At 35.0% G+C, this 65,053-nt stretch overlaps 7 protein-coding genes across 12 annotated transcripts; 3 read left to right on the forward strand and 4 right to left on the reverse strand.

The window, feature by feature from the left end:
* Positions 1-14,724: 14,724 nt before the first annotated feature.
* On the reverse strand, positions 14,725-17,596 carry LOC109156821 (ras-related protein RABE1c-like). Its single transcript, XM_019304680.1, has 9 exons — positions 17,369-17,596; positions 17,136-17,264; positions 16,584-16,656; positions 16,392-16,492; positions 15,802-15,867; positions 15,423-15,520; positions 15,209-15,271; positions 15,041-15,133; positions 14,725-14,953 (listed from the first exon to the last, which is right to left on the reverse strand). Exons 2-9 carry the CDS (start codon positions 17,206-17,208, stop codon positions 14,870-14,872), a joined length of 651 nt encoding a protein of 216 aa, XP_019160225.1. The 5' UTR covers positions 17,209-17,264; positions 17,369-17,596; the 3' UTR covers positions 14,725-14,869.
* Positions 17,597-18,010: 414 nt separating this feature from the next.
* Positions 18,011-20,321, reverse strand: LOC109156820 (probable adenylate kinase 7, mitochondrial). Of its 2 annotated transcripts, none has more exons than XM_019304679.1 (4): positions 19,861-20,321; positions 19,232-19,372; positions 19,011-19,073; positions 18,011-18,284 (listed from the first exon to the last, which is right to left on the reverse strand). In XM_019304679.1, the coding sequence occupies exons 1-4, from the start codon at positions 20,260-20,262 to the stop codon at positions 18,126-18,128; spliced, it is 765 nt and encodes a 254-aa protein (XP_019160224.1). In that variant the 5' UTR covers positions 20,263-20,321; the 3' UTR covers positions 18,011-18,125. The 2 variants fall into 2 exon arrangements, with proteins under 2 accessions (XP_019160224.1, XP_019160223.1); XM_019304678.1 differs by having other exon boundaries at positions 18,867-19,073.
* Positions 20,322-21,044: 723 nt separating this feature from the next.
* Positions 21,045-26,626, reverse strand: LOC109156751. The gene is made up of 8 exons (XM_019304583.1): positions 26,581-26,626; positions 26,348-26,476; positions 25,838-26,279; positions 24,817-25,742; positions 23,511-24,728; positions 22,280-23,433; positions 22,146-22,176; positions 21,045-21,193 (listed from the first exon to the last, which is right to left on the reverse strand). The coding sequence occupies exons 1-8, from the start codon at positions 26,624-26,626 to the stop codon at positions 21,045-21,047; spliced, it is 4,095 nt and encodes a 1,364-aa protein (XP_019160128.1).
* A 9,453-nt stretch (positions 26,627-36,079) lies between these two features.
* Positions 36,080-38,241, forward strand: LOC109156927 (probable inactive receptor kinase RLK902). 2 transcript variants are annotated; one of them, XM_019304824.1, is made up of 4 exons: positions 36,107-36,173; positions 36,219-36,584; positions 37,445-38,015; positions 38,062-38,241. In XM_019304824.1, exons 2-3 carry the CDS (start codon positions 36,242-36,244, stop codon positions 38,011-38,013), a joined length of 912 nt encoding a protein of 303 aa, XP_019160369.1. In that variant the 5' UTR covers positions 36,107-36,173; positions 36,219-36,241; the 3' UTR covers positions 38,014-38,015; positions 38,062-38,241. The 2 variants fall into 2 exon arrangements, with proteins under 2 accessions (XP_019160368.1, XP_019160369.1); XM_019304823.1 differs by having other exon boundaries at positions 36,080-36,584; positions 37,445-38,012; positions 38,059-38,241.
* Positions 38,242-39,303: 1,062 nt separating this feature from the next.
* LOC109156928 (probable inactive receptor kinase RLK902) lies at positions 39,304-57,324 on the forward strand. Of its 3 annotated transcripts, XM_019304826.1 has the most exons (3): positions 39,304-39,881; positions 41,457-41,650; positions 56,967-57,324. In XM_019304826.1, exons 1-3 carry the CDS (start codon positions 39,515-39,517, stop codon positions 57,228-57,230), a joined length of 825 nt encoding a protein of 274 aa, XP_019160371.1. In that variant the 5' UTR covers positions 39,304-39,514; the 3' UTR covers positions 57,231-57,324. The 3 variants fall into 3 exon arrangements, with proteins under 3 accessions (XP_019160371.1, XP_019160370.1, XP_019160372.1); XM_019304825.1 differs by lacking the exons at positions 39,304-39,881; positions 41,457-41,650 and adding an exon at positions 54,853-55,374 and having other exon boundaries at positions 56,773-57,324; XM_019304827.1 differs by lacking the exons at positions 39,304-39,881; positions 41,457-41,650 and adding an exon at positions 54,855-55,374 and having other exon boundaries at positions 56,776-57,324.
* On the forward strand, positions 49,086-51,453 carry LOC109156926 (probable inactive receptor kinase RLK902). Of its 2 annotated transcripts, none has more exons than XM_019304821.1 (3): positions 49,086-49,582; positions 50,797-51,367; positions 51,417-51,453. In XM_019304821.1, the coding sequence occupies exons 1-2, from the start codon at positions 49,240-49,242 to the stop codon at positions 51,363-51,365; spliced, it is 912 nt and encodes a 303-aa protein (XP_019160366.1). In that variant the 5' UTR covers positions 49,086-49,239; the 3' UTR covers positions 51,366-51,367; positions 51,417-51,453. The 2 variants fall into 2 exon arrangements, with proteins under 2 accessions (XP_019160366.1, XP_019160367.1); XM_019304822.1 differs by having other exon boundaries at positions 50,797-51,364; positions 51,414-51,453.
* A 293-nt stretch (positions 57,325-57,617) lies between the features above and the next one.
* On the reverse strand, positions 57,618-60,568 carry LOC109156752 (pectinesterase-like). Its single transcript, XM_019304584.1, has 2 exons — positions 59,656-60,568; positions 57,618-58,312 (listed from the first exon to the last, which is right to left on the reverse strand). Exons 1-2 carry the CDS (start codon positions 60,566-60,568, stop codon positions 57,618-57,620), a joined length of 1,608 nt encoding a protein of 535 aa, XP_019160129.1.
* Positions 60,569-65,053: the final 4,485 nt, after the last annotated feature.

A 65,053-nucleotide genomic window follows, 5' to 3' on the forward strand; every position in this document is an offset into this window, starting at 1 on the left:
ATTCAAAAATCTCATATTATTGGAAGATAAAATATAAAGGAAAAATGACATTTTTTTCCATGTGATATATACTTATAGCACTTTTTTCCCCGGAATTATTCAAGTGGTAATTTTTTTCCCCTAATATGTAAATGGGCATATTTACCCTTAAAATAAATATTTCATTTATTTTTCTTCTCCAACAAATTATAACCACAATTTAGTTCAAATGTGAAAAAGAACATACAGTATTTGCAAATATTAGAATTCTATGATGAAGTGATGCAAGCTGAACATGGTGAAGTGGTGCATCATGCTGTGTGGACACAAGCTGGAACATCACAAGCTTTCCAGAGGAGGGCTTTTTAGTCTTTTCATCCTGCTTAGTTAGTTATAACCGTTTTTGGCTCCCTTTTATAATGCTAGCTTATCTTCTTCTTTGGTTGTAATGACATACACAGAACTCTCCGTTTTCTCAAGTTTACATCTCCATCTATGCTTCTTCTTTTTCTTTTCCCTGTTGTTCGTATGATCCAAGGCAGCTCATCATGGTATCAGAGCTACGCAGAAGCTACGCCGGAGCTGTGATAGTTGGAGCAGACGGCAATGGAAATGGATCGGAACACGCAGGAGCAGGAGTCTCCTCAGCTTCAACCAATCACACACAGCGAAACGATGATTTTGATGATCCGTTGTACTTACATATTACGGAAAATCCGAATTTGTGCCTTGTTTCGCCTCCGTTAACCGAGCTCAACTACTCATCTTGGAGTAGATCAATGAGGATCGCACTGGAGGTTAAAAACAAGTTTGAATTTGCAACCGGGAGCATTCCGAGTCCAGCAGAGAATGATCCGAAGATCGGATCGTGGAAGAGATGCAACCGCATTGTGAGTTCATGGATTTTGAGATCCATCAGTCCTGACATAGCAGAGAGTGTAATGTACTTCGATAAAGCCTCGAATATATGGAGTGCATTGCAGAAGAGATATTCACAATCTGATTCACACAAGATCTCTGAAGTTCAGAATCAAATCTTCAGAAGTGTTCAAGGTAGTATGACAGTGAATGAATATTTTACTAAGAGCAATACTCTTTGGCAGCAAATGAATGCTCTAAGGCCCCTGTTGATGTGTGAATGTGTCCCTAAATGCTCATGTACTCTAATGAGTAGAATGCAGAAGCAGAGAGAAGAGGATTATGTGATCCGATTCCTAGAAGGTCTCAATGAGGATTATGAAACCATCAAGTCTGGAGTGTTGGTTATGGATCCAATTCCAGAAATGGAGAAGGTTCTCAACATGACCTTGAAAGTTGAGAGGAAGATCAAAGGCTCTATTAATCAGAAGTGCAATGACTTAATCCAATCTAATGCAGTTTACAATGATCAGACTCAAACTGCAGAGGAACATTCACTGTCAGCAGTGGCAACATCCAATAACAGAAAGAAATTCACAGGCAATGGAGGGAAGAATGTCCCAAAATGTACCTTATGTGGCATGCTTGGGCATACAGTTGAGAAATGCTATAAAAAGCATGGCTATCCCCCAGGGTGGGTTGCAGGTTATAAGTCCAAGAATAAACAAGTTCAGGACATACAACACTCTTCAAATGCAGCTGTGAACCAAGCAGGTGATATAGGGATTTCTGCTGATCAATTTCAAAAGCTTTTCCTTCTTTTGCAGAATCAAAATAAAGGGAATCAATCTTCTAGCAATGCTACTGTGACTATTGCTGGCTCAGGAGTCAAACCTAGCTTTAAAGACTCCATGGAGGCTCCCAGTGAAGGTAGAACTACTCTTAATCCTTCTCTTAATGTTGTAGTGAATACAGATGATTTTTGGATAGTGGACTCAGGTGCCACAGACCATATTACCTGCTCAATAGATTACTTTGATGCCTGTGAGAGGGTTCAGGGAATATCTGTTAAGCTACCTAATGGAGAGATTGTGAGTGTTACTCACATAGGACATATAAGGCTTAATCAGAATATCATGTTGACAAATGTGTTACACATTCCATCTTTTACCTTCAACATTATCTCTGCAAGTAAATTGACTAAGCAGTCAGGCTGTAAATTGGTCCTAGAAGCTGATTCTTGTGCTATTCAGGCTCATCATCTTGGAACAATGGGTGGTTTTGCTAGGCAAAGAGATGGATTATACCTGGTCAGTGATCCTCCTGTTAAGAAGAAAACTCATTCTCCAACTCTAAATGAGTTTCAGTGTAACTCTTTGTCTTTAGAAGTGTGGCATAATAGATTGGGCCATTATCCTATCAATAAGATTTCTGTTTTGAATGGAATAAAGCATGCTTCTCAGAAATGTGACAATTTAATCTGTGATGCCTGTCATTTTGCTAAGCACAAAAGATCTCCCTTTCCAACTAGCATGTCTAGGTCTGAGCACTGTTTTGACCTAATCCACATGGATGTTTGGGGTCCTTTTGCTGTTGCATCTCTCAAAGGAGAACACTATTTTTTAACCATTGTGGATGACCATAGTAGGTTTACTTGGTTGCATATGATGACAAGTAAATCAGAAGTCAGGATTACATTTCAAGACTTTTACAATTATGTTTGTACTCATTTCTCAGCGAAAATTAAAACCATAAGAACTGATAATGGTACTGAGTTCTCAATGAGAGCTTTTCTTAATGAAAAAGGCATAATCCATCAAAGATCCTGTGTGTATACTCCACAGCAGAATGGAGTGGCAGAAAGGAAACACCAACACATATTGAATGTAGCTAGATCCTTGAGGTTTCAATCAGCCTTACCTATGAATTTTTGGGGTCATTGTGTGCTGCATGCATCCTATCTCATTAACAGGTTACCTACTGATGTTGTTAATGGGAAGACTCCCTTTGAAATCTTGCACAACAAGGCTGTGGATTATGGGCAACTCAGGACTTTTGGTTGCCTGTGTTTTGGTGCCACTTCCTCACAGGGCAGAAACAAGATGGAATCAAGGGCAAGAAAGTGTGTCTTCTTGGGATATCCAGCTAATGTGAAGGGGTATATCCTTTATGACCTTGAAACTCAAACTGTTTTTGTCTCAAGAGATGTTAAGTTTTATGAGCAAGAGTTCCCTTTTAAAGATCAAAGTCCAACATCTGTGCCTAAGCATACAGCAAATGAAGCCATGAGTCCTTCACTTCCCTTGATTCCTGTTTCTATTGAGGATAACTTCTACACTGAGCCTGAGAAGTGTCCTAACAGCAATAATGGGCAAGACAATATCATGATCAATCTTGAGATTGACCACATTAATGACATTGCACATGATAATGGTGATGAAGCAATGGCTACTTCTGCTAGACCAAATACTGAACACAACATGGAAGACTATCAAGATTCTGAATCTGAAACTCTTGATCATGCCACTAGCAGTGATACAGTTATTGATCAGCATCAAGCACAGCCTAGAAGGTCATCAAGGCCTAAAAATATCCCTTCCAGACTACATGATTACTACTGCCATAATTCTGTTCTGAGAACCTCTCCTCATCCCATACAGAATTATATCTCCTATGACAAGTTGTCTTCTGCTCACAAGTTTTGTGCTTCTTCTATTACATCTGCATATGAGCCACAGTCCTACCATGAAGCAGTACAACATGAGGCATGGAGGAAGGCTATGCAAGCTGAGATAAAGGCCCTAATTCAGAATGACACATGGACCCTTACAAACCTGCTCACTGGGAAATCACCAATTGGTTGCAGGTGGGTTTACATGGTGAAACACAGATCAGATGGATCAATAGAGAGGTATAAGGCAAGGTTAGTTGCAAAAGGCTACACTCAACAGTTTGGGGTGGATTACATTGACACTTTCTCTCCTGTAGCTAGAATGACTACTATCAAGACTTTTCTAGCTTTGGCAGTTATCAAGGGTTGGGACATCCAACAACTTGATATCAATAATGCTTTCTTGCATGGTGATCTTGATGAGGAAGTCTATATGGTGTTGCCTCCAGGTTTTGAGAGTGACACACCTGGTCAAGTCTGCAAGCTAAAAAGGTCACTATATGGTTTGAAGCAGGCTAGTAGGCAATGGAATGCCAAGCTAACAAAGGCCCTACAATCTGATGGTTTTCACCAATCCTCTGCTGATCCTTCTCTTTTTACCAAAGCTGTGGATAACTCATTCATAGCTTTGCTTATATATGTGGATGACATTCTGGTGGCAGGAACAGACTCAAAGCAAATACAAGGCTTAAAACAGATGTTGGATGACTCCTTTAAGATTAAAGATCTTGGCCAGCTTAATTACTTTCTGGGAATTGAAGCTTTTAGGAGTCCCAATGGTCTTAACCTATGTCAAAGAAAATACACCTTGGACATCCTGCAAGAAAATGGTTTCCTTGATGCTAAGCCTGCAAAGACACCATGCACTCAGGGTCACAAGCTTACAAGTACTGATGGCATTCTTCTACAAAAACCTGAAGTTTTCAGGAGATTAGTTGGTAAGCTTTTGTATTTGACTAACACAAGACCTGATATTGTCTATGCTGTCCAGCAACTATCTCAATATGTGGATAAGCCAAGGGACACACATCTAGCAACAGCTCATAGGGTACTAAGATACCTCAAAGGCTCCCCAGGGAAAGGACTGTTCTATTCTTCTGCTTCTCAGATCAAGCTTCATGGTTTTTCAGACTCAGATTGGGCTAATTGCACAGAAACAAGGAAATCCATAACAGGCTACTGCATTTACCTTGGCAGCTCTCTTATCTCTTGGAAGACAAAGAAACAAGCCACAGTTTCAAAATCTTCATCTGAGGCTGAGTACAGGGCATTAGCCTCCACAGTTTGTGAAATCCAATGGCTTATATATCTTCTAACAGATTTGAATGTGCAATGCAGTACTCCTGTTGCCTTGTTTTGTGACAATAGATCAGCTGTGGCAATAGGGGAGAACCATGTCTTTCATGAAAGGACAAAGCATATTGATATTGACTGCCATATAGTCAAGCAGAAAGTCCATCAAGGAGTCATAAAGCTGATGAGCATCCCCTCTCATAAACAGATAGCTGATGGATTTACCAAACCTCTGCCCATTGCTCTATTTGATACTTTTCATACTAAGCTGGGCCTTTAAGATCTTCATGCTCCAGCTTATGGGGGGGGGGGGGGGGGGGGGGGTGATGAAGTGATGCAAGCTGAACATGGTGAAGTGGTGCATCATGCTGTGTGGACACAAGCTGGAACATCACAAGCTTTCCAGAGGAGGGCTTTTTAGTCTTTTCATCCTGCTTAGTTAGTTATAACCGTTTTTGGCTCCCTTTTATAATGCTAGCTTATCTTCTTCTTTGGTTGTAATGACATACACAGAACTCTCCGTTTTCTCAAGTTTACATCTCCATCTATGCTTCTTCTTTTTCTTTTCCCTGTTGTTCGTATGATCCAAGGCAGCTCATCATTCTAATTTTAAGCTAATACTAGTAGTTGTTCCGATTTGAACCTCCGATTCACGGTTCAGGATCTATTTTTCAGTTTACGATTTTAATAAACGAAAATCCAAATATTGGGTTCTGGTTCTGAATTATAACCGAAAATTTTTGATTAGATTGTTATAGTGTCCGGTTTAGTTCGAACTGAACCGTGGGCATCCCTACGTATAAGCAATAATTTGTTGAAGAAGAGAAATAAATAAAATATTTATTTTAAGGGTAGAAATGTCCATTTAATATATCCGGGGGAAAATTGTCACTTTTATAATAATTGAGAGGGCAAAGGTGGATGCATGAATAACTCAGAGAAAAAAGTGTTATAAGCATATCTCGGGGGAAAAAGTATCATTTTCTCAAATATAAATTTCACATCTTATTATCTTTCTTATATTGAAACCGCTTTCGCAGCATTAATTTTCACTTCTCAACCTCTTATTTCAAAGTTTTTTAACTCCAAAACCATTTCAATAACCCTTGTATGACTTATTAGAAACATGGGTCTCGTATAAAGAACTTGAAACTCATTACAAACAATAGAACATTTGCATGTGGAACACAATATCCTAAAATTTTCTAATTTCCTTTACTAACAAACAAGAGTAATCAAACCAAAACTTTTGATATACAAGAAGATGTCAAAAATTTCAGGTTGCTTTTAAGATAAATTCACCGATGGGGTAACTTGATATTTTTAGTATGTAAAAATTATTTCGTAAACTTTGCAATAGCTTAGTCAATAATCGTATATCTTTGCAACATATCAAATTCTATTATATTATTGTGTGCGTGTGTGTGTGTGTGTGCGCACACGTGTGTGTTATATGGCTAACTTACATTGCTGCCAACTCGTGCGGGCTAACCCTGCGATGCCCGCATTTTTGTAGGCAAAAAATTTTATGTCCTAATCTGGCTCACTTTGACACCCCTACGTGTATGGAGTAAAAAATATGAGTCAATTTATAATCATTCTAATTAAAATATGTGAACATGTTGGGAAACTATCCTAGTATCTAAGAGTAAACTTTAGAGCATTGTGATTCTAACAAATATACAATTATGTTATTCATAGTTGATCTATTCAAACCAAAAAATTAATAAACATCTTAGTTACCAAGTCATCAATTACTCGATTTGACTTGGATAACCCAAAAAATATATATTGATTATTATTTTTAAAAAGTTAATTAATGAATTGGTCAATTAACAATTGACATTTACTATTTTTTTATCCCGACTTTCAATTAGACCATAAATGATCATTGACTATTGATTTTTATCAATTTTAATCAATAACTTTCAAATTGATCATAAATAGTCTATTGACTATTGATTTTGTTCCAAGTTTGATTATCCAATTAAATATCAATTTAGAAAATATTAAATGTAAGGGTAATAATGTAAAATTTTGGTTCTTCACATTTCCACTAGTGATGAACTCAATGCATTAAGTTTATGAACCAAATTCGTCCATCGCAACAAAAAGTCAATTTTTATATTATTACCCTTAAATTTAATGTTCACTAAATGAATATTTAACTAGATGATCAAATTTGGAACAAAATTAATAACCAATAAATCATGTATGAACAAATTGGAAATTGATGATAAAAATTGATAAAGGTGAATAATATTACAATATACTAAAGTTCAAACCAACAACTTTGAGAGTTCAACTTGGTACCATTAGACCATAATTTTTTTATTTAACTTTGAAATCATCTAGTATTAACAATGAAATTGGAAAGTTCAAGGTTGGGGAATGAAATAAATGCAAATTCAAACATTAATGATCACATAAGTTAAAAATCTACTCTTATAGTCAACTTTGTGAAATTTCTCCCAGACAAGCTTGGACCATCTCTTGGGCGTAAGTAACTTTTTAAAAAAGTTTCAATTATCCAACTTGGAAATCATCTAGCATTAAGAATAAAAAAGTTTCAATTATCCAACTTGGAAATCATCTAGCATTAAGAACAGCAATTATACTGGGTTGTGTACCATGGTCCAAAAACGACATTGTTTTTTTAAGTAAAGAAATGACAGTCGTTATAGCTTAACAGAGCGCGTATTTTGTGTGTGTTAATTACCAAATGAAACTGTAGTATATCTAAACTGACACTGCTTCACGTATTATTTTTATATTATCAAATGAAACTTCAATTGAATTGAAATGAAACTGTAGTTGTGTTGAAATGAAAGTGCAGTATATACAAAATAAAACTAAATAACAATTTCACATATTTGAGTATATATTGTCCCGCGAAACTGTAGTTATATCAAAATGATACTGTAGTGGTGTTAAAATAAAACTGCAGTGTATATAAAATGAAACTGAATAACAAAGTTACTTTTTGCTGAACGGTGCAAAACGAGTGTCGTTTCTTTTCATTAAAAAAAAACAACGTCGTTTTTATGCTTGGACTACAATGATTGGAAGGAATTGCAATTCCCTCATTTTCATGGAATTGAAATCCCATGAATTTTAGGAAGAAAAAAAGATAATGATGAGACAAAATTATCCCTCTAATTTTTTAACTTAAAATTGATGCCTAACAACAACAATGGACATTTTGGACTTTATACTATTTATTCATTTTCAATTCACATGTATACCAAACATTAGAATTGAAATTTTCAGTAATTTTATTCTTGTAAATCAAACATAGACCGAAATTTAAACTCCCACTTTATTCTCAGTAATTCATCTCTCATGAAATTACAATTTCTTTCCCACATAATACGCTCCCTCCAATCAAACGCCCCTACTCTTATAGTCAACTTTGTGAAAATTTCTCCCAGACAAGCTTGGGCCATCTCTTGGGCACCTAACCATTGAAAAGAAGACTACATCAACGTGGAATTAGAAATATATAGAGATTTTTTACTAAAGTGAAAATTGGGGAGGTAGAAAATTAGTAATTAAAAATTTTGTTTACTAAAATTAGTTCTCTAACCTAATTTTTCATCTCCATTCTTCTATTTTCGTGTCATTTTGAAGAATTCAAAATTAACATATATTCTCCATTTGTATAATTAGAAATAAACGAATGTGTGTTGTGGATTCAACATTTTGATAGAATAAATACAGAAATGAACAGTACTAAACCTTTTGGGAATATATAGCGGAAACACTTCAGTTGGTGGGCTTGAATTGGGAGTGGGTTAGCTAGGAACACAATGGGATGTGTGGAGTCCTCCAGACTTGTCGGGAAATGGAGTGGTAGATTGTTGGATTGGATTTATCCAAGTAGATCATAGGAATCCGTCAAGGAGATGCGATCTCTTTTTATTTAGTTGTCTTGTGCATGGAACGGTTAAGCCACGTAATCAAAGATGTGTTGAAAAAATAGCATAAAATGATATTTTAAGTGGTTATATTGTGGTACAATTATTAGTGGGGTCCACTTCTAATTTGAGTTGGGTCAAAGTGTATTCAGGTTCTTCGTAGTGAGACAAAGAGATTGATAAATTGTACACTCAAAACGAATAATGGGTGAATGAAAAAATGATTTTCAAAATAGACCTATTTGAGTTGAAAAATGGAGGGAAAAGGAAAGTATCATTTTTCCCACATTGATTTAGAAAGTCGGTTTGCACCACTATTTATACAAGAGCCTTTCAAAAGCTTATTGAATTGTATATTTAGAGGTGTTAGCAAATAGAGCTTTTGATAAACTATTCGCATTCAGTAAGCGAACAGAATTGTCTAATCGAGATGGAGTTGGTCTATAGGCTCTTAGCTTGGCCCTGTTTGATAACAGCTAACCGAAACACTCTATTATTCTTATTAAAAACTGATGAAAATGCAAGATGATCTATCTCGATACAATATTATAATGCCCATCATATATGAGTGGACTACACATTATTATTATTGAATAATTAGCATTCGAATTTGCACTGGCACATAGTTGTGCCAGTTCCATCAATCACACAATATGTATACTGGATAGGTTTCTGCACAGCTGCGGTGCACAGTGGTAAACACGCACTATCAGCTCCAAATTTGCATTGGTTTTTACCAGTCATAGTTGAGCATGTCGCCCCATCTACCATGCCAACATCTGCAACCCAATAATATACAATTAATCATATATAATAATGAATTCCATTTTGAGTAAGTGACAAGAGAAATCTACCGTTATTATTTGAGAATGTGCACTGGATAAACCTTGCTTTGTAGAGATAAACCAGACTTGAAAACCAAGAAGGCCGGCTAGAAAGTCAATAGGTCATTTCTGACCTTGTGAACCTAGTTGGTAAAGGACCACAAAGAAACCAAAAAGGCTAGCTAGAAGCAGGTCAATATGTCACTCCCAACTTTGTGAACCTAGCCGACCAGGAAACTAAGAACACTAGAAGGTCAATAGGCTGCTCCCAACCTTATGATCCTAATCAGTAAAGAGTCACAAGAAAATAAATCAGCCTAAGAAACTAAGAAGGCTAGAAGGTCAATAGGCCGCTCACAACCTTATGATCCTAACGGGTAAAGGATCACAAGGTGGTAAATTAATACATCTAGGAAACCAAGAAAGTTAGGAGGCCAATAGGTCACTTTGAGATGAAATATATGTTTATTACCTACAAATGGAAGTAAGAATAATGAGAGGAGAGCAGCGATGAGGACGACGAAGACCAACAAAGCTGATGCCTTTGGCATTTCAACTGTACTACAACCTTAAATTTTCTTATACAAATGTGTTTGTTTTCACTCATTATTTTTGCATCTTTTATAGTGCTGGACTATAGCTATATGAATCCCAAAATTAATGATCACATAAATTCAGTAAGCATTAATGAATTCTACCCAAAAATTTGTGGTTAAATGATGACTGGTGACTTTAAGTTAGCATTAATTAATGAATTCCACTAAAAATCTGTTATTAAATGACATACTCTATTGCGTCATCAATTATTTGTTGTCGAGTTGGGCCCGTGTAACCCGTAGTTTAAACGGGTTGGGTTGAACCCGTTTTTCAACCCGTGTGGGGGGTTTGGGTTCGCCCGTGGGTTACACATGCCAAATCGTAAGATTGGTTATAATATAATGACTTATTTATAGTGTTGAAGTATAAATGTTCATGTAAATACTGATTTTGAATTTTAAATTCATCTCTAATCAATTAATGTTACTTGGAGATGATAAAAGACATTTGCACTTAAAATGTGAACACAATAAATGTACAATTAATGTCTTACAAATCTATCGAAACAACGTCGTGTTCACTGGACAAGAAAAATGAAAATAGTTATTTTTTACCAAAAGATATGGCTTTATTATAGATATAAAGGTGTCAAACACTTACTTTTGTGCATCGCAATTTGCGTGTGTACAAAGACTAGTCTAAAAATTCACAACATATTTTAGTAACAGTTTATTTCATATGAGTATTTGAATTTGTTAATGACGAAGAAAACTTATTGCCACTGTTAGAAAAAATGTGCACGGAAGGTATGAAGAGTGTTTTATGCTATTTTGGATGTTTTAATTAATTCACTACAAGATAAATCGTGAATTGTGACAAAAAAATTCTATCGCGTTGTCGTATTTTAATAGATGACGAAATAATTTCGTCACAAATCAGGCAACGGAATTGGCGACGGAAAAGACGTCGCGAATTTGCGACGAAATCCGTCGCAATTTGCACAACAAAAATGATTCCGACGCTAATTCTGTCGTCATATTTGAAACGAATATTCCGTCGCCATATTATTTTTCCATCACATGAAAATGACACCATTTAAAGAGTTGGGAGAAATAAAATTTAAAAAAATAAATCGCGGCGGAATAAATTCCTTCGCAATATTTACTAGATATAAAAAAAAATTCTTCCGTTTATATTAAAATTTTAATATAAAATACTAATATTGGGCACATATTTTGTGCGCATCGCGCATAAAAAAATACTAATCTTTTTTATAAAAGAGATTCAATTAAATACTAATCTTTTTATAAAAGAGATTCAATTTTATTTGATTTTAACTCTTTAGAATCATATCATTTGTCAGGGTGTGCTTTTGTTACATTATTGTACCTTAGGTCATGTCATATAAAATTGTTGTACTAAATATGTCTTCCGAGTCTTATCTTTTGTATCCAGAGTCTTCTAATACTCCTATTTAACGAGACCCTCATAGTTTAAAAATTTTAACTTTCACTTCTTAAAAAAATAAAATAAAATTTGTGTGCACTTCAAAAATCATTTGTAGATAATTTTCCTCTTTCTCTACCTAGAATGAGTTAATCATCTAAGATCGGACCTTAATCTTATCTAAGCTCTTAAACTTCATAAAAACATTCATAAATAACAATGTCCCATGAGAGACTTGTTGTGTGGCTAGTTGGTACTTTACCTTCTATATGAAGCACATTTTGTTAATTCAAGAGTTTATATATAGATCATTTTGATTAGTATATAATTTTACTATTATAGTATAATCTCTTTAAATTTCGATGTTATTATACATTATATTAACACATAGAAATGCAGGGCCAAATCATTTATAACCAAGAAACCATTCAAGCACCCAAGAAAATGATAATTTTGATTAATATGATCGGTTGTCATCCTAAATATTTTAGAAAGATAACAATTACTCATAACCCTATCAAAAGGTATATCTACCTATACCAAAAAATGAATTAAAGCTTTTTTTTACATGTAACAATACAAACGATTGGAGTTAATTAGTAAATTTAGTCCGAGCATAGATTAAGATTAACGAAAAAATAACATAAGAACTAGAAAAACTGAAGCGATTATATCCTCAAAACATGTATTACAAAACAAAACTAGCATTTTCCCTATCATATCCTTTCCCTTTCAATTTCAAAGCAATTGTTCAAATTAAAGGGCATTATTAGAAATAGAATATTGAAGAATAATTAGCAATTGAACTTGCATTGACACATGGTTGTGCCACTTCCATCAATCACACAATTTGCATCCACAATAGGTTTGTTCAAAGCTAGGGTGCATAGTTGGAAACAGCCATGATCAGGTCCAAATCTGCATTGGTTTTTACCAGTAAAACTTGTGCATATAGCCCCTTCAACCATTCCAACATCTGCAACAACCCAATATTAATTAATTAATTAATTCAAAATATACATATATATTAATTAATTAATTCAAAATATACATATATATTTCGGGTGACGACTAAAACACGCCGTCACTATTCAAAAACATGTTGCACTAGATAAACCCTGTCTCGTAATCCCAACGAAAGACCAGTAGAAAGTAAATCAGCCTAAGTTATTCATAACTAACTGGTTCAAACAAAGAAGATTATTGTTCTTATGTGGTGTCGAACTTTTAACTTTGTGATTACTAAATTAACAACATATAATAGAAGTAAATAATAATAATACCATAAATGACAGCAGAGATGAAGACGACGACCAACAAAGCTGTTGCCTTCCACATTTCGAACTTCAACCTTTAATTTGCTTATACAAATGTGTCTGTTTTTATGCATTATTTTTGCGTCTTATATACTACTGGAGTAATACTAATTGACCAAATCTATCGCCCAGTAATTATATATTACCTTTAATTAATTACATATATATGAATCCCAAAATTAGTGATCCCATAAATCCAGTAAGCATTGATGAATTATACCCGTTATGTGTCATCATTGTCACATCAAATATTTGTCGGATCTTCATTATATATTCTTAGTTTTTGTCTGATTTCGCATACTAATAAAACGTATATATTGTACTACTTCAGTACATGTATATTTGTACTGAGCAAATGAGAGGTCTCAGGTTCAAATTTCAATGTGCGGGCATTGACTATTTGTATTTTAGTATGTTGAAAAAGTATGTATGAACAGATATTACATTTTAATAGAGTTAATAATATTTTTAAAAAAATAAATATATTTTTATTGAACGCAAATGACTTTGTTACATTTTTTTAGTCAATATTATCTTTACACTGCTATAACTTTGTTACATACTGTTTAATGAATTCTAATATTGATGACTACATAAATATGACAATGCACCCTTATATATGTAGATACAATAAATTAATTTTTTTAAAATGATTTTGCACCAATTACTTTTATAACTTTGTATACTATATATAATTTAACATTCTTTAATTATCATTTTTTTTTCTATATGAATAGAATTTTCTTAACATAAATAGCAATATTACGATAATGGATTCTAAAATTATATAAAGTTATAAACATAATTATTATTCCAATATTAAATAGTAATGTAAAACGCTTACTTTTGTACCTCGGAATTCACATGTGTATAAAAACTAGTCTAAAAATTTTATAACTTTGTATACTATATATAATTTAACATTCTTTAATTATCATTTTTTTTTTCTATATGAATAGAATTTTCTTAACATACATAGCAATATTACGATAATGGATTCTAAAATTATATAAAGTTATAAACATAATTATTATTCCAATATTAAATAGTAATGTAAAACGCTTACTTTTGTACATCGGAATTCACATGTGTATAAAAACTAGTCTAAAAATTTAAAAATCTAATAATAGTGAATGAAATATTGAAAGATGGTACCTTTATTTATCTTCGTCGTTCGACATTTATTGACTCTTTTTTTTTTTTTCCGCACATTGCGGTTATTTGTAACTTGTATACCTTACAGAATAATAGAACTTAAAACGTTATTATGAGAATTTAACCCAAATCACTTACATATTAAACTATAATTTTACTATCTAAATAAACACTGTCAACTTGTTAATAATTCTATTTTAATTTTTTTTATGTAATTGTGATCAAGCATCGTGGCTTTTGAATTGGTCAATTGAGTTCAGCTTTCCTACCCTGCGAAAGAAGAGAACTCCAAATAACAGTTTTTCATCAAACAATTTCTAATCTAACAATAATACAGTCTGATTATTCTCTTCAATGTTAGGTGTTAACAAATAGTTGTTAGCTGATTGAATTAATAAATTTGACTAGTTGATAACATTAGCTGATTATAAAAAAAAAAAATGTTTGATAAATTAATGTTAATTGGTAATTGATTACGTATAAAATGACTTTTTAAAAAAAAACTGATCAAAAAAACTACTTTAAGCAACCTTTTAAATTTTAGCATTTTAGAGTAATCAACTGTTACAAAAAGCTAATTAATCAAACACTCGTATTGATTGTTTAACCAAGTCAAACAACTAATAGTAAGCTAACTATATTATTACTTAGTCATTGTATTCTTGCTTAACTCATATGGAGAGGGAGAATGAAGTACCAAAAGAGAAATGAGATTTTCACATAAACCCAAAAAAAAAAAAAAAACTATCTTTCATCAGTCACACAAGATTCAAAATACTCCGTAATAAAGTAAGAAAATACAAGCACCCAATATATATATATTTGTCATATCAAAGTTAGTCCTTTTCTAGTGACTGTATTCAACTAGACACCTTATGAACCACAGCAAGCAGATTTTTGGGCGAGTTGACCAGATGTAGCTCCCGATTCAGGTTGGTTGATCTTGATTGTGGTAGGCTGCAATATACAAAAGTAAATTTATACCACAAATACATTATTGTAAAAAACTTCCAAACATAGCGAAAGTTGAATCGGCTTATATACCTCTGCCTTTGAGTCGGTGTCTGCAAGCCTCTGCTTTATATCCTTTGCTATTGAAAAGAAAACTTGTTCCACATTAAGATTTGTTTTAGCACTCTGCAAGAAATATTACCTCTTAGTAAGAAAAGAACCAACTTCAAACATTTTTATTCGTACTTTCAATATACTCACAGTTTCGAAAAACTTAATCCCATACTCATCAGCAAGTGCTTGGCCCTTAGCTGTTGGCACAGCCTACACAGAGTTCAAAAAAAAATTAGATTCAGCAAAAAAGTGTTTTCTTTGCCGTTTATTGTTTTCTTGCTTGCTTAACCCATATAGAGTGTGGGTACCGAAAAGATAAAAATGATAAATGTAAGCATAATTAATGTAAACAATAGCATACCCTTTTGCTTTCATCCATGTCAGCTTTGTTCCCTACAAGTATTTTGTTTACATTGTCGGAGGCATGTTGCTCAATATTTCGAATCCAGTTCCTAATATCTAGCAGAGAAGCACAACTAATCAGAATCCATTATGGAAATTTCAGAGTGGCAGAAACCATGAAAGGAAGTCAAAAGAATGTCACATCACTAGGCACAATACCATATATGTTAAGATTCAGAAAGAATATTCAATAGAACAAAAATTTCTAGAAACCAAACTCAAGTACGCAACAAGAGACTAACTACAATACCAGAAGATTTTGAGATATTTTGTTAACAGAAGAATCAGAGCTTATAGTTACTGATGACACATAATGCAATAGGGAAAGGAAACCTTACTGTTAAAAGATGATTCATCTGTAACATCATAAACCAACAAAATACCCATGGCTCCTCGATAGTATGCTGGAAGGAATCATTTTCACAAAAATAAACAGTAATTAGTGTGTTCAGAAAAGGTTTTTCCAAACCAAGAAAGAGATGCAAAGAAGTCATTAAGAAATATATGAGAAGCTATTTGCAGGACTGATCTCAACACAGCGTACATGGGGCAAAATAATGATTAAAGATTGAAACTTCAATTGCACAATCACACTGGTAATTCATGTTGAAGTGCCAACACTTGATTTTCATCCTCCCCTTTTAATTTTAATCCTTTCAATAATTACAGAAAGTGCCTGCCAAGCTGGGAACTATCCTACATTGGCCAAGTCAGAGGAACACTATGTACTACCCAGTTGCATGGAGCTATTCCTAGTAGATAAGAAAGTGCCTAGATGAGATGAAATTCAAACATAAACAGGAAATAGTTCTTGTCCAATCCAATGGAAAAAATTAAGATGATAATTTCATAGGTTCTTAAATTGAGCAAGTGCATGTTTCACGTTTTCCCTGTTTTTCAATTTTGACAGAAAAATCCAACAACCTACCAGTAGTGATCGTTCGGAACCGTTCTTGACCAGCAGTATCCCAAATTTGGAGTTTGATGCGCTTGCCATCCAGCTCAATTGTTCGTATCTTAAAATCAATCCTACAAAAACCCACAGTTATAATCAAAATAGTATTTTTTTTCCATAGTGTGATATACAAGAACCAAATGCTTCCTGCAAAGAAAAACTCACCCAATGGTGGTAATAAAACTTGTGGTGAAGGAACCATCTGAGAAACGCAAAAGTAGACAACTCTTGCCCACACCTGCAGGGTTCATGTCAGAATATTACAATACAGAAGGCTAGAATCTAGTGCACCTTGCAGCAAATACAACTCATAAGGAGAAGGTTTAAGGAAGTTTCTTCACAAGAATTACAGTAATGATAGTCGATAGACACATCAAATAACTCAAGGGCTCGAAATATTGCAGCTACAATTCACCATAACTAGCAAGGATAAGGTCATGAGGATTATAGTACCATACATTATCAAAAATTGCAAATAGATAAAAATAAATCAAGGAAAATAAATGGAAAATGATTAGCAAGGCTAAGTAACCTTGATTTTCATAATTTTACTAATTTGATAGTAGTGAATAAATGAAGTCAGTTGGATCAATGCAAAGGTCAACTCTTTTACTTGCCAGAAGTTAATTACAGGAAAGGAGAGCAGATTTCATGACATTGAAACAAATCGATCGGAAATGAGATAGCATAAGAAACGAGAATGCAAATCAGACTAACCACTGTCGCCGATAAGGAGGAGCTTGATGAGGTAATCGTAATCCGCTCGAGCTCTCGCCGTTGATGCGGCCATTGAATAAAGCCCCAAATCCTTTCAACGGACAACCAAATGCCTACTTATACGCACGCCTTTACATACATAAAATCGTCAAGTTAGCAACGGCATACGCCCATGAAATACAGAGAGAAAACTGGTTAGTTTAGAGCTTCCAGAGAGACAAGTATAGATTTACCGAATTGGAGACACAGAGCGCGCGATCTGTTCCCCGTATGGCGATAGCTACGGTGCGCACCGGTCCCTCTTCTCCTCCTCGTTCTTCAGTTCCTTTAGAGTGCGCCGAATACTGCCCCCCGCGCACGTTAGCAGCCAGCAAGAGGAGTTGGAATAGTCGGTTCTCACGCGCTCGCTCACAGAGAGAACAGCGAAAGTGTGTGAAGTTGGAAAATGCCGCAAATGTTTACAGACACAATCTACAGATATACGGGAAAGGAAAATATCTTCTTTTTTTTTTTTTTTTTTCTTTTTAACTCTGTTACTGTGTAATATATATTTTTTAAATTTAATAAAGAATAAAAAGTCAATACTTTTACTGGAATTTGAATCTGTGACGTTCCATTTTAGAAATAATGACTGTAAATTTTCTTCGATAATTCAAAAAAAAATTTTACAAGTGTCCAAATATGAAACTTTAATTCATCATGTACCCAATATCACACTCCTAAGATAATAATTTAAGAATAGTGGTGCCAAGCTCCGGTCCTCTAGATACATATTTTCGCCACTCATGGTTTGAAATAAATAAATAAATAAAACAAATAATTATAAATAAAACAAATAAGTAACAACAAGAACTATATATATACACACAATGTCAAAGAATCATCCATGTTGCATATATAATATATATATACATGCATTAATGAAATCCTATTATATTCTGGCAGTTGAACTGTAAACTACAAATATACAATCTCTCAAGCAAAAAGACATTAAGGCTGATTTGGTTCTGGAGGAAATCTGGGATGAACATTCATGTGCTGCAGATGTAGAGATGCCAAAAGCCCTTGCCATGTCTCACCGGGGACGCTACTTACTCGAATATCTAGAAGCTTCTTTTGTTTCTTGTAGTGCTCTTCAACAGGCTTGATCTGCAGCAAGGAAAGCAAGAAGTTATTTCCAAACTCATTTGATCTCGTTCGAAGACAGTAACTCTCTGATGTTAGAAATTGCGGATAATAATAAGCATATAAAAGCAGGCCAAGCATTTTACAGCTGAAGCAAATGTTTGGCAGCATTCATCGGGGGTGAGTGAGATTAAAGTTATGATTAGGAGAGAACGCTGTAAAGATTGCATTGGCGCTCCGGTGTGTAACAAAGCTGGTGTTGAAAAGGATATACTATCATTCGTTTTAACTCGGGTATCAGGTATGTAAGAATGTTATAGACTATAGAGACAACGTTAAAGCAACAAGAATTTTCCGATCATAAATCAAAATCCATACAGAGCATTTGAATGTTATCTTTCATCTTTTCTTTTACGAGAGCAGTTAAGTTTAAGTGAGCAAACAGGGACACGAAGTAAACAGTATATTGTGAATGAGAGACCCTGCAGAATGAAGACTATAATTGCAAGTAAAACGAGATTGTTTATGCATGCCCAAGTAGAATGAAGCATTCAAAAAACTATATTCTTTGCTTTGCTTTTACATTAAATCGTGGAAAATGCATACCTGATTTGCATACATATGGAGCTTTTCCCTCCATGCAAATTCCTCTTTTGATGTGGCAGATCCCAATTTAGTAGTAGCAAGTGTTCCCAAGTCTGCAGAATTGTGGTGCCTAGAAAGGATGCCATTTGTGCAAATGTCCATTACATCATCCTCAGCATATTTGAAATTCATAACCAAATCAATGTCGACGAGTTTATCAAGAATTTCCTGCAAACAAGATAACGAATTGTAAAAATTGAATTCCAATGTTACAGTCGATAAGCCATTCTATCATGTCATAAGAGTTTTTGTACATATACATACATACGTACATATTTACGAATGTACACATACAAATGTATATACATAAAAGGAGCAGTGCTTACAGCTTGGGGCAGCGTTCGAGGAATCCCATCTAATATAAACCCAGTTTCTCCTCTGTGATATCCATCTTCTAACCTCTTTGACAACAATCCAAATATAATCTCTTCAGGAACAATTGTTCTCCGGCTCATTGCATCTGCAATCTTTCTCAATTTATAACACACAAATTAAACCCAGAACCCTATTCCATTTTTATTCATTTAACCAACCAAACACTAAAATACAATTCCTAAAGTCTATTCTTCACCGAACCAAATAATAGAATCCAATTCCTAAAGTCTATTCTTCACCGAACCAAATAATAGAATACAATTCTTATTCTATTCCTTACCTATTACATTTCCTATGAAATAGTATTTGTATTCCCTCAAAATTCATTCCGTGAACTATATCACAATCTACAACTAGCCTCTTAATTTTTATTTACTCACTAATTTAATAGGTTCGAAGCAAATTATTTCAAAATTTGCACTGTAAATAAAATAGTTTATTTCTTGATTCTCGATAAGAAGCTCAAACTCTCCACCAATATAAGTTATGTTCAAGCAATTCGACTTAAATTTGACAAAATTAACATAAATATTGGCATCAAAATTCGAAAAAAAATTATTTAGAAGAAAACTACGCGTACCTGTTTATAGAGGGAGGAACGAGGGCTGAGGTCTTGACGGAGGATGCTACTGATGGAAATGTGGGGGACTTCCAGAAGCTTCGAGAGCCTCTCGGCGTAGAGGTGCTTCGTCTTGAAACCAATAAACACCAATTGCACTCCTCTTAGCGGGAGCCACTCCTGAGTGTCTGGATTCACGGCCGCCGCGAACGGCCTATCTCGGTGTGAACTCGGCGGCGAATAGCGGGCTTGATCGCCGTAGTGGTGGTGGTAGTAATCGGGATCGAGCTGCGGCAGAGCAGAGGAAGATGTGGAATAAGGTCTTGAACGGAGAGTGTGGAGTAGGCGGAGAAGTGGTGGCGCAGCGGTGGCCACGTGGCTCAGGAGGGCGGCGAGGGGTTTTGGACGGCAGATAACGGCCATGTTAGGGACCTACGCAGTGGAAATGAGACTTTAGAAGGGTTTAACCGTTTAATAGCCGTTCTCCAAAAAAAAACCGTTTAAATTTTTTTCACCAATTTTTTGTGAGCCCCTATTTACTATCTCAATCAATCTCAAAAAATTCTTTCTCCTTTAACAATTTTAAATTTTTTACAAATTTTTTGTAGGCCCACCATTTTAATTACACAAATTATATTTTTAATTATTTGTTTATGCATTATACTTTAAAGGGAAAGTTGCACGTTTCGTCCCTAAGCTATAGAGTAATTATAGAATTCGTTCCTAAGTATTGATCATACTCACTTTTCGCCTCTAAGTTATCATTGATGTTGCATTTTTCATCTCTTCACTAATAAAACATTAGAGACGAAATTTATAATTTTAATATAACTCAATGACAAAAAGTGAGCACGAAATGATGAAAAGTGCAACGCCAATGATAACTTAGAGATGAAAAGTGAGCATGTCCAACATTTAGGGACGAATTCTGTAATTATCCTATAACTTAGGGACGAAAAGTGTAATTTTCCCTAAAATAAACATACGAACATTTAATGAAATGATAACTATAAAATTAAAATTAAACTACTAATTGCTTCAAAATTAAAACCTACTAATTACTTAAAAAATGAAGTATTAGTTTCCGCGACTGTTCCTCTTGGAACGATCACGGAAACGTAATATTAAAATAATAATAAAATTTTCGCATAAACCCTACGCGTTCATCTCCTTCATTCTCCCCACCGCTCCTCTCCTTCTCCGATCTACTCCTTCTCCACGACGCCACCGCCACTACAACCTCTACCGCCACTGCCAAGCTCCACCGATGCCTCTGTTCTTCTCCCAAAATCATTGTCGCCATCTATTCTTCTCTCAAAATTGCTGTGAGCCCGCGACCATACCATCTCTTCTCCTAATAAACAATAGATTTTCAATTCAAGTAAAAATCTTACTAATGAGAAAAGAACAAAAAAATATACAATATACACAATTGGTGCTTGATTGTGAAATCATGATATGGTTATTTTTCAACCATTTTAAAACTTAAAATGCAAGAAAAAAAAAAAAGTCAAACATAATAAAATTTTGAAATTGATCCTTTAACTATTGAAATAGTTCAAAAAATAGTCCAAGCATATTTATCCTCAACTTTAACCACTTTTTTAACGAAGGACAAAATTAAGTAAAAAAATCAATAGTATGTAAGAGAATTTAAAATTTAAATAAGTAACTTTTAAAGACAATGATAAAATTAAATAAATGTAAATAATTGGGGGACAAAACTGAAAATTAGCTATAAGATGAATACTAAAGAGTTGCATAAGAACCTTAGTATATACTAGTATTGCACCCGTGCGATGCACGGCCATGATATTATGATGTAATATATAAAAGCTTGGTATATTGTATATATATATATAGTACGAATAAAGTTGTAGACATAATAAAAAGACAAAATATATTATATTGGCGTTCCATAAACATAAAAAAATTACACATTATTAAAGATTTCTTTGTAAACTACATTTTGAGTTTTGTTTAAAAGGCCTCTAGATTCCCCACAAATTAACACCTTAAGACCGTCAGGATTACTCACCCTAGAAACTGCTACATATAACTGGCCATGGTTAAAAACTGGTTTTTTGAGTAACAAACCAACATGTGAAAGCGTTTGACCTTGACTTTTGTTGATTGTCATTGCATATGACAACATAACTGGAAACTGCTTTCTTTGAAACTTAAATGGAAGTCTTGGGTCTGAAGGAGTCAAAGATAGCCTTGGTATCAACACATTTGTACCTGCGTTGTTGCCACATAGGATTTGTGCCTCAATAACATGATTTCCCAGTTGTGTGACTACTAACCTTGTACCATTGCAAAGTCCCAGTGAGTGATCTATATTTCTCAGCAGCATAATTGGAGTACCAACTTTCAAAGTTAAACAATGGTTGGGGACCCCTGAGCATCTCAAACTATTTAAAAATTCTGTTGTGTGTACCTCAGATTGCATATCAACATTTGCCTCTGACTTGCAAAGAGAATCACAACTCAAATATATTATTGATGAGGCTTGATTCATACCGTTCATGTATTCATTCACTTCGTCTACAACATCTAATGTTGGGGCCAGAATAGCTCTACTCTCGAGTTGTCTTGCATCCATGTTTCCAGAATGGTAATCAGGAAATGTGCTGTTAACAATTTGTCTAATGGGATCGCCCTCATTTTCCAATACAAAGGATGAAGGAATCAATATATTGCAATCAACACCATTGTCTTCCCCAAGATTTCCATCACCTACATCTGCAATCCACTTGGCAAAACAATCTAACTTCTCAACCTCCTCTTCATCACTAATACTTCGCAATCTTAAATTCTTCGTTAAACGAAGAACTTCACAATTATTCCACAAGTAAGAAGAATTAATACTGGCTTGTACTATATCTTGTCTAGTACCTTTTGGAATAACTGGAAGAATTTGTCTAAAGTCTCCCCCCAAAACAACTGTTTTACCTCCAAAGGTCATCGTTGAACTCCTACGATTTGTGAAACGCATTAAATCTCGCATTGTCCTGTCTAATGCTTCAAAACAATGTTTGTGCATCATCGGTGCTTCATCCCAAATAATAAGTTTGGCTTTGATGATCAATTCAGCCAGTGGACTTCCTTGCTTAATGTTGCAAGTGGAATCTTCATTAACAGAAATTGGTATAGCAAATCTAGAGTGTGCAGTCCTTCCACCAGGCAGAAGTAATGAAGCTATACCACTTGACGCAACATTTAATACAACTTCACCTTTGGACCTTAGAGCTGCTGAAAGTGTCTTCCACAAAAAGGTTTTGCCTGTACCACCATAACCATACACAAAGTACATGCCACCCATCTCTGACTGGACGTCTGCAACCACCTTATTATAGATGAGTAACTGTTCCTCAATTAGTTTCTGAAGCAAAGAATCATGTTCATGCCTTAGAGCTTCCCTATCATATGACATTTCCTCGAACAACAACCTATTTCCCTGAAACAAATCACCGTTTTGATCTGGCATTGGCATCGGTGGATAGTCTGCTAGAGATTTGTTCCAAGCATTCAACAACTTCTCCATTTCAAACAATGCATAATTCTTTTTTTGAGAATCATTGAGAATTAGATCTAAAAAAAAAACAAAATTGTAAGATATTATATATAAAAAATGGATACGTACATATGAGGTAATAATTAATTATTACCTGAAGTTGAGAGGTTTCTTCTACACGTAAATTCAGCATCATCTGATAAGTAATGCCAGACCAGCTCCCACACATCTTCTGGCTTTGACATTGCATTGGATGTCAATAGTGTAACAAACAATTTTCTTAAGGAATGTGCCGAAGACCAAACTGCTGCCTCACTGATTGCATCGACATACTCTTTATCATCTTCAATTAAACCACGTGCATAACATGCATCTCTAAATGAATTATATTGTACGCCATCCACTTTTTTAATATCATCAAATGACGTTGGTCCCCGAACAATGTTAAGTAAACATCTCAAATAAAAGATTTCACCACTGTATGGGGGCACATAAAAGATTCGACCAATTGCCCAATTCCTCTGCCTTGGATGCCATTCTCTTTTATCTTTCTTCCAAACAAATTTAGTGGGCATCTGTGAATAAGTCAACTGCCGCGCCTCTGCATAACTTTTATTCGCCTCTAGCCATGCAGTGAACATGCTTTGTGCTACTGTTGGTCGATTTACAACATCATCCACCAAATCATCATCGTGAAATATTACTGAATGCTCATTTGGAAGATGGAAACTCAAACGCTCAACAGATGGATTCCTAAATTGTATGTCAAATGCAAATATCCTCCAAGCGGCCTCACACGGCGAAATATATCTACAGTCATAGTACATCTTGATTTCATCTATAACCTTTCCAGTAGATTCTTCAACCGCACTATTGTAAAATTCAGCTGTGACCCTGTCATTACCCTTGTTCACGTACTTGAATAAGTACTTTATTGATCTAGATTGGTTGCACCACTCCACATTAATATGAGCTTTGTACTTCATCAGCAAATGTCTATTGTGTGGAACTACATATCTACTATCAAGGGCAATTCCATTTTTCCTTATTTTACAACCATTATCTCTACGGCGATATATTGGATATCCATCAAAATCCACTGTAGAGCTTTCAACAAATTTTTTCGGGTAGAATTTAGAGCACTTACCATTTACCATGCAAGGTGAATTCTTCCTCGCTGCACCACATGGACCATGCATCATAAATTCTTCCACAGCTTTGTAATATTCTGGATCGCACAATTCACTTGGGATCTCAGCAGATATTATCATATCAATGTCTTTTGCAGTAGGATAAGAGTTGCTCTTTGCCAAGAATATTAAAATGTGAGCATGTGGCAATCCCCTTTTTTGAAATTCAATTGTGTAAATTACTGCAGATTGAAACATAGTAAACTTATAATTCAAATATGCTTATTATGGTTAACAAACAAAAATTATTAATTAAATAGAACAAAGTACCTGCATCAACAACTCCAAAAATGTTTTCTTTCTGGATCTCTTTTATCAGTGCGTTTAATTTCATTTTAAACACACGGCAAATAATATCTGGTCTATCTTCAGATTTGAGTTTTCTTGGTTGTAAAAACCTTTCAATCTCAGGCCACTTGGGATTACATGTGAATGTAATAAATAGACTTGGATAACCAATCCATCTACAAATTGCCATTGCATCTTGATAATTTTGCACCATATATCTTGCTCCTCCGGTAAAACTCGATGGCAAAATGATACGCTTTCCTTGGGCTGTAGGATCTACTTCACCACGTGTTAACGCATCTGTCAAACATTTATATGATTCACATCGCAGTGACTTTTGATGAGTCCTAATATAAACCAAGCGTCCTGATTCTATCATGGTATAAGCATCTACCAAATATTGCTGAAACAACCTTCTAGAATAAAGCAATGTTGACATTTCGTTGAACCTATCTTGCAAACGGAATGAAAAATACTCCCTGGGACTAAGTTTACTTCTTGCATTCGAACTCTGACCTGCAACATTGTTAAACTGTATGTCTTCTCTGTAACCGTCTTCACCATAAGGAAAGAGTAATGGGTATTGCAATGGTAGATAAGATGGATGTAATTCAGTTATTCTTTGAAAATGACCAGCTTTAGATTCCACCAATATATCTCGTTCCCCCATGTTTGGATCTAAATCACCAACAATCAGAGCAGCCACTTCTCCAACCTGTGGCAAGTTATATGTCCTTGCATCTTTGTTCCTCCTTCCGATGAGTTTTATTTTAATATCTCTTGTAGGATTACTTTCCATCTCCATTTTTTCCATGCGAAAACTCTTGACCAAAACATTATTCTCATCTAATGCATCCTTAATGTCTTTAACAATTTCACAATGCAATGTAGTCGTAGAATCATCATCCCTGTTTACAATAAACAAAATCAATAAATTTAGTTCAATTGATGCTAATACATGCTCATGATCATTTAAAGTAATGTATGTCTGATCGTAACTTACCCAAGTGCACTTAGACGATTGTTGATCTCATTCTCAGTATCATAAATATACAATTGAGCAAACTTTGGACGATCGCCAGCTACTGGTAGCAAGCTGCCCATCAAGTGAAAATTTTGACCATGTAGTCTAAAGACTGGTGGTGCACTACCATTGTTAATTGCTCTGTCAATTTTGCCACCAATGGAAGTAAAGCAAAACATATTGTTAAAGGACCGAATATTTTTCAAGAAATGTGAACTCTTTTGATCTTGGTTAAAGAACAATTGCCCTATTGCAGGAGGTGGACAATATGTAGGTGCCAACTTGATCTTTCCATGACTGCAACATAGTGAATATTTTGGATTCCGAACACCGGCTGATTTATTAACGCGCTCCTCTAACCAAAACATAGCTCCACAGTGCTGACAGGAATACATTTGATCACCAACATCACCGTAATAATCTATAGACCAAAAGTAAGTGTTAGTATGAAACTCAAATATTTTATCTAATTAATAGTCTATTACCCACCAGTACGAATTGTCAGCTTTGAGGTAGTATCATGGACCACGTTATCAAAATCTGCCATCAATCGACGTTGCATTTCCATATTTTGCGACAACCCGCCTTGATCCACAACGCATGACTGTGGTGTACTAACTAAAAGATGCAAATAAATACGAATATTAAATTATTAAATTATCAAAATGTAACTGATTGTATTCCAATTTTAATAAAGAATTTAATTGTTTTATATAATTTACCATTTGACAAATTTGCTAAAGGCCTTCGAATTTCTTTGTCTTCCATCCGTGTAACTTCCACGACGGTTGATCGCGATGTACTTGGTTCAATATAATTTTGGCAAACTATTATGAAAAATAAAAACAACAAAGCTATTAGAATAACTTATAGTAGAGAGATATAATATAAAATATTTAATATACTATACACAGTTAACCAAGACCATGAATGCATTTTAAAAGTGTATCACTTTGACTTGAGAAGAAATGATTGTTGGTAAGTATTACTAACAGAAACTCAACCAAAAATAATAAGTTAAAAAAGTACAAAAAAAAATTATATCGTTTTATAATTATAATTGCTCATACCATTGCTAGAGTTCAGATTTTGCGGTGGAAGCCCATTACGATGTCCCTGAATTACACGCTTCTTATTTTGAGTTGCTGAATTAATGCATGTTAGTTGAGATCTAAAGCTTGTAGACTGTACTGAGATTGAATAGTCTACAAAAAGATTGTAATAATTTAAAGAACAAATAAGTTGAATCTTATAAAAAAAATACAACTTACCATAAAAACGATATAAATTTGGTCGATGTTAATAAAATTTGATATATGTGAAAACAATTACACAAACACAAAAATTAGAGAGAAATCATTTTACCAGGCAACACGGGCGGTGTGGGTGTGTTCAATGTTACATTTTCCGCCGAATCATTTTCTGTCAAAAAAAAAATCAAGAAATTGTAACCAATTAAACAATTAATAATAATATAATTATTTATACGCCACTTATTGTAACAAAAATATATGAATGTATGTATTACTTTAAACAAATATAACAAAAATATAAACCACATTTATAATTATAAAACAATTTAAATATTAATATAAAAAATTTAAATACATGTTCAATTTTACATACTATTAATGTCACTAAGTTATACTTTTAATTTACATTTTTTAAAGATCATTCATTTATTTAAAAAGAGAATCTATACTGACAGTAATAAATAATATTAATAGAGTATATAATAAATAATATTAAATAAAATTAACAGAGTATATAATAAATCCTACTAACACTAATAATAACAAATATAATATAATAATAACAATAATAATAATAATAATAATAATAATAATAATAATCTTAAAATAATTAAACTAAAATCCATTCATAAACCCATTTACCTAACCCTCTACCCAGCCCAAAACTACCTACGGCCCACCCATCAAAACCCACCCCAGCCGACCGACACCCCAAACATTCTCTCCCTCATCCCCTCTCATCCTCGCTCTGTGGTCTCCGATCCTCCATCCGTCTTCTTCGCGTTTTGGTTTCGATTGCCTAATCGCGACGTATGAACGGATATGGAAATCGAAGCCATGAGGGACCTTAAGCTCAATAAATCCCCATTTTCAAAGTTCTATACACGAAAAGCTATCCTCGTGGAAGTTTTATCGGCCAAATCGAAACCCTAAACCGAGATATTTTTCGCCAAATGAGTTCCGATATCCTTGCCAGTTTTGTTCAATACTTCTAGCTTGTTCTTCGAAACCCAGAAAACATATGAAAAAAGCCAAAAATTGAAACCCTAAAGCGGTAGAAATTCCGTCGAAGGAGTTCTTATGTTTATGGAAATCTAAGCCTAAACTGGGTTTAATTCTGTCAGAAACAACGGCATCCTCACATGCCAAAGAGAAGAAAAAAACAGCATTTTTTAAGATAAGTACATTTTCCAGTTTTTATTTTGTTCTTACTATATTATTTGTCTATATGAGTATAAATATTAATTCATTTGCATAAACATTATGATAGTTCTTAGTTTTTAATCAAATACTGTTACAACGTTTCTTCACTGCAAGATTTCGAAATCATTTTATTAATTTCATTATTATTATGCTAATACTAATTTTTACCATTGAACTAAATAAACTGTTCTTTAATTGTGATTAAACAGGTTGTAGTTATAGATCTAATTATATAAGCAAGATGGAGTAGCATGCAGATTCTAAATCTCCCACCAAAAGCAATGATCTAATACAAATAAGATTATCACAGTAATACAGGTTTGACATTTTATTTAAAGTACCTTGGTTAGATAGTGTGTTCTTCCTTTTTGCGCCGATGACTATTGATGAAGTTAATTTCCGCATTGACTTAGACTGAGTATGTTTGCATAGTGTGTTTGTGTAAGTGGTGATTTGAGGTGAATGTTAAATTTGTCTAGTGATCTCATCAATTTGAATCTGAGATTGTTTAATTTAAAAGTATAATTCCAAAGCATTGGGATTTGGTTAAAACTAATGATTACTGTAATTGGGAAGTATAACAGCCATAGTCCATCAGTTATTCACTTTTACATTTGTATATGTCTATTTTGTGGAATTCACATTTGATTACAACTGCCATCTAATTGACTACATTTGTAAATCTGTTTATTTTTTTTATTTGTTTTAATTTTGCCTTTATCGCAAATGAACTATGTTATTCAGTTTTTTTTTTTTTAATTGTAGTTAAATTCTAACAGGATTTTTTGAGAAACTGGCAAATGATGATATTACTTTCTGATGCCACTTATGAAATTACTTAAGATGTTGTAGATTTTTTAGTTGAATATTAATGATTTGGAATGAGGACTGAATCAGAAGAGATGAAAGAAAGATTGAAGAAGACCAGGGAAGTCATGATTGTACCTGTTTTTGTAATACTCTCCGATTGTCGTTTACTCCAAATTTCCATTTTCAAATGTAATATTATATATTTTGAAACATATGTGAATGAATTTGAAATTACTTGAGATTGAACAGTGTGTTCTATTATTTTCTTTAATCTTTTCTTTAAAAGCCAAAAATCCTAGGTTATAGTTTTTGTAAGCATCTAAGGAGTGAGTACAGAATGATATATTAACAGCATATGTTTCAAATTATCTAGCTTTAAAGTACAGGAAAAGGACCGAAATAAATAGTGAGTATACTGTATTGATTCAAAAAAAACTTTTTAGTTGGTGTGTAAAGCTGTAAAAGACAGATTTGTAATGGTAAAGTGAATAACATTACAAAAAAAATTAAAAGAAATGATAAATTTTTTTTTTAATACCACAGCCTTAGCCTTCTTCAACATACTACTGGGTGATAATTGATCAAAAAGACATCACATTGTAGAACCGGGTTCAATTTGTTGATGTATCTAATCAGTTGTAACCTTTAGATATGTTGCCACACATGGACTGCTGGAATCTTAAACAGATTCAGTATCCTATGCTGAAAAATAAGCCATTACCCAATAAAAGTGTTGAAAATAAAGACTTTGTCCTTTTCAAAAAGAGGTAGCTGCTTCAATTTTTTTCAGTTGGAATTATTGTGGGAGAAGTAAAGAAATCTGTGATTCTAGGAAGAAATTCCAGGAAGCCTAGCCTTAGGAGCAGCCAGCTAGCTAGTAGAGGTATAGCTTTCTTTATGGGAAATGGGGCATTGGGGAAAAATTTATCTGTACTTTCAAAATTGTGGTTTTTGTTTCTTTGGAAACTTGTTATATACAGTTACAATCTTGATTTGACTCCAAATCTAAAGCACTTCATTTAGTTGCCAGCTACAAACACAAAAAAATGATTTACTTCTTCTTGTAGCAAAGTATTTTATAGTTTAATATTTAATATGTATTCAAATACATATATGCAATTGTTTTATTTGTGAGTACATTTGATTAGTGTCTAATTTTCCAAAAATGTAAAGATTTAAATGACCCAATCTAGTGGTAAACTGTTTTTAATTTGTAGCAGTATTCACAACCGAATGCCTTTGAATAATTATAAGATATAATATGTTATTTCTACTAACAGTCTGTGATGTACAATGTGATAGTTGAGGTAATACAATTGTCAACAAAGTACATTACTGTATGGATCTAGCATATTTAATTACTCTAGCTAAATCTCCTGCTAATCTGATGGATAGACAACTGAAAGATGATTTGTGGACTGCTTGATCTTGTACTTTTGCATGAAATCTGCTTGACATCTGTGTTTTCTTACCTGCAAAATGTTAGGCAATACACAAATAACAATAACAAAGAGCACCTAAACTGTTTTTAAAGCATAAGATTTAAAGCAAATGATTAGGTTCTAAAATGATCCAAAACATATAATATGTACTTCACAGTACATATTATCAAAAAAGGTTTAGAAAATACATCAAATCCATACAACTAAACCACTATGCAGTGCAAATTGTCCAGCATTAAACCCTTAAAACAGAGAGTTAGCAATTAAGGTCTTTCACTTTCAATTCTTCTCCAGTTTGACGACAACAGGCTTTGATTTCTTAACATCTTTAGTTGAGGAGAATTGATCGATCAGGTTTCTTTTAGTTTCTGCTACTTCCAGTGCTTGATTATTTTCAGCAGTCCTTTGCTTCTTAGTTTGAGTCACATTTGGGCTACTGGCCTCATCTCCAGATTCAGATTCCTGTTTAAGAAATAAGTATACTTAAGTAAATGTTGTTTTGGTTCAATGTAAGACCATTAGTTTAGTGCTTACTTCAGACTGTCCATCTTGGTCATCTTCATCAAGCATGATGGATAGGTGGTCCTGATCATCAGTCAAAGATGGACAGTAATGGTGAACTAATTCCGCATCATAGGTTATCCCGACAACTGGTATAGCCATGGCTCGGTTCTTGAAATGATCGGCTTTAGCAGAAACCTTAAAAACCATTGCTTTGTTACGAACCTCTTCCATACCAGTTGGTAGTGGAGAGCCATCCTGAAAAAAATGTTTTTAAATAACCAAGAGTTAAGTAGCAAATATATGTATAGATTATATATATATAAATTTTAATTTGATTGCAAATTTATTTACCATTGAGTATTTGGTCCGGAGATCAAAGGCAGTCTTCCCAGCTATTTCACAGCCCTCCTTGTCCCATAAGAGGAATGGAGCATCAGTTGTCTTATCACCTACCCTAACAACCAGCTTGTATCTTAAGGTACCCTCTTGCCACTTTGCACGACATGTTTGACATTGCAGACTTCCATCCTCCATGTGAAGCTTCTTAAAGCAGCCATCAGATCTACAGGAATGGTAATACCAATTCCTAGTACTCTCAACGGACACAATCCTTGCAGGTACCCAATAGTATCCTTCCTGTTAGATTAAAAATTTGAGTTAATGGTTAAGTTATGATTTAAACTAAAAATTAGATCTTAAATTAGGTTAAATAGTACCTCTGCTCTTTCATAAAGATCCTTGATAGTGGTAACTACCATTGGAGACTTAGAAGTTTCTGCACTATTGACATAAGACATCACAGACAAACTCTGTATGCTTCTTGGTGGGCTGTGAGCAACCTTCAAACTGAATAAAAGTAAAGATTTACAATTTAGTAAGAATTTATTTAAGATAGGTGATTAGTGAAAGAAATGAAGTTGCATTACCTATCTTTGAACTCCTTAAATTCCTTGCAATCATGATTGAACCATATTTGTGTAGCATTGTAGGAACTTGAAATTCTGACTTCATCTACAAAATGGGAAAAGGCTAACTTAAAATCAGAAAAAAGAATCAAAGTATATATGAAAAATAAAAATATACTGCACTTACTGTCCAATTGTTTTGCTCGACAAAGTTGCAGCAAAATAATCAAAGGACCTTCAACATGGTTCTTGAAATAATCGATGACAGTATCCACATGGTGATCCCACACTGTGCACTTAATACGACATCCCCTAAAATTGAGATAAATTATGCTGTAATCAGATACAATTATTACTGAAAATCAGAAAACCTTACTCTTATGTGTATTATTTGTTTTTTTCTGCATTTAATAGAGTATGTGTTTGAGTTGAATAATGAAAAATGTTTTTTAAGCTAAGTTGTATTTTTTCCCTATTTTTTTTTTTTACTTTGATAAAAAAGTGAAGTATGATTAGTATTTGTTTTTGTACAGCAATCACAGTTGGGCCAATAAAATTAAAAGGTTCAATTGCTAAAATGGAAAACAGCAGATTGGATTATCAACAACATATTTTCAGACTGAAAAATCAAAAAATCAGATAAGTTTTTTATATACTAAAGTCTATTATTTTTTTTTTTTGGTCAGTAATTATGAATGTTTTAATTAAATACTATGTGTTTTACTTGATTAATACAGTGAAACAAAGCTAAAAGAGCACTGTAACTAAGCCAAACATTCAAAGATGGGCTTGTAATGAAGAACAGAAGATTGGAGCATAGAAGTTCAAGCTAAGTTTTATACTCTATGTCTAGTATTTTTATTTTTTGAGTATTTATTAATAGTTTACTTAAATCCTATTTTTTTTTAGTTGATTACTACAGTGGAGAAAATCTAAAAGAGGACTGGAACTAAGCCTAAAATTCAAAGATGGCTTATCATGAAGAACAGAAGATTGAAACATTAAAGTTAAAGATAAGTTGTATACTCTATGTCTACTTTTTTTTTTCAGTATTTATTAATGTTTTACTTAAAGCCTATTAAATTAAAATAGAGCATGTTAAATACTACTATATATAACAGAAAAGCAGTACTGTAACTATTGGAATATTATTAGGATTATTAGAATCTCAGTATGTTTAAATAGGCAATTAAGGATTCACTACTTTACTTTTAACTGAAAAAGTAGCTAATAAGTAGAAAGGAAACTTACTGGCCATCTTCAATAAGAAAATCGAGAAGTTTGGAAGGAAAACCAGCTATGGTGAGTTGTTTTGGACTGTAGAACTCCACAACTATTCCAATGACATCTATAATGAAAATAAGGCCATTAAAAAAGAATAAATTAGAAAAATAAAACATAGTAAATATAAGATAGAGAAAATAAATAATAGAAAATATATAAATCATACCAATCAAATGCTTGTCAGACACACTACCAGACATTAAGTCCGAAAAAGACTTAATCCGAAACATCAGGTTGGGAAAACCCTTTCGCCTATGTCTCTCTACATGAGTTTCATGAGTGAATCTAATCATGTATGTGTGATCAGTGGTTTTGTACTGATAGTAGTGTGAGATTACTGCAAAATCCTTTATAGCATAAACCTTGCCTTCTTTCAACAGTTTAGAAAACTGATCGACACAATCTTTTGGAATATTCCCATGAACATATGTGCCCTAAAAAGACAGAAAAAAATGTTACTAACAATTTTGTAATTATGATTTTCAGTTGTACTGGAAAAAAATAGCTTACCTCACTATCATGAAACAAACATTCTTGGCTTTTGATTGCTTCTGAATTTCTCCCTTCTGGTACATTATAGGTTCGAACCAGTCTTAATCTTATTGCCTTTTTGTATGTAGATATCCCCAGGTCTTTACCTTGAATGTAGAGTGGAGCCATTGGCAGATTTTCAGAAACAGCAAATTTGAAAGAAAAGTGAATCAAACGTAGCTTCAAAGTGAGAATGGTGGTAGAGAATGAAGATGTCGTACCAAGTTTTTATAGAGCCAAGTTTTGAAAGCTGAAATCAAACCACCTTTACGCACGTTTGCAGATGCATTATGATGGTATCTGGGAAGAAGAAACAACACATATGGAAAGCTGCAAAAAATTTGAATTGATGTATATATTTATGGATAGCCGTAGCTTATATATGTAATATATCTCTAATATGTATGTATTCGATGAAGATTTTTACATATAACCATATGCTTTGTTAGTAGCATTTAAGTCATCGACGGCTGAACAGATTCCAAGTTAATTGGGACTCCAAAAGGGGTTCTAAATATAGCTTTAGTTTTCAATTCCAATACAAACACAATTATTTGTTGCAGTTAGTATTTATTATTTATATTTATAATAAAATAGATTCGGAAAAATAGGAAACAAATTAGCCATAAACAAAACGGCAGCGTTTTCACTGGGCGGGAATTTGCAAGAATTTGATTGGCCAAGATCTTATGGCTTTATTATATAGTAGGATTACCTAATAGATCTTCACCCATGAATTCATTTATAACCTAAACAAATTTTCTTTTTTAATTTTTAAATACAAGACGGGTAAGGAAATATTTCAAATCTTCTATACATCATCTCCTAATATCCATTTCTTCCTATTGTTAAATTTCCGTAATTAAATATTTTCAAGACGCACCATCATTCAATTATAATAAAATATATTTAACAAAAATAAAATAAAACATATTTAAATAATAAATAAAACTTTAAAAAAAAATGAAAACTAACGGTGACTGACAGCTCTTATTAACCATCGAGTGGGCAGCGTGTATTTGAGCATTATATTCCTTTCAATATTCAAATATAATTTTATATTTAAATATTGAATTTGTTTCTTAACAATGAGTATGTAAACATTTCTCCAAATAATATCTTCAAATATCTACCATTATAAGTTGTAAAGTTGGACCTGACTCTTCACTAACCTTCGTCCAACAATTTCTCCTTTCAGTATTTGTCAAATCTTAAATACATATTTATGACCTGATTCTGGTACTAATTAAATTAAATGCTTATTACTACGTCAAAAATTATAGTTAATAACAAATATACAACTTTATTTTTTTATATACCATCACATTTTGAGAGACAAGGTGTTAAATTTGAGCTTTTACCTAATAATTCTCTAACCATTAATTGTTAAATTTAATATTTTATTGGCCTCTACCTAACAATTCAACAAAAATGCCCTGAATTGTCTATCTGTCTTCCCTAAAAAACCTCTCCATGAGAAATGAGAATATTTGTCAACTCCAAATTTCCAAATACAGTGTGTAATGTGAAGTTGAGGTTGACATCCCATTTTACAAGTTAATTAATGATCTCCGCGTGATTAACGTAACGTAACCTGCAGTCCAAAGTTTTTAATTATTAAAACCCACGACCGGCCTAGCTATATTTAGCTTACCACAAAAAACAAAACCTCTCCCTACACCTAATTCGATAAAATTATGAATGGATAAATCACAATTGACTTAGCAGTTCATTAGATGAGAAGACTAGTGTTTAGTGACTCTTGTCTCCTTGACTTTCTACAAGAGAGTGAAATTCTCACGCTTGGACTCGTAAGAATCTATCTCATGTCCTTGCTCCAACTCATATTTATTTAAATATTGTCTCAAGGCACAACTCACCTGGTTAATCAATTCAAAATAAGTTTATAACCTTTGCTTTGCTAGCCACCACAATATACAAAGTGCAAGTTCAATCAAAGGACCGGAAAAAAAAAATTTAAAAAGTAAGATATGAATTTGGCATTGTTGTGTTTACTTCTACCAATTTCAAGATATGAGCAGCCAAATACACTTAAGTTTGGAGTTCAAATTTATATTTACCCAAATATCATCATATTAAATATAAGATAAAAACTTGTGTAAGACTGTCTCATGGATCAAGTCAAGATGAAATGTAATACTTAAATTATCCATGAGTCAATAATTGGCATAATACAGCAACTACAAATGAATGAATAGGAACGCAACTTCATGTCAACTTCTCGACAGGTCATCAGCTAAGCTACGCGTCTGCAAACTGCGATATGATATATATGATGATCTATCAGTGGGAACACAACGACAATTTCTTGCCAGGCCAGGATTAAATCGCCCCGGAATCATAAAAGAAATATATAGCAAAGAAAACAGGCCGGCCTGCAGGAATCAGGAGCAAATTAAAGCTAAAAAAAGCTGTGAATTATATAATATAATGGCCTGGAGCCCTGACGCCATTGTTAAAAGCAAGCTGGTTTTCTTTGGCGATGGCGATGGATATGAATTGGACGATTTGTTGCGCTCGACGGCCGGCGTGTTGGGAAAGGGGACGTTCGGGACAAGTTACAAATCAGAGCTGCCGGAGAAAACTGCAGTGGCGGTGAAGAGATTGAAGATTGGTTGCTTGGCAGTTGATGAATTTACAGAGAGGGTTCATGAGCTGGGGAAGATGACACATGAAAATCTTCTTCCTCTTAGAGCATATTGTTGGAATCCCAGTGAAATTCTTCTGGTTTATGATCATATGAGCATGGGAAGCTTGGCTTTCAGGTTACATGGTAAGTGGATGGTAACTAATAATAATCCTTTCTGTTCTAATTTTTTGTTTGGGTTTTTGGAGGGGATGTCAATTAGGTCAATCTGTTTGGTTACCGACTAGGTATAGTTCTATCTGGTAAATTATGTTGTGCAACCGTATGCATCATGTATGGTGCACACAGTTGCAAAAACGGCATCGTTTTGATTAATGAACTATATATCCAGAATTAGTGAATTATATATTCACACAAAAAATGGTGAAAATTTCGTCGACTGGAGTTAAAAAAAAAAAAAAATTGATTGGTGGAGTTAAACGATGCCACTAACGGCATAGTTACTCCACCATAATGAAACGACGTCGTTCACAACCATGGTGCACACGGTTGCACAGCATAACGATTGGTTCTATCCCGTTATTAGACTTATTGGTTAGGACTTATGGAATTTTTTTTTTTTTTGGATTTAAAATTCTTGGCCCTAACCTTAAAATCTCAAATTATCAGACTTATTGAGCTGACTCAACTAAAACTTTTGACATTTTCAAAATAGTATTATGAATTTCTCCATATATTTTGTTTCACACCACTCGTGAAACAAAAAATAGCCTTAAGTGGCTCGGACGAGCTTGTTTGGGTCATCGGCCTTATCGATTTTGGATTTATCGGGCTAAAATTACTTGGTTCTAACCCTTAAATTTTTTGGACTTATAAGACTAGCTCATCAATTTTGAACTAAGATTGACATCCCTACCTGCGATCACACTTTAATATTTAGATTCTTTTTCTTTTATGCAATCTGTCACTTTTTTTTTATATGCATCCCTTGCATGAGTCGTGAGATGAGATTAATCTAGTTGAATGTTGGTGTTGATCCCATATAGGAAATGAAGGTAAAAACAAGGCTTCACTGAATTGGGAAGTGAGGACCAGCATTGCCTATGGTGTAGCCAATGCCATCCAATCTCTCCATGCTCAAGGCTCAACCATTTGCCATGGCAACATCAGATCATCAAACGTTTTCCTAACAAATTTCTTGGAAGTCCGGGTGTCGGAGTTCTGCCTAGGACAGCTCCTCTCCCCGGACTCCAAACTAGACCTCGTTTCAGGCTACCGTGCACCAGAAGTGACAAGCCCGCACCAGGTCTCCCACCAGTCGGATGTCTATAGTTTCGGAGTTCTGCTCTTGGAACTGCTAACCGGGAAGGCCCCATTAGAGGCCTTTGCGAAAGGCAAGGGCGTCGATTTGCCTAATTGGGTTCGGGCCATGTTTCGGGAGAAACCAATCTGTGATGTTTTTGACAGTACATTGGCAAAGGCAGAACAGAATGTAGAGCAACTGGTTCAGTTACTACAAGTCGCCATATGTTGTACTTTTCAGTATCCTAACAAAAGGCCTTCTATGGCTGCAGTGGCTGACCAGATCAAGAAAACTTGTAGTTTATGGTTTTGATAGGGGCTATGAATCATTCTTCCATGGCCTTCTCTACTTTAGGTTATACTAAAAGGATGAAATCAAAAATTGTTTTTTTTTTCCCTCAAAATAAGAAAGTTATATCACAATTGAAAGTCTAAATAGTCACAACCTATTATGTAAGCAAATTTAGGTTAAAAAAGAAAAACTGAATATAGTACAAAGAAGGACAATAGATGAGGCAACCCCACCAAGTTGGTTAAACTGTTTGATTTGGTGAAGCGGTCCTTTATTGTCTAAGGTCACAATGCACACTATCGAGTAGTGACTGCAAGTTTTTCTTGTCACTCAAAAAAAAAAAACCCAATGAACAATGTTGAATTTAAAACTTTTATGGTTACCAAGTTAATTGTTTGATTAATTTGGCTGCAGTTTAATTGTTTCTATAATTTATATAATTAACTAATAAATATGAAAGTTTGTGGTTCGATATCCAAATTAGGATCGGACAGTTTCGTACGGATCGAATTTCAGAACCAAAAAATCGTTCATATTTCGGTTTTTCGGATTCCGTCGGGTTTGCACAGTCCTAATCCAAATCATGATTGCAACCCCCTCAAAAAAAAAAAAAAAAAAAAAAAAAAACACATTTTCTTATTACTAGCAGCTGCAGCTACTATAGAATTAGTCTGTTGCGGAGTATTATATTTCTAAAGTCTATGTCCAATATACTAACTTTATTATACCCTGTTTAAAAAATTCACACGTCTAGGGCATTTTGAAACTTCAACATTCATTTTCTATTGCTAAATGTAAAAATTAATTATATTTGAAATCCCCAGAAAAAACTGTCATGGCTAACAACGTCCTCTTAATTTGATAATTATAAAATTCTAAGTTTTACTTTCTATGGAATTGGTTAAATCTATCTCCTCTGGCTATCAAAATCAACACATCTGACAGAATTTTTTAGTGAAATCCATACGTATTAGAGTTGACATACAATCAGTCTTGAAGGGAACTACAGAGAAATTTAAAGATAAGAGATTATAGACACACTAGACAGTGACACCCAAACATATATTCTGGTCAACTTAATCAATCATCTAGGGGAGATTAGGTAATAATACATCAGAAAATTCAAGCAAATTGATAAGATAGTTGACCTGATAACCATAAAATTTTAAATTCAATTCGACTCTGATCCCAACCTAAGCTGTTTATTAATTTTTTGATTTGAATCAGTTATGAACAATCTAAGTTGATTTACTTCCTTGTCGTTCTTTGTTGGGTAGGATTCACTTTCGAGAAGCAGTTGCGGGCCGGGTTCTATGTATATGCATAAAATAACTATGGAGGTTAGGATGATCCAGTCAAGTCTTCTAGCTAACTGCTTGCCTTGTGTTTTGGGTTACATTTTAGGCCGCAGACTTTGAATTTTAGGATCAATCTCACATCAATCCAATCATATAGCAACAGCAGCATAAAACAAAAAATCCCCCATTGCACAAACCTGAAAATTTCTCAAGCATACAAAATAATGGCAAAATATTCAGCAGAAAACATGGGCAAAAGGCTTATTACTTTCATCCAGGACGATGATGCGGCATATGATCTGAATGACTTGTTGCAAGCAGAGGCTGAGGTAATGGGAAAGGACACGCTTGGAACCTCGTACAGAGCGGAGATGAAGACTGGAAAAACAGTAGTTGTGAAGAGGTTGAAGGAGACGTCCATGTCGCATGAAGAATTCGACAGGAGAATTCGAGAAATTGTGAAGTTGATGAGGAGCCACAAGAATCTGCTTCCTCTCAGAGCATATTTTTTTTCCAGATATGAAAAGCTTCTTATCTTCGATCACATGCCCATGGGAAGCTTGGCTTCTCTTCTTCACCATAACAATCCAGGTCCGTGGCCTTTTCTCTCATTTTGATATCAACCTGCTTAAAATTTGTCTTGTGACCGTAGCCGGCAAAGGATCACAATGAAATAGGTAAACCTTCTATAGTCAATAAATTAAAAAATCACAAAGAGGTAGGTAAACTAGCCTGTAACCCGACAAAGGATCACAAAGATGTAGGTAAACTAGCCTGTAAACTAGCATGTGGTTGATTGGTTCAAACTAAGAAAGCTAATATACAGATTTGAAACCATGAAGTTAAACTTGAAACCTTGTGATTATCAAGCCAACCGTCCAACTAACTTAACTAGAGCTTCCCTTATTAATAATGCTTCCTACCTGTTATGTGGTGCATGTGTAATAAAAGAAAGATAAGTGAAATCAGGACCAATATCATCCAAGTTGGTCAATCTGTTGACTTGATAACTACAAAAAGATAGATGTGTCAAATGAGCAAGTTTGAGCCGTTTTGTGATAATCTCATGAGCGATATAACTCTATTAGAGTTTATGTAATTATGTATATTATTGTTTTTTTTTTAAAGTATCTGTACGGCCAACGGGCCAAACCAATCCATGTGTCAATTACAATTTGACCCTGTATATATAGTATAAAACGTGCTATTTCTAGTTTGCCCAATGTAGCAAATTAAATGAACTAGATCGGGTTGGCCCAAACAGGTCAATCCTAGATTGAATTTCGGACTAACTCGTTGGTTTGACATCTCTACCACAAGGTTACAAGTTTAATTCCTTACCAGAAACGATTTATTGGTTTATTGGTTTAAACCAAGCCGACCAACTATAGACAATCTAAACTGGTTCACAAGGTGAGGATTATCTATTTCGCATGCTCAAATAGTCTACAAATTTCAATTCCCTCATCATTAAAACAATCTATAATATTAAGACAACATACATTCAGCTCGATGGGGCAGCCAATGAATACAAGCCTAGGAAAAAATATAAAGAAAAATTCATTAGAGGTAAAGAAGCATTTTCCATTTTTTATAGAGTAAATACTCAAAATGGACCATCGACTATAGCTAAATTCACAAATTGGCCCTCGATTTTCAATTTCAATCAATTAAGTCCTTAACTTTGCAATTTTGACACGATTTGGTCCTCCATCTATTTGACTGTTTGTTGACCGTGATCGGCGATCTCCAGAAGAACCTTCAGCTCTCGTCGGAGCACGTGGAGGCCTCCAGGATGATGTTGCACCAGTTCGGAAACACGTCGTCTTCTTCGCTCTGGTACGAACTCAACTACATTGAATCCAAAGGGAGGATGAAGAAAAGCGACCGGATTTGGTAGATTGCTTTCGGCAGTGGATTCGAATGTAACAGTGCGGTCTGTAAATGCAACCGAAACCTTAAAAAAACCGATGATGGACCATAAAATTACATATATATCCTCAAAAATCACAGTCAACAAACGGTCAAATAGACAGAGGACTAAATTGTGTTAAAATTACAAAGTTAAGGACCAATTTGTAAATTTAGTTATAGTCGAGGGACCATTTTGAGTAATTACTCCTTTTTATATTATATGCTAAACAATCAAATATTGATTTGCACTAGGAAAAGGAGAGACAAACAAGGCCCCACTGACATGGAAAGTAAGAGCAAGAATTGCATTTGAAGTTGCCGGCGGCATCGCACATCTCCATTCTCAGGGCTCAAACATCTGCCATGGAAACATAACTTCATCCAACGTTTTACTCTCCAATTCTTTCAACGACGTCCGCCTGTCGGATTCCGGCGCCGCTCAGCTCGTCACCCCCAACGTTAAACTCACTGCCACCTCTTCAGGCTACCACGCACCAGAACTGAAAACCACAGATAACAACGTTACTCAGAAAGCCGATGTTTATAGCTATGGCGTCTTAGTCTTGGAGCTACTAACTGGTAAGACCCCAACGACGACAGAAGGGATGGAATTGGCGTCGTGGGTTCGGTCGATGTTTCAAGAGAAGCCAATCGCCGATGTTTTTGATGATGTTTTACGAGATTATTACCAGAATGTTGGGGGACAGATGATGGTTCAATTGTTGCAGCTTGCAATCTGTTGCACGTTCCAGAATCCTGATAAAAGGCCTTCCATGGCTGCTGTGGCAAGCAGGATTAAAGAGATTTGTGGATTCTAGTGATCACTCATGAAGCATTCAAAGTGTATGTGGAGGATGTGACAATAATATGCAAGTGATTATTATATTATGGCCCTGTTTGGTAAATGGCTGTTAGCTGATAGCGTTTAGCTGATTGTGTTATTTGAAGGGTAGAACTAGTTGATAACATTAGCTGTTATTGTAGAAAAGTGTTTGGTAAATTAGCTGTTAGCAGATAGCTGTTTGATATAATTTCTTTTCTAAAAAAGCTAATTGAAAAAAGTTGTTTGGAATAGTTTTTTAAATTTTAACATTTTGGAGTTACAAAAAGCTAATTAACAAACACTTATATTGATATTTTAATTAAATTAAACAATTAATACTGATCAAATAAGCAAAAATTGATTTATAAGCCAATTTTTTACCCATGGCCTATAACTAATGAATATTATTTCTTCATATATTTTCCTATTAATCTATTAATAACTTCCTTGAATGGATTGACGAGGGAACACCCGTTCCTGGAATCCAATCCCCGCCATCAATAAAAGCATCGACACTAAACTTGTTAGCTTCAGCAAATCTCATTCTTGAATGCACTCCCTTCCAGCGTACCCTTTGCCCGGTCGGCGATCCGGGGCCGGAGTTCTTATACTCGCCGTAGTAAATCGTGTCCGGCTTCTTGTCGCCGAAAGCACACCAACCTTTGGGATCAATAAGGTTTCCCATATCCGAGTACGAGAAAACCGTGGTGGAGTAATCTTTCCAGGGCCGGCCTAGGAACGTGGGGCAATTTCCGATATCCTCCGCCGCCGAGATGGTGCAGCTTATGAAGGAGAAGCCGGAGTTGGCCGCCGGCTCGTATTTCCCCTGGGCGGTGATGACGGTTACCGTGTTCGGCGCGGGGTTGCGGATGAGGATTTGGGTGTTCTTGAAGACGGCGGCGGAGTAGCCGAAAATGAAATCGATTGTGCCGTAGATTTTGCATTGGTAGAAGAACTGGCGGTTGGCTTGTGCGAGGAGGGTGTCTTGGTAGCCGGCGATTTTGCATTGGTAGAAGACTGCCTTGTCTGATTCCACCCTCAGCGCCACCGCTTGACCCATTTTAGGGCCGGCCGTGTTCTCGAATCCCATGTTCTTAGCTATGAAACCTGCGCCGGAAATATCTGCATATATACACTAACCAAAAGTCAAATATAGGGACTGGTTTTCCATTTTCATACTATTCGTCTTCATTCTTTGTGCATATTAGACACCTAGATTGATTTATTTGATGGATATATTAGAGTTGGATTCGGTATAAATCGACCCAATGAAGTGGAACAAGATGTGTTCAATTGACCTCGGAGCCATGAGGTCGAGCTCACTGCCAAAGGTTGAGCCTAGTGCTCGGCCTCGATCGCCAAGGCCTAGCCTAGCGCTCGCCCTAACCCCTAGGTCATCAAGGCCGAGCCACCTTGGCTGCCAATGGACGAGCCTAGTGCTCGGCCTCGGCAGCCATTAGAGGACGCGCCAAAGCTCGGCCTCGGCCACCAAGGGCAAGCTCAATGCTCAGCCTCGGCGTGGACGTGGTCAAAGTACGTGTAACTACCACCCTTTCCTCGCGGAGGTGATTGAGGAGCAATAATAGTATAAATTAAACCAGCTTGGTTGCCGTGAGTGGCCGTACACTCTTGTCCTTTAAGAGGAGTTGAGAGTTCGAAATCCCTCTTGGGCCGGCCCGGTGTGAACGAGGATTAGTCTTGAGTATGGTACGAGCTTAAAGGTGCCTCCTACAGTTAGGGTCTACTCAGGACACCTCATGGTCTGACCAAAAAAAAAAAAATATTAGTATAAATTCAGCCATAATTATCATGTCAAGACATCTCAATTCCATTTGTAATCACATTACAAAACTCTTATTTAATACGGAGTACAATATTATTGTCTTCCCATTATCATCTTGTCATTATTATTTATCTTTTAATTATTTGTTTAATTAATTCAGGTTATACCTGGGTTAATTTAATCCATCATTATCTATCTCTTTGTAATTCTTTGTCATCTAAAATTACAAAGTCATACAAATGCACACCCTCAAATAGTTGTGAGTTTTTCTCTGTCACTCGATCAAAATCCACTAAACTTATTTTTTGTGTGCAATTGAGTTATTGAACTTAAAAAGTGTGCTATCGAATCATCAAACAAGCAAAGTACGTATTTTCTAATATCTTTTAATGCAATTTGAGTTTAAAAAAAATATTTTAATCTTTATTCCCAACAAGTATGGTAGAAAAAAAAAAAAAAAAAAAAAACAACTCTTAGTATATACTATGTAAGCAATGTGATCGTATTCTATAGAAAAAAAAATTAAAAATTGTGTCAATTACACATATTTAGTATGGTTTGATTGCATAGTCTTTAAGTTCAATGACTTATTTAACATTTTATAAACAAATAATATATATATATATATATATATATATATATATATATATATATATATATATATATATATATATATATATATATATATATATATATATATATATATATATATATATATATATATATAGAGAGAGAGAGAGAGAGAGAGATGTTAGGGTGAGAGAAATGAATTTACCAATTGTTGGGGTATCGTATGACCCAATGCCACCACCGGTGCAAAGGTTACCGGAAACAATTGTAGCGTCCATCCCGTCACCAATCATGATAAGGTTGGATTTGGTAGGATCAACTTTCACAGTCTCATAATAAACTCCCGCTTTGACATACATCACAAATCTAGTACCATAAGTGGGTACGACTTTAAGGGCATCTCCGATGGTCTTGAAATTTCCCGACCCATCTTTAGCTACTACAATATCAATATGTATGTCTTTCAACGGGCTTTCAAGTATCTTTCTTTCTGCCTTAGAAAACCACCTCGACATGCCACTCGAACCCATCCCCAATTGCGGTTTACTAGCTAAGGATTCTTCAAATATATACAAGATTGCCAAGCTATTACTCGTCAACTCTATGGAACTCTTTAATTGCTCCAAAACCGCATGTCTCAACACCTCGTCCTTTGCCTCCTCAAACGCGTCGATGCATGTCTGGTGGTAGACCCCAGCGGCGGTTAGCCATGTTTTGAGGTTCTCAAACCTTTCGGTTGTAGGCTTATCATTATTAGGCGTGACCAAACAATCGTTGAGACTAGTAACTGCACGGGTATCTAGCATTTTGCGACAATATTTGAGCGCGCTTAAAGACATGGAATCTAACACATTCTTAAACTCCTCTTCTAGTTTGAGGAATCCATTGGCGACCCCCAAGACCTCGTCAATCGCTACTCCAACGGACAACCTGTACACTTCGTGGAGTCCAACGTTGTCAACTTGCGACTCGACAATGGGGGCGAGCCTATTGAAGCACGAATCTGGGTACAGTGTGGTTTTGCAGATAGCCTTGAGGTCGATGGCAGTAACCACTGCCCCAATTAGCATTAGATTTAGTAGGACTACCCTTGCTAATGGCGGCCAAGAGATCATTGTTGCTATTATCTCTTTTGTTTTTTTTTTTTTTTTTATTATTATTGTGGTGTGTTTTGCTGGTTGTGGTTGATTTTCAATTTATAGCAGTGAAAATGTTATCTTTTACTTAAAGGATATCAGATCAAATTGACGGATCGATTGATTATTTATGGGGAATTAATTATTTATTGGTTTTAACGATATGAGATCAAATCATATAGAGAAAATAGTAAGTGACATCTGTATTTTGTTTATTTCCAAAAATATTGCTCATTAACTTGGAAAGCTTTAATATTGAGTATTTTCCTTTTAAGAAAATATAATTTATTCCTAATTTTACCAATCACAAATTAACATGTCTGTATGTGGCAAAATTCTAGGTATTAATTTATTTATTTTTTATAATTTTACTAATATCTATGTTTTTGTCGCATTTTACCAATCACAAATTAACATTCTTAGTGAAGTCTGTCTTGTAATCTTAATAGGCAAAATATCTAGATTGTTCATAGCTGGATGACTCAATATTGTCTATGTAAGGGTTTACTACAATTTTGGTACCAAAATGTCATACCAATTCATTTAACAAATCAATTTGACTTCATATTAAATATAGAAGCTATATTGTGTTCGACAAAATATTTTATTCCATATATAATCTTACAAGTGATTATTATATTATTAAAACTCGACAACTCAAAATAATCACAAAAGGATTAGATCGCATGCATATAGAGTTAATTACCGAAATAATTCATTGAATATAGTAAAATTATTGATTGGTCATTGACTATTTTTCTTGACCAATTAAGGTCATCAACTTTAAAAATCTTAATCAATTTGGTCCTCAGTTTGTTTTGCTGTTAGACATCCCTTAACTCGGAATCAAATTTGTAATTTCGCTATAGTTAAGGGATCATTTCAGTAATTAACTTTTGGAGAAAATGGTGTATGTGATGATCGAAATGGTCCCTTGACTATAAACAAAATTACCAATTTGGTCCCGAATTAATGAATATCTAACGGCAAAATAAACAGAGGACCAAATTGGTTAAGATTTTTAAAGTTGATGGATTTTTAATTGGTCAAGAAAAATAATCAATGATCAAATCAGTAATTTCGTTATAGTCAAAGGACCATTTCGGTAATTAACTCCATGCATATAACTCATGACTATTATTTCTTTATATATTTCCTATTAATTAATCTATTAACTTCCTTGAATTGATTGACTGTACATTTTAGTATGGAAAATGCTACATGTACTAACATTTTGTACTTCCAACTTGTACTCCCACATACAAAATTTTGATGTAGACACTTGTATTGGGACCACATGAAAAAAAATAACTTAGCTACAGGAGTAAAATTTAACTGGTAAGTTTAGGGAATACATATAGTAGAACTCATTTAGTATAGGGAACACCTGTTCCTGGAAGCCAATTTCCGCCATCAATAAGAGCATCGACACTAAACTTGTTAGTTTAAGCAAATCTCATTCTTGAATGCACTCCCTTCCAGTGTACCCTTTGCCCGGTCGGAGATCCGGGGCCGGAGTTCTTATACTCGCCGTAGTAAATCGTGCCCGGCGGCTTGTCGCCGGGGACGAAATATGTGTAAGTATTTTTCCTAAATACAATATATTATAATATGTGTAAGTATTTTCCCTAAATACAATATATTATAATATATTGTATTATTGGGTGGCTGTGGGTGCAAGTAGGAGATTGAGTCAATTAGTGACTTAATCTGTTATGCAACTCAAAATATTCAATTAAACTTTAACTGAATATCTGCCTACGTTGATGGCATGTAGGCTTCTAAGCAAAACAGTCCTCCCACAGCTCCCGTGTTTAGAATACATGCACCATCAGGTATTCGGGGGAGAGAAGTGGTAGACAAAACACTTTTTACAGGTTTACCATCTCAGAGGCAATTTCCACAACTATGACTAGGAATGTTCAAAGGTCCTAAAGCTTCGCTGTAACGAGTCAAAGTTACTCGTTTACTTCAGTTTATGTTAGTCTTATTATTGTCTAACAATGCGACCAACCTTTGGGATCAATAAGGCTTCCCATATCGGACTACAAGAAAACCGTGGTGGCGTAATCTTTCCGGGGCCGGCCTAGGAACGTGGGGACATTTCCGATATCTTCTGCCGCCGAGATGCTGCAGTTTATGAAGGAGAAGCTGGTGATGGCCGCCGGCTCGTATTTCCCTTGGGCGGTGATGACGGTTCCCGGTTGCGGCGCGGGGTTGCGGAGGGGGATTTGGGTGTTCTGGAAGACGGCGGCGGAGAATCCGAAGATGGAATCGATTGTGCCGTAGATTTTTCACATGTAGAAGAACTGGCGGTTGGCTTGTGCCAGGAGGGTGTCTTGGTAGCCGGCGAATTTGCATTGGTAGAATATTGCCTTGTCTGATTCCACCTTCAGCGCCACCGCTTGCCCCATTGCAGCGCCGGCCGTGTTCTCGAATCCCATGTCCTTAGCTATGAAACCTGCGCCAAAAATAGCTGCATATATACACTAACCAATTAAGTCAAATATAGGGACTAGTTTTCCATTTTCATACTACTGGTCTTCCTTCTTTGAGCATATTACACACCTAGACTGATTTATTTGATGGATATATTAGAGATGTGTTCGAAATATTCACAATTTTTGAACTCAATATATAAAACTACAAACCTCAATATTCACAATTACATAACTCTATATTCACAATTTTAGAATTGAAAATTCACAATTTTAAATTCAATATACAAAATTGCTGAACTCAATATTCATAATTGCAGAACTCTATATTCACAATTTTTGAACTCTATATTCACAATTTCAGAACTCTATATTCACAATTTTATAACTCTATATTCTCAATTACATAACTGAATATTTAATCGCTGAGTTATTTTCAATAATTAACGTAACGTAACCTGCAGTCCAAAGTTTTTAATAATTATTAAAACCCACGACTGGCCTACAAAAAACAAAACCGCTCGTTCTAAAGATCCCTGCACACACCTGGAGGGTGTGATTGAGTGGAAGTGACTCATTCATCCTTAATTAAAGGTCAAAGGTTTGATCTTTGGCTTTAGAAATGGAGTAACCTTACTTAAATCTCTAGACTAGCTGTCCCACTCAAAAGAGGTACATACAATTTAGTGAAGGATTAGTCACCGAGTCCGACAAGGGTACAGGGGTAAATCACAATTGACGTGACGGGTAAGAATCTATCTCATGTCCATGTACTTGCCCCAACTAAAATTTAGTTAAATATTGTCTTAGGACACAATTCACCTGATCAATCAATCAAGGACTAGGATAAAAAATAAGATACCAGATATACTTAAATTTGGAGTTCAAACTTATATTTACTCAAATATCATATTAATATAAGAAAAAAACTTATGTCACCGCCTCACAGTTGTTAGTCCGTGAGACGGATCGGGTCAGATGAAATATAATATATTTAAAATTATCCATGAGTCAATAATTGGCATAATACAGCAACTACAAATGAATGAATAGGAACGGAACTTCATGTCAACTTCTTGACAGGTCATCAGCTAAGCTACGCGTCTGCAAACTGCGATATGATATATATGATGATCTATCAGTGGGAACACAACGACAATTTCTTGCCAGGCCAGGATTAAATCGCCCCGGAATCATAAAAGAAATATATAGCAAAGAAAACAGGCCGGCCTGCAGGAATCAGGAGCAAATTAAAGCTAAAAAAAGCTGTGAATTATATAATATAATGGCCTGGAGCCCTGACGCCATTGTTAAAAGCAAGCTGGTTTTCTTTGGCGATGGCGATGGATATGAATTGGACGATTTGTTGCGCTCGACGGCCGGCGTGTTGGGAAAGGGGACGTTCGGGACAAGTTACAAATCAGAGCTGCCGGAGAAAACTGCAGTGGCGGTGAAGAGATTGAAGATTGGTTGCTTGGCAGTTGATGAATTTACAGAGAGGGTTCATGAGCTGGGGAAGATGACACATGAAAATCTTCTTCCTCTTAGAGCATATTGTTGGAATCCCAGTGAAATTCTTCTGGTTTATGATCATATGAGCATGGGAAGCTTGGCTTTCAGGTTACATGGTAAGTGGATGGTAACTAATAATAATCCTTTCTGTTCTAATTTTTTGTTTGGGTTTTTGGAGCTGTGATTAGGGGTATCAATCAAGCCAGTCTGTTTGGTTACGGAATAGTTCAATCGTTATGCGTTGGACCGTGTCCAGCATGCTTGCTGGACACAGGTAACAGTGCAGTTAGGCACTGTTATTTTTTTTTAATTTTTTTTTTTAATTTCAGACCGCTTCTTTATAGGAATATATGTTCATAATTTTATTACTATATTATTAATAATTGTACATTCATAACTCCATAACTGTACGTTCATAACTCTATAACTGTACATTCATAACTCCATAACTGTACATTCATAACTCTATAACTGTACATTCATAACTCTATAATTGTACATTCATAATTTTCGAAGCTCTATGTTCACAATTTTAGAGCTCTATGTTCACAATTTTAGAGCTCTATGTTCATAATTGTAAGTTCATAATGTTAGAGCTCTTTGTTCATAATTTGATCAATAACTGTACATTCATAATTCCATAACTGTAGATTCATAACTCCATAACTGTACATTTATAATCTTCGAAGCTCTATATTCACAATTTTAAAGCTCCATGGTCATAATTTTATCACTATATATGTTCATAATTGTAAGTTCATAATGTTAGAGCTATGTGTTCATAATTTCATAATTGCATAACTGTACATTCATAATGGCATAACTGTACATTCATAACGGCATAACTGTATATTCATAATCCAAAAAAAATAACGCCGTTAACGCCGTTAACGGCAAAACACGCGCGAATTTTTTTTTTTTTAAACTAAATGACGCGTTTTTTTTTTAAAAAACGACGTCGTTTTGGGCCCGTGTCCACAATTCACTGTGGACACGGGTCCAGGGCATAATTTGCCGGAATAGTTCTATCCCGTTATTAAATTTATTGGTTCGGGCTTATTGATTTTTTCTTGATTGGTTTTAAAATTATTGGCCTTGGGCCATCGACCTTATTGATTTTTGGCTTATCGGCCTAAAATTTATTGATTCCAACCTTAAAATTTTTTAGCCTTATCAGACTAGTTCATCGGTTTCATGCTAAGATTGATATTCCTAACTGTGATCATACTTTCTAGATTCTTTTTCTTTTATGCAATCTGACACTTTTTTTTTTATGTGCGTCCGTGGAATGAGATTAATCTAGTTGAATGTTGGTGTTGATCCCATATAGGAAATGAAGGTAAAAACAAGGCTTCACTGAATTGGGAAGTCAGGACCAACATTGCCTTTGGTGTAACCAATGCCATCCAATATCTCCATGCTCAAGGCCCAACCATTTGCCATGGCAACATCAGATCATCAAACGTTTTCCTAACAAATTTCTTGGAAGTCCGGGTGTCGGAGTTCTGCCTACCACGACTCCTCTCCCCGGACTCCAAACTAGACCTCGTTCCAGGCTACCGCGCACCAGAAGTGACAACCCCGCACCAGGTCTCCCACCAGTCAGATGTCTATAGTTTCGGAGTTCTGCTCTTGGAACTGCTAACCGGGAAGGCCCCATTAGACGCCTTTGCGAAAAACAATGGCGTCGATTTGCCTAATTGGGTTCGGGCCATGTTTCGGGAGAAACCAATCTGTGATGTTTTTTACAGTACATTGGCAAAGGCAGAACAGAATGCAGAGCAACTGGTTCAGTTACTACAAGTTGCCATATGTTGTACTTTTCAGTATCCTAACAAAAGGCCTTCTATGGCTGCAGTGGCTGACCAGATCAAGAAAACTTGTAGTTTATGGTTTTGATAGGGGCAATCAATCATTCTTCCATGGCCTTAATTGCTACTTTAGGTTATACTAAAAGGATGAAATCAATTTTTTTTTCTCAAAATAAGAAAGTTATATCAGAATTGAAAGTCTAAATAGTCACAACCTATTATGTAATAAGCAAATTTGGGAAAAAGAAAAACTGTTAAGGAAAGAAATCACAGAAATCACATGTTAAGGAAAGAAATCACAAGTGTTGAATATTAGGAAAGTTGTCTTACTTTCCTATTCTCTTCCTTTCCTATTCTTATTAATTAGTAGTTTCCTGGACTAATTTAGTATCTAGTTTAGTATATATAGAGGTCCATAGAAGTATAGAAGAAACAGAGAGAGAGAGAGACAATCTATTGTATTCTTTCAATATAATTTATTCTCTTGTTCTTTGGTTCTCACATATCTTGCTTCCGCCTAACTGGCGGGTGGTGGATATTCTCCACCCGCCAGGTCTCTCAAACTCTGAATCTTTAACATGGTATCAGAGCTTTTGGTTTATTATATCTTGTGGATTGTGTTGTTTGGTTAATTATTGTGGGTCCATAGGATTAGTCTCATATTTTGGTATGAGTTGAGTCGTTGTAGCTTGTTCAATGCGAATCAGTCCAGAGTGCTGCAGTGATGGGCAGCACGGATGCTAGGAGAGATGCGGACCTAGCATATGCCACGGCAGTTATGGGAGGCCGATGGTTGAAGAAGAATTGGTTCGGGATGAACCAATTGTCAGGGTGCTGCAGTGATGGGCATCACGGATGCTAGGAGGGATGCGGACCTGGCATATGCCACGGCAGTTATGGGAGGCCGATGGTTGAAGAAGAATTGGTTCGGGATGAACCAATTGTGTGCACTAGGAAAACAGGAAAACACTGTGTTGGGCAGCGCTAATGATGATTTGTGGTGCGAGGGGCAGGAGCACTGTGGTGTTAGGCAGTGTTGATAACGGTGTGGGGTGTGAGTGGCAGGTGCGCTGTGGTGTTTGGCCTGTTTTTGGCTTCATGGAAGCTTAGTTAGTGCAACAGATTGAACGGTGGACTGATTTGGCACAACGTGGTTTGAAGATTGATCAAGTGGTTCGAGACATGGGTGTTGATCTCGAAGGTTATGACTCTAGATGTGAAGTCCTATGGCTCATGGATATATGTGTAATGTTATGGAATATAAATATAATATTTGGAATCTTTATAGATTAGGCAGTCTTAGAGATTTAGACACGGAGGTCGTCGACGCTGACAAGAGGGACGCTAGCAACAACGACGACGATGTCACGATGGTACGTCGTCGTCGTATCTCTCCATATGATTTTTCTCTCAATGATAACCCGGGATTGTGTTCAGCTCCATTCTTGGTGCCTTTGTCTTCCCAAGGAAGGGTCAGACATAGCGCAATCTCTTTTGAAGCCATCCATCCTAGGGTGCTTATGTTGCTATGATGGTGTTCGTGTTGATCTTTACCCTTGGTGCCTTCAATCAAAAGTCTCTTATTCCCAAGTTGGGCATTTTTCTGTTACATGCTCCAACTTGAGGGGGGTGTTAAGGAAAGAAATCACAGAAATCACATGTTAAGGAAAGAAATCACAAGTGTTGAATATTAGGAAAGTTGTCTTACTTTCCTATTCTCTTCCTTTCCTATTCTTATTAATTAGTAGTTTCCTAGACTAATTTAGTATCTAGTTTAGTATATATAGAGGTCCATAGAAGTATAGAAGAGACAGAGAGAGCGACAATCTATTGTATTCTTTCAATATAATCTATTCTCTTGTTCTTTGGCTCTCACATATCTTGCTTCCGTCTAACTGGCGGGTGGTGGATATTCTCCACCCGCCAAGTCTCTCAAATTCTGAATCTTTACAAAAACTGAATATAATACCGATCGCGAGAAGGCCAATAGATGGGGCAACCCTACCAAGTTGGTTAAACTGTTTGATTTGGTGAAGCGGTCCTTTACTGTCTAAGGTCACAATACATACTATCGAGTAGTGGCGGCAAGTTTTTCTTGTCACTAAAAAAAAAGGGCCAATGGACAATGTTGAATTTAAAACTTTGTGATTACCAAGTCAATTGTTTGATTAATTTGGCTGCAGTTTAGTTGTTTCTATAATTTATATAATTAACTAATAAATATTTTCAAAAAAAAAAAAAAAAAAAAACTAATAAATATGAAAATTTGTGGTTCGATTTCCAAATTAGGACTGTGCATCAGACGGAGTCGAACGGATCAAATTTCGAAACCAGAAAACCGTTCAGATTTTGAGTTTTTTCGGATTCCTTCGGGTTTGCACAGCCCTAATCCAAATCATGATTGCAACCCCCTCAAAAAAAAAAAAAAAAAAACACACACATTTTCTTATTACTAGCAGCTGCAGCTACTATAGAATTAGTCTGTTGCGGAGTATTATATTTCTAAAGTCTATGTCCAATATACTAACTTTATTATACCCTGTTTAAAAAATTCACACGTCTAGGGCACGTTGAAACTTCAACATTCATTTTTTATTGCTAAATTAATTATATTTGAAATTCCCAGAGAAAACTGTCATGGCTAACAACGTCCTCTTAATTTGATAATTATAAAGTTCTAAGTTTTACTTTCTATGGAATTGTCTATTAATTTTTTGGCCGAAATTGGTTTTAATCTATCTCCTTTGGCTATCAAAATCAACAAATCTAACAAAAATTTTTAGTGAAATCCATACGTATTAGAGTTGACATACAATCGGTCTTGAAGGGAACTACAGTGAAATTTAAAGATAAGATATTATAGACACATTAATTAGACAGTGACAACCAAACATATATTCTGGTCACATGCCCATGGGAAACTTGAGGATGGTTGACTTGATAACAATAAAGTTTCAAATTAAATTCGATCCCAATTAACCTAATTAAATTGTTTATTGACTTTTTTGATTTTTTTTTTTTTTTTTTTTGAAAGGAGCCTGTACGGCATTTATTGAAAATATGCAGAAATAGATGCTGGCGGATCATAATCCGAGTACATACTAGTTGTCTGAGTAAAAGCAGTAGATGCTAATGTATGAGCTAAATAATTATCTAGTCTAGGAACATACTGAAGTAAACAATAATCAAAAGACGACATAATAGTCCTGCAACTATCAACGGCATATCCCAAGTACGATCTTGACGAGTGCGTCGTAGATGATAGGTATTGTTGTAGTACCAAACAATCCGTGAAGAGGTCGATAGATTGTATTCCGCGGTTTCTTAGCCACGACAAAACTTCCTTGCATGCATTGGCTTCCGCCATTAGTGGTGAGAAACAATTTATTATTGACTTTTTTGATTTGAACCAGTTAGAAACAACATAGGTTGATTTACCTCCTTGTCGTCTTTTGTTGGATAGAATCACAAAGTAAGTTTACTAAGAATTCACTTTCGAGAAGTAGTTGCGGTTTTCTGTATATGCACTATAAAATAAATATATGGAGGTTAGGATGATCCAGTCAAGTCTTCTAGCTAACTGCTTGCCTTGTGTTTTGGGTTACATTTTAGGCCGCAGACTTTGAATTTTAGCAACAATCTTACATCAATCCAATCATATAGCAACAGCAGCATAAAACAAAAATCCCCCAATTGCACAAACCTGAAAATTTCTCAAGCATACAAAATAATGGCAAAATATTCAGCAGAAAACAGCGGCAAAAGGCTTATTACTTTCATCCAGGACGAAGATGCGGCATATGATCTGAATGACTTGTTGCAATCAGAAGCTGAGGTAATGGGAAAGGACACGCTTGGAACCTCGTACAGAGCGGAGATGAAGACTGGAAAAACAGTAGCTGTGAAGAGGTTGAAGGAGACGTCCATGTCGCATGAAGAATTCGAGAGGAGAATTCGAGAAATTGTGAAGTTGACGAGGAGCCACAAGAATCTGCTTCCTCTCAGAGCATATTATTTTTCCAGATATGAAAAGCTTCTTATCTTCGATCACATGCCCATGGGAAGCTTGGCTTCTCTTCTTCACCATAACAATCCAGGTCCGTGGCCTTTTCTCTCATTTTGATATCAACCTGCCTAAAATTTGTCTCGTGACCATAGCCAGTAAAGGATCATAATGAAGTAGGTAAATCAGCTATAGTCAACAAATTAAAAGATCACAAGGAGGTAGGTAAACTAGCCTGTAACTGGCAAAAACTTTGTGGTTATAAAGCAAACTGTCCAATTAACTTAACTAGAGTTCCCCTCATTAATAATGCTTCCTATCTATTATGTGGTGCATGTGTAATAAAAGAAAGATAAGTGAAATCAGGACCAACATCATCCAAGCTGGTCAGTCTATTGACTTGATAGCCACAAGAAGATAGATGTGTCAAACGAGCAAGTTTGAGCCGTTTTGTGATAATCTCATGAGCCATATAACTCTATTAGAGTTTATGTAATTATGTATATTAAAAAAAAAAATTGTATGACCAACGGGCCAAACCAATCCATGTGTCAAAAATTAAAGTTTGACCCTGTATATGGTATAAAACGAGCTATCTCTAGTTTGCACAATTTAGCAAATACACCAGATCGGGTTGGCCCAAACGGGTCAACACTAGACTGAATTTCGGATTAACCCATTGGTTTGACATTTCTACCACAAGGTTACAACTTACAAGTTCTATAGACAATCTAAACGGGTTCACAGGGTGATGTTTATCTAACTAGTTCGCACTTTCGGATAGTCTACAAATTTCCCTCGTCATTAAAACAATCTATTATATTCAGACAACACATTTATATTTTATAGAGTAAATACCCAAAATGGCCCATCGACTATAGCTAAATTCACAAATTGGTCATCGACTTTCAATTTCAACCAATTAAGTCCTTAACTTTGTAATTTTAACACAATTTGGTCCTCTATCTATTTGACCGTTTGTTGGTTGTGATTTTTGAGGATATATATGTAATTTCATGGTCCATCGTCCATTTTTTAAGGTTCTGTTTGCATTTCTAGACCGCACTGTTACATTTTAATCCACTGCCGAAAGCAATCTACCAAATCCGGTCGCCTTTCTTCATCCTCCCTTTGGATTCAATGTAGTTGAGTTCGTACCAGAGCGAAGAAGACGACGTGTTTCTGAACCAGTGCAACGTCATCCTAGAGGCCTCCACGTGCTCCGATGAGAGCTGAAAGTTCTTCTGGAGATCGTCGATCACGGTCAACAAACGGTCAAATAGATGGAGGATCAAATCGTGTCAAAATTACAAAGTTAAGGACTTAATTAGTTGAAATTGAAAGTCGAGGACCAATTTGTGAATTTAGCTATAGTCGAGGGACCATTTTAAGTATTTACTCTATTTTATATAAGTAATGCTAGATAACCCTCCTATTTTCCCTTCCATTTTATATATTATTATATGCTAAACAATCAAGTATTGATTTGCACTAGGAAAAGGAGAGACAAACAAGGCTCCACTGACATGGAAAGTAAGAGCAGGAATTGCATTTGAAGTTGCCGGCGGCATCGCACATCTCCATTCTCAGGGCTCAAACATCTGCCATGGAAACATAACTTCATCCAACGTTTTACTCTCCAATTCTTTCGACGACGTCCGCCTCTCGGATTCCGGCGCCGCTCAGCTCGTCACCCCCAACAACGTTAAACTCACTGCAATCTCTTCAGGCTACCACGCCCCAGAAGTGCAAAGCACAGAAAACCTTACTCAGAAAGCCGATGTTTATAGCTATGGCGTCTTAGTCTTGGAGCTACTGACTGGTAAGCCCCCAACGACAGAAGGGATAGAATTGGCGTCGTGGGTTCGGGCAATGTTTCAAGAGAAGCCAATCGCCGATGTTTTTGATGATGTTTACGAGATTATTACCAGAATGTTGGGGGGCAGATGATGGTTCAATTGTTGCAGCTTGCAATCTGTTGCACGTTCCAGAATCCTGATAGAAGGTCTTCCATGGCTGCTGTGGCAAGCAGGATTAAAGAGATTTGTGGTGTGAGCATATAGCCATTAATGTGCAATCCAACTATCAGCTTAGATTTTTAGTTAAGATGGAGCACGTGCTTCAATTTGGTATCAGAGCCAAGCGACTACGGTTTAGCGGTCTTGGAATCAACTATCAGCTTAGACTTTTAGTTGAGATGTAGCACATGTTTCAATTTGTGGATTCTAGACTGGATGTCACAATAATATGCAAGTGATTATTATATTAAAATTCGACAACTTAAAATAATCACAAAAGATTATAACTAATGACTATATTTCTTCATATATTTTCCTATTAATCTATTAATAACTTCCTTGAATGGATTGACGAGGGAACACCCGTTCCTGGAATCCAATCCCCGCCATCAATAAAAGCATCGACACTAAACTTGTTAGCTTCAGCAAATCTCATTCTTGAATGCACTCCCTTCCAGCGTACCCTTTGCCCGGTCGGCGATCCGGGGCCGGAGTTCTTATACTCGCCGTAGTAAATCGTGTCCGGCTTCTTGTCGCCGAAAGCACACCAACCTTTGGGATCAATAAGGTTTCCCATATCCGAGTACGAGAAAACCGTGGTGGAGTAATCTTTCCAGGGCCGGCCTAGGAACGTGGGGCAATTTCCGATATCCTCCGCCGCCGAGATGGTGCAGCTTATGAAGGAGAAGCCGGAGTTGGCCGCCGGCTCGTATTTCCCCTGGGCGGTGATGACGGTTACCATGTTCGGCGCGGGGTTGCGGATGAGGATTTGGGTGTTCTTGAAGACGGCGGCGGAGTAGCCGAAGATGAAATCGATTGTGCCGTAGATTTTGCATTGGTAGAAGAACTGGCGATTGGCTTGAGCGAGGAGGGTGTCTTGGTAGCCGGCGATTTTGCATTGGTAGAAGACTGCCTTGTCTGATTCCACCCTCAGCGCCACCGCTTGCCCCATTTTAGGGCCGGCTGTGTTCTTGAATCCCATGTTCTTAGCTATGAAACCTGCGCCGGAAATAGCTGCATATATACACTAACCAAGTCAAATATAGGGACTGGTTTTCCATTTTCATACTATTGGTCTTCATTCTTTGAGCATATTAGACACCTAGATTGATTTATTTGGTATATATATTAAAGATGGATAGGGGACAAATCGACCTAATAAAGTGGAGCAAGATGTGTCTGATTGACCTTGGAGTCATGAGGTCGAGCTTGACTGCTAAAGGTTGAGCCCAGTGCTTGGCCTCGATCGCCAAGGCCTAGATAGCCTAGCACTCGCCCTAACCCCTAGGTCACCAAGGCCGAGCCACCTTGGCTGCCCATGGACGAGCCTAGAGCTCGGTCTCGGCAGCCGTTAGACGACGCGCCAAAGCTCGGCCTCGGCCACCAAGGGCAAGCTCAATGCTCAGCCTCGGCTAGCTGGAGCTCGGCCTCGGCGTGGACGTGGTCAAAGTACGTGTAACTACCACCCTTTCCTCGCGGAGGTGATTGAGGAGCAATAATAGTATAAATTAAACCAGCTTAGTTGTCATGAGTAGCATGTACACTCTTGTCCCTTAAGAGAGGTTGATAGTTCGAACCCCCTCTTGGGCCGACCCGGTGTAAACGAGGATTAGTCTGAGTATGGTACGAGCTTATTAAAGGTACCTCCTACAGTTAGGGTCTACTCAAGACACCTCATGATATGACAAAAAAAAAATATTAGTATAAATTCAGCCATAATTATCTTGTCAAGACATCTCAATTCCATTTGTAATCACATTACAAAACTCTTATTTAATACAATATTCTTGTCTTCCCATTATCGTCTTGTCATTATTATTTATCTTTTAATTATTGGTTTAATTAATTCAAGTTATACCTGGGTTAATTTAATCCATAATTATCTATCTCTTTGTAATTCTTTATCATCTAAAATTACAAAGTCATACAAATACACACCCTCAAATAGTTGTGAGTTTTTCTCAGTCACTCAAAATCCACTAGACTTATTTTTTGTGTGTAATTGAGTTATTGAACTTAAAAAGTGTGCAATCGAATCATCAAACAAGCAAAGTACGTATTTTCTAATATCTTTTAATGCAATTTGAGTTTCTAAAAAAAAAAAAAAAATTAATCTTTATTCCCAACAAGTATGGTAGGAAAAAAAAAAGACAACTCTTAGTATATATCATGTAAGCACTATGATCGTATTCTATAGAAAAAATTAAAAATTTTGTCAATTACACATATTTAGGATGGTTTGATTGCATAGTCTTTAAGTTCAATGACTTATTTAACATTATATATATATATATATATATATATATATATATATATAGAGAGAGAGAGAGATGTTAGGGGGAGAGAAATGAATTTACCAATTGTTGGGGTATCGTATGACCCAATGCCACGATCCTTGCAAAGGTTGCCGGAAATAATTGTAGCGTCCATTCCGTCACCAATCATGATAAGGTTGGATTTGGTAGAATCAACTTTCAGAATCTCATAATAAGTTCCCGCTTTGACATACATCACAAACCTAGTACCATCAGTGGGTACGACTTTAAGGGCATCTCCGATGGTCTTGAAATTTCCCGACCCATCTTTAGCTACTACAATATCAATATGTATGTCTTTCAACGGGGTTTCAAGTATCTTTCTTTCTGCCTTAGAAATCCACCTCGACATGCCACTCGAACCCATCCCCAATCGTGGTTTACTAGCTAAGGATTCTTCAAATGTATACAAGATCGTCAAGCTATTACTCGTCAACTCTATCGAACTCTTGAGTTGTTCCAAAACCGCATGTCTCAGCACCTCGTCCTTTGCCTCCTCAAACGCGTCGATGCATGTCTGGTGGTAGACCCCGGCGGCGGTTAGCCACGTTTTGAGGTCCTCAATCCTTTCGGTTGTCGGCTTACCATTATTAGGCGTGACCAAACAATCTTTGAGACTAGTAACCGCACGGGTATCTAGCATTTTGCGACAGTATTTCAGCGCGCTTAAAGACATGACATCTGACACATTCTTGAACTCCTCTTCTAGTTTGAGGAATCCATTGGCGACGCCCAAGACCTCTGTAATCGCTACTCCAATGGACAACCTGTACAGTTCGTGGTGTCCAACGTTGTCAACTTGCGAGTCGACAATGGGAGCGAGCCTATTGAAGCACGAATCTGGGTACAATGTGGTTTTGCAGATAGCCTTGAGGTCGATGGCAGTAACCACTACTACACCAATTAGCATTAGATTTAGTAGGACTACCCTTGCTAATGGCGGCAAAGAGATCATTGTTGCTATTATCTCTTTTGTTTTTTTTTTTTTTTAATTATTGTGGTGTGTTTTGCTGGTTGTGGTTGATTTTCAATTTATAGCAGTGAAAATGTTATCTTTCACTTAAAGGATATCAGATCAAATTGACGGATCGATTGATTATTTATGGGGAATTATTTATTGGTTTTAACGGTTTGATCATATGAAATCAAACCATGTTATAGAGAAAATAGTAAGTGAAATCTGTATTTTGTTTTTTTTTTTTCTAAAAATATTGGAAAACTGTAATATTGACTATATATTTTCCTTTTAAGAGAATGTTATTTATTCATAATTTTACCAATCACAAATTAACATTATTTCTATATGTGGCAAAATTCTAGGTATGAACCCTATTTGGTTAACATTTCTATATTTGACTTATTTGACCATTATTAATTGTCTGATTTAGTTAAAATATCAATATAAATGTTTGCCAAGTACCTTGTGCTCAGATGACACTTGGGTTGGATTCCCATATGGGAGATTGTGATTTTGAGCCTTAATGGAGGCATTATTAGCTATTTGTGCGAGTCAGTATCATTCAAAGCTAATTTAAACACTTTTCTACAACTATTTATACCCTCTAATTAACACAATCAACTAATAACCAATTTACCAAAAAGGGTCATTCTTTTTTTTTTTTTTTTTTTTTAATTTTAACTTTACTAATACCTATGATTTTGTCACATTTTACCAATGACAAATTAACATTCTTAGGGAAGTCTGTATTGTGTCCGTAACAGGTAAAAGATCTCAGTTGTTTATAATTGGCATACCAATTTAACAAATCAATTTAATTTCATAATAAATATAGAAGCTATATTGTGTTCGACAAAATATTTTATTCCATATCTAATCTTACAAGTGATTATTATTATATTAAAACTCGACAACTCAAAATAATCACAAAAGGATTCGATCGCATGCATATAACTCAGGACTATTATTTCCTTATAAAGTTAACTAGTTTTTGCCCCGTGCATCGCACGGCATAACATTTAAGTAACTTTATTATTGATAATATTTTAAAAACAATAAAATAAAATATTAATCATGAAATTAAAACTTATTCTGAAATGTATTTTTCTTTAACAATACTAAATTGGTTGTTATATCGAACATCACATACTGTTAGCATATATTATAAAGAATTGTGTTATAACATACCACATGAGATTTAAAAAGTGTACATTAAAATAATTATATATATACACACACACACACACATTTTTATAAAAAAAAAAAATTTTAAAATTAGGAAATCAAACAATATACAATAAAAAATTATGAAATTAAATTTTCTTATATATAAAAATATTTATTAATATGATTTGCAATTAAAGCCTATAGTACATATACTTGACAATATATAAATAAAAAATACAGTATCATCATCATACATTGAAACTAACTACGAAAATCTTTTCTTAAACATTGCTTAATAATAATAATTATATACGTACAACATATATAAATCTAAACTAAATATGAAATATTTCATGACATGAAAGAAAAAATAAAACCTGCAATGCTAAGCCCAATAAACATTTAATTATCTATCCATATAATCCAGTTACGTTGCATTTCAGCCCAATACCCGAGCCCATTAACCCCAATCGTTATGTTGTGCATCCGTATGCACTATGCATGGTGCATACGGATGCCAAAACGACGTCGTTTTATTAAAAAAACGCGCGTCTCCCCTTTAAAAAAAATTCAGGTTCAATTCCCAGCAACAACATTATATTGTTTATTCATTCTGGAATTTTAGTTCATAGATTATGGAATTATAGTTCATTGATTATGGAATTATAGTTCATCGATTATGGAATTGTAGTTCATCGATTATGAAATTTTAGTTTATAGATTATGGAATTTTAGTTCATTCATTCTGGAATTTTTAGTTCATAGATTAGATTATGGAATTATAGTTCATCGATTATGGAAATATATAGTTCATTGATTATGGAATTTTATTTCATATATTGTTGCTGGGAATCGAACCTGATTTTTTTTTAAGGGGAGACGCGCGTTTTATTAAAACGACGTCGTTTTTGCATCCGTATGCACCATTCATGGTGCATACGGATGCACAGCATAATTTGCCCATTAACCCAATTATAAAACCTGATTACCAAACCCTAATCCATATTTTTTGACGATTGCGCTTCCGCCTACTCTGTTGCGTTCTTCATTCTCTCTAAAATGTTCACTGACTTACGCGAACCTTCTCTGTTTCCGGCGCCTTGACATACTCGATTTTAAATCATCGCACGTCCAAGTAATTCACTGCTAAAAAACTTTTCAAATAATCTGACCGTAGCTTTCGGCCGTTGTGGAATTGCTTTCTTTCCCAAATGCCGATCTGAAAAATCGGGTGACCGGAACATATCTAAAACAAACTAATAAATACAGTATCATCAGGTAAAACTTATTGTTTAAAATGAAATTAAGAAATACATCATATTTTCTAATTACTTAATATCAGTTCAATAATTATTTGTTTAAACTTATTCGTCTCTCCAATATTATTGTTCATGCAACTGATTTAAATTTTAAAAAACTTTTTTTTTTCAATTTAGTAATTGATTTAGTAACTTTTTTAAAAAAAAACCCTCTCAAAACTATATTAGAATGAACAATTAAACTGTTGTCGATCAACAAAATTGTAAGAATAAAAAAACAGGTTAATCTTATTTTTTAAAATCGGATACTCTAATTTTTTTCAGTAAACAATAAATTAATTTATATAATAAAATGTTAACTTAAAAATACTGGAATGTATTACCTGCTTCATCATTAAATAACAATAATTGTAGATTAACATGTATTGAAAATAGATAAGTATGATGCATTATATACCTTAAAATGATGCAATTTCATTTAGGCGGAAAATTGATTGGCAAAAAACATTTTGCTATTATATAGAGTAAGATAAGATTATCAAAATGATGCCCGACTATGACCTTTTCTTAAATTAGTTTCTTGACTTTTAATTACATTCAAAGTGGTCCTCTGACTATTAAATTTTAAGCCAAAATGGTCATCCGTTAGTTTTGGTGTTAAGTGGATGTTAAAATGAGGGATAAAAATAATAATTTAGGATTTTCATTATAGTCAAATGACTACTTTGGGTACAATTAAATGTCAAAGGACCAATTTGAGAAAAAACCATAATCAGAAAACCATTTTAAGAATTTTCTCTTTATAGTTCAAACATGATTTGTACTCATTTTGATTAAAAGTGGTTAATCTTGTACTTATTTTTATTTTCTAAATAAACAATCTTTTTACTTTAATTGTTAGCTAGAAAATTATTTTTTTAAAAAAATAACTTAGAATAATAATTTTGATTATTGGTCTAGTACTTATATATAGTTGTTCAAACTAACATTAACTTTGGATTAACTCTTTATTATTCAGGAATGCTTGACATTATGTATTTGGATTTTGATTTTCTATGATCATAAATAGGCATACATATAATGACAAAACTATTGTGAAAAATTACAACCAAATGGACAACAAACATAAACCATTGCTTATTAAAATAAAAAATAAAAAGACAACAGATAAATACAATCGGATAAGAAAGATAATAATAATAAAAAAAATCACTGTCTATTACAAAAATACAATATTGGTTTATAGGGGCACAAAAATGTTGGTCAGTGGAGGCGAAAAAATAAAAAACTTCAAAACGTGATAAAAGAATATTTATAATAAAATATGAAATGGTTGGAATAAATTGTATATCGTCACTATTAATATTATATTCATAAATATTTTTTAATTTAATTAAATCAACTCTAAGTATTTTATATTAATTTAAATACGATAATACACAATTGAAACTTTTAGATTATACTAACTAGATAGTTCATAAAAATGAAATTTTCTTTTAAAAATATTAACTAGATAATTCAAATTGGTCATTGACTTTTAATTGCACCCAGCGTAGTCCTCTGACTATAGTAAAACACTGAATTACCAGTTTTACTCCTCATTTAAACACTCACTTAACACCAAAACTAACCGATGACTATTTTGGCTTAAAATTCAATAGTCGAAAGACCACTTTGGGTACAATTAAAAGTCAAATAATCAATTTGAGAAAATGTCATAGTCGGAGGGCTATTTTGGGAATTAACTCTTTCTTTATATATTTTTCTATGAAAAATGCTACATGTACTCCCAACTTGTATTTCCACACACAAAACTTTAATGTAGACACTTGTATTAAGACCCACATGAAAAAAATAACTTATCAGAATCCATCACATCATAAAGTAAACTTTAGAAAGTAAGATTAGGGAGTACATATAGTAGAACTCTTTTTTCCTATTAATCTATTAACTTCCTTGAATTGATTGATCTGTAATTTTTCAATTTAATGTTGGGAAAAATGTCAAATTGTCCCCCTAAGTCGAGTGGATAGTGCAATTGGGTCTCCTAAGTGAA

Source organism: Ipomoea nil, unplaced genomic scaffold (genome assembly GCF_001879475.1).
Source record: "Ipomoea nil cultivar Tokyo-kokei standard unplaced genomic scaffold, Asagao_1.1 scaffold2759, whole genome shotgun sequence".
Classification (NCBI taxonomy): domain Eukaryota; kingdom Viridiplantae; phylum Streptophyta; class Magnoliopsida; order Solanales; family Convolvulaceae; genus Ipomoea; species Ipomoea nil.

Coding starts and splice junctions, on each gene's coding strand:
- LOC109156752 (XM_019304584.1), bottom strand. CDS start 60,568: ATGATCTCTTTGCCGCCATTAGCAAGGGTAGTCCTACTAAATCTAATG. Junction 58,313..59,655: donor ATACGATACCCCAACAATTG/GTAAATTCATTT, acceptor GTATATATGCAG/CTATTTCCGGCGCAGGTTTC.
- LOC109156820 (XM_019304678.1), bottom strand. CDS start 20,262: ATGGCCGTTATCTGCCGTCCAAAACCCCTCGCCGCCCTCCTGAGCCAC. Junction 19,373..19,860: donor GTTCCTCCCTCTATAAACAG/GTACGCGTAGTT, acceptor AAATTGAGAAAG/ATTGCAGATGCAATGAGCCG. Junction 18,285..18,866: donor TCCATATGTATGCAAATCAG/GTATGCATTTTC, acceptor TCCTTGCTGCAG/ATCAAGCCTGTTGAAGAGCA.
- LOC109156928 (XM_019304826.1), top strand. CDS start 39,515: ATGGCAAAATATTCAGCAGAAAACATGGGCAAAAGGCTTATTACTTTC. Junction 39,882..41,456: donor TCTTCACCATAACAATCCAG/GTCCGTGGCCTT, acceptor GATTTGCACTAG/GAAAAGGAGAGACAAACAAG. Junction 41,651..56,966: donor ATTCCGGCGCCGCTCAGCTC/GTCACCCCCAAC, acceptor GGCGCCGCTCAG/CTCGTCACCCCCAACAACGT.
- LOC109156927 (XM_019304823.1), top strand. CDS start 36,242: ATGGCCTGGAGCCCTGACGCCATTGTTAAAAGCAAGCTGGTTTTCTTT. Junction 36,585..37,444: donor CTTGGCTTTCAGGTTACATG/GTAAGTGGATGG, acceptor GATCCCATATAG/GAAATGAAGGTAAAAACAAG.
- LOC109156821 (XM_019304680.1), bottom strand. CDS start 17,208: ATGGCCGCATCAACGGCGAGAGCTCGAGCGGATTACGATTACCTCATC. Junction 16,493..16,583: donor AGTTTTATTACCACCATTGG/GTGAGTTTTTCT, acceptor GGGTTTTTGTAG/GATTGATTTTAAGATACGAA. Junction 15,134..15,208: donor GGATTAAGTTTTTCGAAACT/GTGAGTATATTG, acceptor TATTTCTTGCAG/AGTGCTAAAACAAATCTTAA.
- LOC109156926 (XM_019304821.1), top strand. CDS start 49,240: ATGGCCTGGAGCCCTGACGCCATTGTTAAAAGCAAGCTGGTTTTCTTT. Junction 49,583..50,796: donor CTTGGCTTTCAGGTTACATG/GTAAGTGGATGG, acceptor GATCCCATATAG/GAAATGAAGGTAAAAACAAG.
- LOC109156751 (XM_019304583.1), bottom strand. CDS start 26,626: ATGGAAGACAAAGAAATTCGAAGGCCTTTAGCAAATTTGTCAAATG. Junction 26,477..26,580: donor TTTAGCAAATTTGTCAAATG/GTAAATTATATA, acceptor TGCATCTTTTAG/TTAGTACACCACAGTCATGC. Junction 24,729..24,816: donor TTTTGGAGTTGTTGATGCAG/GTACTTTGTTCT, acceptor TTCAATCTGCAG/TAATTTACACAATTGAATTT.